The 72089-nt window shown below is 34.2% G+C and overlaps 1 pseudogene; it reads left to right on the top strand.

Annotated features, from left to right (window-relative positions):
- Positions 1–19725: 19725 nt before the first annotated feature.
- On the top strand, positions 19726–20791 carry LOC149177176 (uncharacterized; annotated as a pseudogene).
- Positions 20792–72089: the final 51298 nt, after the last annotated feature.

Raw genomic sequence — 72089 nt, 5'->3', positions numbered from 1 at the left:
CATGATATATGTCTAGTTATCTATACCTATCACTTAAAGGTAACCTAAGAGTGTTATTATCCCCACCTATATGTATGCCTAAAGAGCATTGCTATGATGCTCCAATGTGTACTCCTTTAGTTGTACCATTTGGGAATCCAACTTTTCCCCAACGTGACTCAACTTAGCTACTGACTTAGCACAAACTGCTCTCATGCCCTCCACCTCCTCTCTACTACAGAATGGTCTCTCGGACTATCATGGCCTTCTTTTCAAATGCTATAAGTTCAGCCTGAAGCTGATGAAACTATTGTGGGTAGGTAACATCTATAGACTTATTCACAACTCTAAGTACCCATGTGTCTCCTAACACCTCATCAATTGGGGATATGCCTCTTCGAACCTCATCAATTGTGGGTGCATGTGTGTCCCCTAAGACCTTATCAATGGGTGTATGCTCAACTGTCTCCACCAATGTGTCAACCGGGGCTACCAAATTAACCTCCAAAAAATATGGCTTATGTGTCACAATGGGTATATCCACATGATCCTCACAATTTTACATGCTCTCTGCCTCATGTTCAACCTCCTCCTTAGGCTCTTGATATCTAAAGCTTGGTCTCCACCAACATAAGTGCCCCGTAGTCTCACCCTCTAACTTCCCTCATCTACATGATGATGCAACCCCTGACCTATGCTTCTCCTTCTCCAGTTCATCCAAAAAATAAGGCATGGTAGGATGGCTGTACTGGCCATATTTATGGGTGTTGTACTGTTGGGCTATGTGTGCATGTTCTTGTCTTATCTACTAGTTATATATCATTTGTTTTATCCTCTCTAGAATATGTTGGTTCTGCCTCACCAATTATTGCCTCTGCCTCATCAACTCCTACATGATCCCCTGTGCACTCTTCCCTTTTTGCGTCATTGGAGTATCCAGAAGTTCACCAATCATAGTGCATGCGTGTCTAACACCTCCATGATCGTACTAAATTCCACAAAGCTAGCCAAGATCATGCTTTGATACCACTGAAATGTATCGATTTATAAGTTTTCCTATTTTCTCGGGAAATTACTTAAAATATTCTATCATAAATTTCTCCAAGAAATTGTAGAAGAACCATGAAATTGCGGAAAAAATAAAATAACATTTCCAAATAAATCCTTAAATTCTTCAATTGCAAATAACATAAGAAATGGAGAATTGAGCATATTTATTGGATCAATTACATACAAATCTCTCAATAGAAAAAGTTGAAGTGATGGCCATAAAATATCTTCTTCTATAATAAATCAGGCCTCCGAAATAGAACTGAAAATAAATAGGTTGCACCTATGAATTACTGCCCGGAAATTCTACTCCTACTACTGGAGGTGAATTTTTTATTTATGCCCTCAAATCTGCTCCAAAATTTCTGCAAAATTAACTAGAAACTTCTTACCAAAATATACCATACCTAGAAAAATCTTAGGCTAATTCTAGCTGACCCTGAAATCTCATAAAAGGTGTGAATTACCCAGAAAATATTGTTGTTGCTACTGTTGTTTTTGGAGAATAATTGGAATTTATTCTCTTGAAACTACTCAGAAAATTAAGAAAATTAAACATGTATCTCCTCATACCAAACACATAAAAACCCAAAAATGGTTTGGCTTGACTTGAATCCAAAATTGAACCCACAATGTGATGCAAACAACCTAGCTAACTAGTAATACGCCCTACAATGAGACTGCATCATTATTACCCGAATACTACCCGAAAAATTCTATAAAATTAGCTATCCCTTTTCTCAGCTTCGATTGATCACTTAGGAATGCAACTATCCCTTAAAGATTTTCAGTGGCAGAGATAATCCTGTTAGCGTCACAATTTTCAGAAAAGCATAGCTCCTTCAGTCAACACTCTCCTCTTACGGTTTACTTGACTCAATCTGTGTGGCTTAGTGATATTGACTTGGTGTCATTTATTATTATATGGGTTGCAGGGTTCTCACAAATAGTAGTAGCGGCTTTGCACTTTCTTCCAATGCCATACTTAAAGTCTAGGTGGTTAATCTTCAAATAAAACTTTATAGAATTTAAAGAAATATATAGTTTTTAATAAATTTTCCTTTCGCCTTGGATTTCTTCACACTTATTGTCAGGCCAGGCAGTAACTACATTAGGCAGAAAAGATGATTCGATCAATTTCATTAGGTATGCTATTGTTATATACAAAGGGTGTGACTGCTCAGTTCATCTCCTGATGACTGTTCACATTCCTAATTTAACTATTTACATAAATTCACCCAATCGCAGAGGATTAGGTGTCAACATTCCCCCCCTTAATCTGAAGGGATGTTGGTGAGTCCAAGCATCGTTCTGAATCTTTCAAGCTTTTCTCTTCCAAGCGCTTTGGTGAAGATGTCTGCAATTTGCTCATTTGTGGAACAATGACGGAGATGGATTGTTTTGGCCTCAACATGATGTCGGATCAGATGATATTTAGTATTGATGTGCTTTGTTCGATCATGGAACTTTGGGTTCTTGGCCAACTTTATTGCAGAGGTGTTGTCAATCATGAGTGGAGTTGATTGTACTTGTTTTACCTACAAATCTTCAAGAATTTTCCTGATCCACACAATTTCTTTTGTTGCTTCAGCTGCTGCCACGTATTCTGCTTCTATTGCTGAATCTGCTGGAACTGATTGTTTGCGTGATCTCCAGGAGACATCTCCTGATCCAAGACTCATAGCATATCCTGAAGTAGATACCCCAATTTCTTTGTCTCCATCGAAGTCTGAATTAGAGTATCCAATCAAGCTGAAGTCGTCCACCTATGTGTACTTGATCCCAAGGTCTTGAGTTCCCTTGAAGTGCCTTAGAACTCTTTTTGCACCAGACCAATGTCCCTCACAAGGCTTTTGCATAAACCTGGAGAGGATTCCAACAGCAAATGAAATGTCTGGTCTGGTAGTAGTGAGGTAGATGAGACTTCCTACAAGTTGTCTATACTTTGTTGCATCCTCAAATTCATTTCCTTCAATAGATGTGAGCTTTAAGTTTTGTTCCATTGGAGTAGTAAGAGGATTGCACTCTGTCATGCTAAATCTATTTAACAAATCTCCAATGTATTTCTTTTAAGAAAGAAATATGGACTTTGGATGCTGGGTTACTTCAATGCCAAGATAGTAATGAACGTAGCCCAAATCAGTCATTTCAAAACTTTTCCCCAATTCCTTCTTTATGGATGCAATGTAGCTTTCATTGTTCCCTGTCATTAAAAGATCATCTACATATACCACAAGATATACAACTATTTTGCCAACTTTCTTGACAAATAAAGTTGCATCATCAAGATCAAAATGATTGAAGTTGAGTTTCAGAAGATGCTCAGTTAGTTTTTCATACCAGGCTCGCGGTGCTTGTTTGATGCCATACAAGGACTTCACAAGTTTGCATACTTTATGTTCATGTCCTTTCACAACAAATCCTTTAGGTTGGGACATAAAAACATTCTCTTTTAGATCTCCATTCAAGAAGGCAGTTTTTACATCCACTTGATGGACTTTCAAACCGTTCTGAGCTGCTAGTGCGAAGAGTGTCCGGATGGTGGCCCATTTTGCTGTGGGGGGAAAAAGTTTCCTCATAATCGACCCCTTCCTTCTGTGCAAAACCTTTTGCCACAAGCCTAGCTTTGTGCTTGTCAAGTGAGTCATCAGCTTTGTACTTGTTCTTGTAGACCCACTTGCAACCAATTGGTTTGGTTCCAAATGGAGGGTCAACCAGCTTCCAAGTGTCGTTCTTTATGAGGGCATCATACTCCTTTTGCATCGCTTCTTTCCATTCATCATGAGAAGCAGCTTCTTTGAAGGAATTTGGCTCAAAATCCGTAGACAAGTTCAATTCACAATCATAAGAAACATCCATATCAACAGGTGAATTAGAGTCATCTACATCACCTCCATTTTTTCGATTTGAATTTCTGGTTCCTGTTTTTCCAATTTCATCAGGATGAACACTTTCAAGTGTCTTCGTCAACCACTTTGGGGGACCTTTCTGAGATGGTCCAGGCTGCTCTGTTGATTGAGTTGGTACTGAATCAAGATTGAGTCTCCCAATTCTATCATTTACATCACTTAAAGCATCATCCGTTGTTGGAGTTTCAGTCGGGGGAGAGTGTTCTTCAGAAGAAGATTCCACATGTTGATCTAGAATAGGAATCCCCCCTTCAAGATGTGGAATCTGATTATCAAATTCTTGAAATGATTTTGTTTTAGCGAATCTATCCAAGCGATCAAGTTGCCGCTCAACAACATTGTCAGATTTGGATGATTCAAGAAAAATTACATCTCTAGATACAACAAACCTTTTATTTACTTCATCATAGAGGCAACATGCTTTGGAGTTGTTTGAATACCCCAGGAAGATACACTTACGACTTCTAGCACCAAGTTTGTTTCTATGTACCTTTGGTATCAAAGCATAACAGGTGGAACCAAAGATCCTGAGATGTTTTACCGAAGGAACATGTCCATACCACAATTCATAAGGAGTCTTGTTTCTTATAGCATTAGATGGACACCTATTCTTTATATATGTAGCACATAGAACAGCATCAGCCCAAAACATTATCTTTACATTTTTGAAGAAAAGCATGGATGATACCATATTCAAGATTGTTCTATTCATTCTTTCAGCTACACCATTCTGTTGGAGATTATAAGGCACAGTTGTTTGATGTTTGATCCCATGTTGGCAAAGATAGTTTTCAAATTCACTTGATTTATATTCTTTTCCATTATCAGTGCGAATAGACCCAATATGAGATTGTGCATCATTTTCAATCCATTTATGAAAATTCTTGAATGTTTGAAAAGCATCAGATTTGTTCTTCAATAAATAAACCCAACACATCCTGGTGTAATCATCAATAAATGTCATGATATATTTATTTCCATTTGCAGAAGGAACAGGCATTGGACCACATAAATCTGAATGAACGAGTTCAAGCTTCCTATGTGCTCTTGAATGTGAATCATGAAAAGACTGTCTGCTATGCTTTCCTAGAATGCAAGCATCACATTGCTTATGTTTCGTAGGAATTGTAGGCAAACCAGCAACACCATTTTTCTTCATGATGAGAAATATATGAGAAATGTTGTGCATGAGCAGATGTTCCTCGCAGTTTGAGAAGCCTTTCTTCTTCTATTCCTCTCATGACAAGTGAGTGGTCAGATTCTTTTCTTACCTCAAGCTTGCCATCAAACATATTAATGGAGTGACCTTGCTGGCGGATGTGGACCAAGGACAACAAGTTTCTTTTGAGCTGTGGGAGATATAGAACATGATCTAGAAGAAAGTCTGGAAGACCAGGCAATTTAAGCCTGATTGTGCGAAGCCCTGATGCCTTGATTTTTGACTGATCTGCAAAGTATACTGCTCCATCAACATTGTCAGTGAAATCTTCAAAAAAATCTTTTCTATGAGTCATGTGACAAGTTGCTCCTAAATCAAGCAAACAATCATTTTTTGAAGAAGCAAGTGAAGCATTAAACAAATCTTCATTTACTCCAATGTTACATTGTGCCTCAATATAGTGAGCGGATTCAGGTGCTTTACCTTTGTCTATATCATCAATTTTACCTTTCTGTTGGTTTCTTTTCTACTCAATTTTGTCCCATGGTAGCTTGCATGTAGAGGCATCATGTGATCCATTTCTTTTGCAACGAATGCAGTGTAAGTCTGCCCCCCTGCCTCTGAAATATCTTCCTCTTCCTCTTCGTCCACCTCTTCCTCTTGTAGAATCTTGAGCAGGATGCTTTTCTTTATGAGCAACGCACACAGTCTCTTCAAAAGATTCAGGGGCTGTCTTCTTTCCAAAGGCTTTCTCTCTTTCAGCAAACTTTTTCACAAGAGAGTCAAAGGTTATATCTTTAAGATTTCCATTTGCTTGTAAAGACTCAAGATCATTGGAGTAAGTAGGATATAGTGCCTTGAGAAAAGAAATAAGAGGGATATCCAGCTCAACCTTAGTGGATTTGATATCATGCATTATAGACTTTACTTCAGATGCAAGAGCAAGAGGATCATTATTTTTCAGTTCAAGAGTGAAGAGTTTAATCATGAGCTAAACAACTTCAAGTGCAAAATGTGAGTCATAGAGTTCTTTCAACTTTTGTAAAGCTTCAAAGGCAGTTGAATATGATGAAATATGGCGACTCACCTCTTCATTTACAGATTCTGCAATTAATGCATAAGCTTTGCTGTTCTTGTTTTCACAAATGACGAGCTCTTTGTCTGAGGTAGGCTGTACTGGGTCATTGTCTCCTTCTCCGACACACACTCCTTTCCACAACTCATTGAAGATGAGGGTGTGTTTTATCATCCGGGACCATTCAGGATAGTTCTCCTTGCCAGTGAGAACTATTCCTACCATGGATATGATTGAATGCATTCTGTAATATTTTTTTTTTTTTGCTTTTGATGGAAAAAAATACACTGTAGTAGCAATATTCTGAATTCTTATGAAAGCCAAGAAACAAGCTGCACAGATATTCTAATGCCTCTTATGGAGTACAACCAATATTTAGGCACAGCGCTATGGAACACCAATACTGCAACAAGTAATAGTCCATTTATCCTATCGACTTTCTGATTTAACTGAATTCCATTTTATGCGCAGACAATTAGTGCATCAGCATATACCAACGGCTTTCTAACATGTATTAAAACATATTGTAAAAAAAAATACAGTGAGAGTCGATGTTTGAGAAAAAAACGTTGTCTATGGAGTGGAAGTAATGTCAGCAGGCAATGGCGCATATGTAAAAAAAATAAAATTATTTTGGCAGCCACAGGTTTCGACCACGCGATCTGCCTTAAAAAGAAACCCCCACGCTTTACTGTTGAACCATGAGCACCGGATGCATCAGCGTTGGGCCCGAATCTCCACGGAGCCACTCCTCTTTATTCAGCGTGAGCGTGGTGCTTGAACTTCCAGCCACATGCGCTACCCTTGGTCTGCGCATCAATGTCAGCACCAGCCCTCGTCCACTATTCCAATCCCTTGAAGCTGATTCATAACCCACAGTGCTGTTTAGACAGAACAACTTGAAAACTTAGACAGTTACGGCACAACTCTGCTCTTAATCGATGGGCAAAATGACAATCTTAACTGAATCGCCACCCAAGTATACACAGCGAAAATTCAAAAGGAAGAAGCCTTATGATGATTGAACGTAGTAGATGTAAATAGATTACAGTGAAAAATCAAAATAACGGAGGCTGAGCATCATTTGAAGCTCGAAACGGAGAAGAATTCGAGAGCAGTTATCACAGCTCGAGGCCGAGCTTGAATCCTGATGTGAATTCAGTTTCTGTTCGTTGGGAAAGCAGTAGCATCAATGCATCAGGCCAGCTTGTACAGCGCTGGCAGTGTCAGACTATGTGCAGGTCTGTATAAAAGAATATGGCAGGCCACCAGAGAGCAGACGATTTAATGCTAGGCGCAGGAATATGGCAGATCACCAGAGAGTAGACAGAGAGCACAGGTAGACAGATAGAGGAGTTACAAGAGCATAGAGCTAAAACAAGGAGCTGGCTCTGATACCATGTCAGGCCAGGCAGTAACTCCATTAGGCAGAAAAGATGATTCGATCTATTTCATTAGGTATGCTATTGATATATACAAAGGGTGTGACTGCTCAGTTCATCTCCTGATGACTGTTCACATTCCTAATTTAACTATTTACATAAATTCACCCAATCGCAGAGGATTAGGTGTCAACAATTATTATGAAACCTCACTGAAGCCTGATTCTTCTCATCATCAGCTCTAATACCACTTGTTGGTATTCGAGCGCATTAAATATATAAATAAGAAAGAAATGCACATAATGAGAAACTAAATCACACAAGAAAAAACACAAGAAATTAAGCGGTAAAACCCTAACAATGTGTCAAGGAAACCTCCACAGGGCAAGGGATTGGAATTCTTATTGCTTAAGGGCCAAAATGACTCTCCAACCATTACATCAAGCCTCTTGGGAAATCATCAATTTAATATGGAAAACTTTGTTACATAACTCCCTATGCTCACACAATTGTATGAACAGTAAACCTAGATCTACCAAGATAATTACATTTAACAATAATTTTTGCCACAATCATTAATTTAATACGAAAAACTTTGTTACATAACTTCCTATGCTTACGCAACTGTCTGAACGATAAAACCATATTTACTAAGATAATTACATTTAATAATAATTGTTGTCATTCCTAACATGCAGTTTTAAAATTGGCACAACATTATTCTAGAATATAAAGACATATACTGAAAAATATTTATTTATATTTAAAATTTCTACCATATTTTTATTAAATTTAAAAAAATTACTTTAGCAAAAAAGGAAATTCATTTTCTATTCTAATTTTTATAATTTTAAAGTTAATATTAATCTATTTTCACTAGAAAATGAATCACCCGAATCATTTTCCTACTTACTTACAATGAACATATTTTTTTAAGATCACAAAACATCGAGAGAAATGGTGGTGTCTAAAGACACCCTTGCTAGGATTCCATTAGTTACCACTACCAATAAACATTCATTTGGCTACATTATAAAATAATACCATGGGAAAAACTATGGGTTGTAATAAACCTCGTGCTAGAAAATTGTTGGTAATTGGAACGAGTCAAGTTTACTTGAACCACCATAACAATCGCCCCTTTAAAATTGACTTGGGGTTATTAACCTCATCCCAATCATTCATCAATCATATCATTTGAGATCTCACATTCACCCCTTCAACCTAGGATACCATTACACCTACCACCCTGTACCTATTTGAGTGGTCCATTCCACAACTTGGTGACTCCATGGGCCACTACACTACATGTATGCATGGAAATCTTAATAACATGTATGTCTAGAAAAAAAATATTGTAACTTTATGGACAAATACACTTGTCTTGGAACAAAGCCTTTAGAGTGTTCACACACCACTGGTGTTTATCACACAATTGTGGCTCTTAATCACACAATGGCTCTTTCATTGTCCTCAAACACCATTGAATCCATCTCCCTTTTCTCATTCATATGACCACTCACTAACTAGATCTCTAAATTTGATGATCCATGTTTTAAAGTAGAAAAGCTACTTGAATCCTCTCCTTAAATTCATACATTGAATATATTTTTACTCTGCCTTCACTCAGGATCACGTTGACCTTCCCTTCCTATGATAAAACAAATTCTACAAACTTGCTTTGACAATTTTGAATCCACATTTTTTTTTAAATTCTGACACACTATCTCTAGCTCACTCAGTGGCAGATACTCGTGTTCTTCCCGAAAAATAAATTCCAACATCATCTCAAAACGCCTTTATGGATCTTTAGCATAGTCTATTATCAGATACATAGATGAAAATGTGAGGGACACTATTTTATATGGCACTTCAATTTCATAAGCAATTTCTATTCACGGGCAACATGGTCTCACTTTGTGATCAACGAAGATCATAACCATAATACTACTCGCTTTAGTTTGGAAAAATTGGCTTAAAGAATTTTCCAATTTTTTATTATTACACCTCGCATAAGCCATAGGTTTTGAGTGATGACCAAATTCAATCATGAGTGGTCACTAAATTCAGTCATGTATGGAATTAATGATAGGAGCAAAACAGAGCATAGAGACAAATTATAGAAGAAATGGAGAACAGAAAAAACACAGACCTCTATTATTCATGGAAAGCCTTACCTTGGCTTGAATTTCTCATGTAGAGGAGATATTACCAAATTATAGATGAAGGAATCTCTAGAATTCTCCAATTCTCTCATGTGGAATACATGACTGCACAATGCAACAAATGGATGGTGTAGTAGGTTGGCGTGGGTGCTATCTTTTAGCATGGGTAGTGGAGAGAATATGGCTAAGGACAGCGTCAAAGTCTTCCTTGTGGCTTCATGTTTAACATTCTCCCAATTGAAGCGAAATGAAGAATCATGAATTAAGTCCTACCGTGCCTCTACATAACTCATGTTTATTTCTTAGTAGAACCTTAATGAGCATATCAACAGGGTTCCTATCTATATAATTATTTTCCAAGGATAACTTCCCTTCCTCCAACGCATGCCAGATCCAATGATACCTTAATTCAATGTGCTTTGGTTTTGAGTGAAATACTAGGTTTTTCACCAATTGAATGGCATTATGACTATCACAATATAGCATATACTTGTCCTACTTTATTCCTATCTCTCCTAGGAATCACTGCATACACAACATTTCATTACAAGCCTCTGTTGCAACTATGTACTCTGCCTCTGTTGTAGAGATAGCTACTATACTATGTAGCCTTAACACCCAAGATATTGCTACTCTTGCAAATGTATACAAATAACTTGTAGTGGACATGCTGGTGTCCATATCACTATCTATATCTGCATCTATAAATCCTTCAAGCACAATCTCATTATGACCAAAACATAGAAAAATAATGACTAGTACCCTTGAGATACCTCAAAATCCATTTTATTGCTTTCTAATGTTGTTTGTCTCAGTTGGCAAAGAACTTGCTCACTACTTTCACTAAATATGCAATGTCTGGTCATGTGCATACCATGGCATACATCAATCTTCCAACTGCTGAAGCATAGAGAATCTTTCTCATTTATTCCTTCTCCTCGTCATCACTGGGACGTAACTCATCTCTCAGCTTGAAGTGAGTTGCAAAGGGTGTACCAACTAGCTTGGCATCCTTCTTAATAAACATGTCAAGCACCTTCTTGATATATTTTTCTTGTGACAAGAAAAGCCTTTTGTTTTTCCTATCACAAATGATCCTCATGCCGAATATCTATTGTGTTGGACCCAAATAATTCATTGCAAATTTTCTTCCCAAATATTTCTTCAACCTATTGATCATATTCTTATGATTCCTAAAAATCAACATTTCATCCACATATAACAATAATATTATATGTTTCCTTGATCATATCTCTTGATATAAACACAATGGTGAACTTCCAACGTGTGAAAACCATGTTACAACATAAATGAATCAAATTTCTTGTGTCAATGTTGAGGTGCCTATTTCAACCCATAGACAATCTTCTTCAGCCTGTAAACTAGGTCTTCTTTTTCTATTTCTATGAATCCTTCTCGCTGCTCCATATAAATTTCTTCCTCTAATTCACCATGAAGGAAACAAGTTTTTACATTTAATTGTTTAAATTCTAAGTCTAAAGCAACAACAAGACCAAGAATGAGTCTAATGGATGACATTTTGACAATAGGTGAGAAAATCTTAGTGAAGTCAATACCTTCCTTTTGGGAAAATCCTTTCACCACCAGCCTTGCTTTTTACCTCTCCTTCTTTTCGTCTCCTTCATGTCTAATATTGTAAACCCATTTTTTTTGTAGAGCCTTTCTACCTTTTGGGAGCTTTACCAACTCCCAAGTTTTATTTTCTAGAAAAGAGTTCATTTATTCCTCCATTGCTTTCTTCCATTCTTTATTGTGCTCAACTTTACAAGATTCTTGAAAACAATTAGGCTCACCTTCATCAGTTAATAAGATATAATTTGAAGGAGGATACCTTTTTGAATGCTTATGAGGCCTATAAGATCTACGAACCAATTGTGGTAGTGCATTATCAAGTTGAATCCCCTGTAAAGGTTCTTGTAAGATTCCTTCTTCTTGGTGTTCATCATTTTCCACTTGTTGCCCTTCCTAATCCTGAATTTGTTTTCCATTTTCTTGCATTGGTGGGATGTTTTCCTACTTATTTTCAAACCTGTCAATAACTTTATTGACCTCCGCCTCACCTAGAGTCCTCTTAAACATTTATGACTCATTAAAAATAACATCCCCGCTTCTAGTAATTTTATGTTTGACTTGATACCATAGATGATAACCAAAGTCTTCATCCGCCTATCCAAAAAAAATGCATTTCTTAGATTTATCATCTAACTTAGTTATATTTTCTTTGGGAATATGTACAAATGCTTCACATCCAAATATTTTCAAATGAGAATAATTCAACTTCTTACCAGTCCAAACTTATTTAGGGATGCCTCCATCCAACGTTGTAGTTGGAGATCGATTTATAAGATAGCAAGTTGTGCTGAAAACTTCTATGCAAAAATGCTTCTCCAAACCAGAATTGGACAACATAGTCCTCACAATTTCCATAGTGGTGTGATTCATCCTTTCTGTGACAGCATTCTTTTGAGGAGTACCAAGGACAGTCTTCTCATGCTTTATGCCAAACCTGTTACAATATTCCTTGAATTGATTTGAGCAATATTCTACACCATTATCTATTCTCAAGAACTTGAGCAATTTGTTAGTCTCTATTTCAACAACAACATGGATTTTTTTAAATATTCCAAACACTTCACTTTTACTTTTCATAGGGTAGGCCCAAAACTTCCTCGATGCATCATCTATAAATGTTACAAAATATGATGCTCCTCTTAATGACTTAATGTTAACAGGCCCAAACACATCTAAGTGTATCAATTCTAAAAAAAAATTCTTTTTATCATGGCCACCTCTAAGGAATGAACCCCTTCTTTTTCTACCATATATACAATGCTCACAAAATATCAAGATTGTAGGATGTCAAAACTGGTAGTAAATTTTTACCAACAAGGAATTTTAAGCCCTTCTTGCTCATGTGACCCAAGCACTTATACCACAAATATGTTAAATTTACTTCTTTTGTGACAACATCCAAATTTGTTTTCCTATCATTACCTCAAATGTGTATAATGTTCCTTTCTTGGGTCCTTTGGCCACGACCAATGCTCCCTTGCTAATTTTCTAGCCTCATTTCCCAAAGCTTGCGGAATAGCCTTCATCATCCTACCATCCCATAGAGATCAAACTCATACACATTTCTCATACATGCATGACCTATTTCAAAAATATATCTTTTCCATCCTTCATCTTGATTTGAACATCTCTCACTCCAACAATACTGCAAAAATGATTATTCCCCAAATTCACTTTACCATAATCACCAGGATTATATGCAACAAAACTATATTTACATTGGGTTACATGGTAATATGCCCCAAAGTTAAGGATCCAATCAAAGCTACTGCTAGATGTATATAAACATGCATTCTCTACTGAAACAGTAAACAACACATCACCATCTGTGACTACAACAATAGTCTCATGCTCGTTTGTGTTGGATGACTTGTGATTTGTACTGGCCGGCCTCCGATCCTTTTTTCCTTTCTCCAAGACTCAACATTCTTTCTTCACGTGCCAAAGTTTTCCACAATTAAAGAATATGACCCTGCCCCTCCTTCATTTTGATCGTCCTCTCGACCTTGATCACCCTTGTCGGCCTCGATCAATTCTCCTACCACGATCAGCTAGACCTAGAGCTTTTCCTCCCTGGTTTTCTGTAATTGACTTGTGTCGCAACTCCTCGTTCATTTAACTATTGTTGACATTATCAAACTTTAAGGTCCCTACAGTTTCTGAAGTGCTCATAGCTACAGTTAAATTTTCCCAACTATCTAGCATAGAACACATTAGCAAGATAGCTCTAATTTCATTATCTAAAATGATTTTAACAGAGGCAAGCTTACTAGTGATAATATTAAATTTCTTCAAGTGCTCAGCAACTGAATCACCGGCCTTCATCTTGAGATTATAAAGCTTCTTCATCAAGAACACTTTGTTTGATGTCGTGTTCTTCTCATATAGATCATGTAGCTTCTTCCATAATCCTTTTGTCGTCTTTTCTCCGGACACATTGAAATACACATTCTTTACTAGATATTGGTGGATTGTTGCAATCAACTTTCTATCTAGATTATTTCACTCTTCATCTATCATCGATGAAGGTTTCTTTGTTGTGCCCTCAATAAGAAAATATTAATCCTTTAAAATCAATATATCCTCCATATATAATTTCCATAAGGTAAAATTAGCCCCACTCAACTTCGTGTTAATTACTGTTGTCTCCATTCTCAATAAAATCAATGCCCAAAAATCAAACTCCTCTTACAAAATAAGACTTCACAAGAAAAACCTTTTTTAAAATAAAAGGCCAAAAATTAATTTCTTTAATAAAAAACAATCAACCTCGAATTTAATAAACTATGCTTTTATATTAAAAAACATCAAATCCAACATTACAAATGTGTAGGGCCTACTATAATAATAAATTAAAAAACACCTTCCCACACACGTTCGCTTCACTCTTCACACATATGTCCATACATTCAATATTCAACCAAAAAAACTCATAAAAAGCGTTGAACGCCTTTCAATGTTCTTCTTTTAAAAAACAAAAACCTGTAGCTTACAATGTCAGCCGCAGCATTGTCTGTTGCAGCCACGATATTGATGTTGTGTGACAGCCACTCAATCAGACGTTGCAACAACTGTTCTATTTTTTTTCATGTGCAACAGACTCACAAAGGCCCCCGACAGCTTAACATCATGAAACAGAATGACACCCACAGACACGTAGGGCCTGAAAGTTCTTAGAAGCTTTAGCAACATGAGGCTTTTGAGCAAAGACAGTTAGCAGAGCAACTTGCATGTGAAGAGATTCGAACCCTCGAAGAGCAGAGATCTAGGCTCTGTCTCGTACATAGCACCAAAAATCATTTCATTGTGAGCAACATGGTATTTCTCAGCTCTCATACCAGCGGATAGGAGCAAAACAGATCACAACGACAAATTATTGCAAAAATGGAGAACACAAGAAACAAGAATGGAGAATTAAAAAGGCAGAGACTTTTATTATTCATGGCCTTGCCTCGGCTTGGATTTCTCAGGCAGAGGAGAGATTACCAATTTATAGATGAAAGAAGTTCTAGAATTCTCTAATTCTTTCATGTGGAATACATAACTACACAGTGCAACAAAATGACGGTGTAGTAGGTTGGAGTCGGTGATATCTTTCGGCATGGGCGGCGGAGAGAAGACGATTGAGGACGATGCCGAAGTCTTCATTGTGGCTTCATGTTTAACCATTAATGGATATGACGGATCAAGTTTTACTGGAAATCAAGACCCTGGTCTCTGTTTAAATTTTTGGTCGTGCCATTGTCTAGAATGGCCACAATATTACTCCACAATATAAAGACAAAATAATTATTTATTTATATTTAAAAAATTTACCAAAATGTTATTAACTTAACAAAAATACTTATAGCTAAAAAAATTTTATTGTTTTTTATAAATCTAAATTTTATAGTTTTAAAGTTAAAATTAATCAAATTTTTTTCAAAGGTGAGTCAACAAAACCATCCTCTTAATCACTTGTAATGAAGAACCATCCTCTTAATCACTTGTAAAGAAAAGACTTTCTTAGGCTCACGAAGAGATGAGGTGTGTTTAAAGACATTGTTGTTGGTTAGTAGGACCAATTAACATGGAATCATCTATATTAAATTATTTATATTACAGAAAAATATAATGGGAAACATTATGGATTGTGATAAACCTTCAATTATAAAACTACTTGTAATTTGACTAAGACAAGTTTACTTGAACCACTCTAACAAACCCCCTTTAAACATGACTTTGGGAGATTAACGTGGTCTCGATCCTTCATCATCCATCTCACTTGAGATCTCTCATAGCTCAATTCAAGCAATTCAAGGTAGAGTACTGGTACATGATACCAGGTCACTTGCCATATTGGTATCTATCCAAGTGGTCCATTCCACAACCATGTGCTACTGCACCACATATGTGTCTGATCAAAGCCTTAAACCCTTACAACAATCGGTGTTTCTAAGCATGATGTATGCTTCAACAATATGTCTTACAACTTCCTAGGGAAATCCACTTTCCTTGGACCAAAACCTTTAGGGTGTTCACACACCATTGGTATTATCAAACCACAAGGCTCTCAATTGCAAGCTAGCTCCTTCACTATCCTTAAACATCATTGATTGTCTCACTACATTTGTAGCTTTGGTGATCCATGCTTTGACCTGGTCTTTCTCGCTACTTAAACTCTTTCCTTATGTCCATACTTTGAGTATATTTATATTGTGCCTCAACTCAACAACCTACGAGGCTGCCCTTCCTATGATAAACAAATTCCACAAACTCGCTTTGACAATTTTGAATCTACTATATTTTCTTATTGTAACATTATCTCATGATCTAGCTCTAACTTTGATACGAGTTGTGAGGATAATGAAACACCGAAGAGGTGGTAACTAAAGACATTGTTGCTAGAATCTCATTGGTCACCAAAACCAAATGACATGGAATCAGCTATATTAGAGAATAATATGATGATAAAAAACTATGTATTATAATAAATTTGGAGCTCAAAAATAACTAATAACTTATTGAGTCAAATTTAAAAAATTTCAATAATATTTATATAACCATCACCATTAAATAAATTTTAAATAACTTAATTAATCAAATATGTCAACCACAGATATTTAAAAAAAAAAATCAAAATAAAAATAAATAAATAAATATTGTTATTCTTCAATATCTTTATAATTGATTTATTTCAAATAATTCTAAAGAGAAGAAGACCTCGTAAACACTTCAAATAATGTCGACGTGACACTTGCAATTGCCGTTTGCGATGAGTTTTCAATTTCCAACCATACGGGTCGTACTGCTCACTCCAAAAAAATTCCGCGAAAGATCTCGCACAGACTTTCCACGATGACGATATAGTTAACATTTCAATATAGGTTGGCTTTTCAGTTTCATTGGTGGGAAAATTGTTAGGGTGATTTGTTCGTCAAATAAAAAAGAAAATATTTGTAAAAGTATCAAATGGTTTGGTTTAAATTGTGAATTTTGATGTGAAGTGTTAAAACAATTAAATTTGATAAATATATTTGTTTTCAAATTCCAACCCCAGTTCAGACTGTGGTCTAACAGTTAATTTTTGTGATCATATCCAATTGAAATTAGGTGAATGTAATGATATTTAACATATAATAATTTTTGGTTCGAATTAATTTTCACGGTTTGAAATTAGTTTTTGATTTTTTGGTAGGAAAGAAAATATATATTAATTTTCTATAAAAAAAATTGTTTATATAAATCTGCTGGATGTAATGGACAATACATGATGTACTGTAAATTGAAAAGGAAAATTTAGTAACTAGTTTCCTAAAACTGGAAATTAGTTTTTGATTTTATCTATAGATTCAGCACAGCTACACACTTCAAGATATTTGATAGTGGAGAGTTATAATTCAAATTTGTCATTCCAACTATTCACTACCAAATCTACTAAATTCTAAACAACTTTGACCAAACAATATTCCTTAATAACTTCACATATATAATAACCAAACCATTAATCAATTTAATCTCCAAACTATCATTCTTATAATTTGGATGGTTTTGTATTTAGTTAGCCATAAATTATGCACAACAAGATTTGGATGTTTTCAGACTTCATGCACCATATTTAAATTAATAAAGTTGTAGTGTTCTGATTATCATTATTATCATATCAATGGTTCAATTTAAATTTAAATTTCATTTGAAATGAAATTAGTGATATATAATTTAATTAGATTTTAATAAAAGTTTGAATTGTGTAATTCAAATGTTATAATGATTTTATATAAAAATATATTTTAAATAATAATAAATCACAATTTTATTCAAAATTGAATACCAAAAAATCTCTTAATTAAATTACACTTTTAAATAACAATTAAAATACACAATTTACTAATTTTTATTATTTTTATTTAATTTTATATTTAAATAATTTTTTAAAATAGTTATACAAATTAAAATTATAAATTTAATATGTACACGTTTCTTCCTTAGTATTCTAGATTTTCAGGTTGTTCTAAATTCAATGTTTTCCCCTCGCAGAAATAATAGAAAAAATTATGTTGTAAAAAGCAAACTATATTTACTTTACGAGTTTATAATTTAGTTGAACGTCTTAGAATTGCAAAGGTTACTCAGAAATAAAGGTGGAGGTCTTAGAATGCTGTAGTCTAATCAGATTGTATTTTTGCTTTGAAAATTATGGAAATTTGGGCGATATTTTGATAAAATTTGGTAGGAATATTTCTAAATCTAAGTTACAATTGTCAAAATTCAATATTTTGTGTACCCAGATGTTTTTGATGGTGCTGAATCCGTTACCAAGATCAAAAACATGATTCAAACACTCTTACGACAATATTTGTTGAATATTTTTTCCCAGATTCCAGCCACTTTGGTCTGTCCAAAGAATTCCAATTCCTCCGTCTCAATAGACGATTCCTCTTAGAATTGCCAAGGTTAGTCAGAAAAATTAATATCTAAAGGTGGAGTCAATATTGATGAATCTTGGGGATTTCCTCTGTGTCCTCAATTTGTTATGCACTCATCACCATGTTTTTTTTTCTTGGGGAGTTCACCTACATCCTCAATTTTCTATTCACTCATCACCATGATTTTTCAATCTTTTTATTTGCTATGGTTGTTTCTCTCACTTTCTCTTATTTTTAGTATTTATTTTAATTTCTTAATTATATATTATATTTTTATATTTTTTATTAACTTAATTTAATTAGCAAAAAATTCAATAGATTAAATGTTTTTAATTTTTTAAGTGATGGTAATAATTTTTTTTTATAGATATAGTCTAACTTATAAACGAGATTTTTAAAAACTTGAATTTAAATTGTCTAGTTTGCATAATTCCACTGCCCCAAGGGTTTTTCACGTGCTCAATCCATTTATATATTTGATGAATCCCTGTTAAAAAACTATAAATTCGGTATCTTCAAAATAATTACTTTCTTAATTTCACTAAAAATCTTTATAAACAAACAGAAATAAACCAGAAAAACACACCATAAAACTATCAAAATGTTTCACTAAAAAACAAGCCTTAAAAAAAAAAAAATTATAATTTTCTTTTCTATAGTTGCGAAAACTTATCATAATTCAGTTTTCAAACTGACAATGAGGACATCTATCTCTAGCTGCTATGGGTGAATGCAGGCTCACTCATTACAGTTATTCATGGGAAACTAACCATGATGGCCCTCAAGGGGCAGGTTTTCACTCATACCTCTCAGTCTTGGGCCGTTAACTTGTTTCATTCTAGAAAGACTAGCTCTTAACCAAACAAAAACAGTTTCAAAGCATACTCCAAACCCAAAAAAACTAAAACAGTTTCATGGCATACTCCAAACCCGGGAATTTTTTTTTTAAATATAAAAACATGGTATTTTTTCTATAAAAAGGATAGCCCAGCTTAAGCTCAACCTAACTAAAAAAGCAATCGAAAGCTTGTGTAATCGGATTATTGACTACATCAAGACACGTGAAGCGTAGGGCCCTTCAAATTTGATTTATTTTTTCATCCCGTAGCATGCACGTAGATCCTTCGCGGAAGTAAACGTTCACTATGGCGAGCGCTATTTCCACCTCCATAGAAACATAAATGCTACGTCCTTACAGCCCTCCTTACATCATCGCATGTTCCATCTCGCGACCCGACCATGCATCCATCGCATGTTACATGTTACATCTCGCGACCCGACCATGCATCCATCTCCAACCTCCGGCGATTACATCTCACCCTGCATGGGCATGTAATGAGACAACTCTCCGGCCAAAAAAGGACTCCAGCCTCCACGGGAAAATACTAACGCGACCTACAGGGCCTCCAATGTTAGACAAATTGGATGGGCGGGACGAATTGGATGGGAACTGAACAGTGGATTGATTTGAAATTTGAATTTATCTGCATTCATTGTGAATATTTGCAATGTATCTGCTTTTCTCATTCTCAGACACAGAGGGCACCAAAAAAAGCAAAATGATTCACTTGTGGCTGCTCTATGCCTTGGTCCTCATATTGTCCACATATATTTTTCTTGATATTTAGGTGAACCACAGGCATAGATTTGGCTTTCTTGGCATTGAGTTTGGCATTTCTGCGGCTTGCAAACGCCAAGGCTTCATTGCACAAGTGTTTAAGCATAATGAATGGGAAGCCATGGCCAGAAACAGCAGCGAGTTGTGCGGGACGAGAGAAGGATTCTAGGACAAAGATGAAGATCAGGTTGAGAATCCATGGCGGCAGATGAAGTGGATAGGAGGCTGTTGCCTGCCCTGTAAAAGGTCATCTCGTTGAGAAGCTCGACGATTGCAACAATTTCCGCAAAAGTTTCGCCCTCCGATTTTCCAACGATGTGGAGGACAAAACGCACATCTTGCGGTGGCTTCTGCCTTCCAAGGCGATTGATCTCCATCGCAGACAATGACGGGTTCTGCTGGATCTGGGTGCTAATGCATTCAACACCAGCTTAGCTTAGTTTCTTCGCATGTACCCCTTCGATTTCACCGAGATTCATGCCTTTGAAGTCGATTCCAAGCTCTTGCAAAAGCCGAGCTCGCTTGCTTTTGACGAAGAGATTAACGTGGCACAGATGAATCCCTCCTCCCTCACTGTAAAGGCCACTCCCCAACCTCCGCAGTGGATGGTGGATCGAATCCAGCTGCACTACAGCTTTGTGTCAGACTGAGATGATAAAGCCAGCAATGTCATAAATATAACGAGGTTTATGAAAGAGGAGATGCAATTGAAAGAGACTGAAAAAGTGGTCGTAAAGATGGACATCGAGGGAAGCGAGTGGCCGATTCTGCGGTGATGGCTCAGCGATCCAAAGATGCCTCTCATTCTGGACGAGCTCTTTGTGGAGGTTCACTACAATCACCCATCCATGTGGAACTACCACTGGTTCAAATTTGGTAACATCACTAGGCAAAATGCGAAAAAGCTTCTTGCAGATCTCAGATGGCATGGATACTATGCCCACTTGTGGCCCTAATTCATTAACCTACCTCACGCCCTCCTTTCACGTTCACCGTTGGCGCTCTCTTTCCACTGACCATCTGCCATCTCTGATCATCAAAAGAAAGGAACAAGACATAATCACATGGAATTACTGGCCTGTTTTATTCTTGGAGGGATCTTATTTCGCTTTCTCTTTCACTTTTATTTATATTTTTGCAGGACACAGGTTGACAATCATGCTAGAAAAGTGTTGGGCGTTTCGAATTGTTGGAGTCAGTCTGCTTTTTATGATACTTTGTAAAGTAGAAAGTATAGGTAAGTTTGATTTAAGAAAAGTTCAGAGTTGATAGTTGAACATCCTTCAAACGACACTGTAAATTTGGAGTTTACCAAAAATTGCAGCGTTTGGCTTATGGAATCTCTGACCAATTTAAAAGAAATTGTACTTTGATCAGAGATAACAGTTGAACATATTTAAAATAGATTATTATGGATAAGTAGTAAGAGAAACGATTTAGCTTATGAAGGCTGAAGCAAATTAAAATAGACGGTAATCGATAATATAAAAGACAGAGAAATGATGATCATTGTGAAGCAAAGTATTGTATGTCTCTATGCTTTTAAAGTCGTATATAGAGATGTTGTATTTGATATGTATTTAATATTAAATTTTAATTATAAAATTGGTTTATAATTTTTATTTTTAATTTATATATTAAGATAAAAGTGGAAGAAGATAAATTAGCTATAATAAAAATAAGACAAAAAAACAATTATGTGAGAGGGTGAAAGTCATACAAATTAGATTAAAATATTATAATTATTTAAAAAAAATAAAAAATGAGATGTAATATTTAAAAAATATAAGTGAAATTTTTTATTATTAAGTTGTTGATTTTGAATTAAAAAAATAATGAAGAAACAATAACATCTTATTATTGGTCTTCTACAAAATATTTTTAGCTTAAAATTAAATATATATATTAGGAATTTAAACATTAACCATTTACATGTATAAATATGAAAATATCTTGATTTTGACAAAATGTCATTTTCATTTACATATACAAATTTGAAAATATCTTGATTTTGACATAGTGTCATTTTCTAAGATTCATGAAACTTCCATTGTATAGAGCATCTCATTTAAGGATCATTCCAAATACGGAAATTGTGCATATACGGAAGATATGCGCATATACGGAAATTGCGCATATACGGAAGATATGCGCATATACAAAAATTGTGCATATACGGAAGATATGCACATATTCGGAAATTGCGCATATACAGAAGAGATGCGCATATCTTTTGTATATCTCTAACTTTCCTATATGTGCATATCTTCCGTATATGCACGTCGTTCATGTATCTGCATCGTATATGCGCAAATTCCATATACAAAAATTGTGCATATACGGAAATTGTAGATATACTGAAGATATGCGCATATCTTCCGTATATGCGCAATTTCTGTATATAGAATTTGCGCATATACGATGCAGATACATGAACGACATGCATATACGAAAGATATGCACATATAGGAAAGTTAGGGATATACGGAACATATCCGCATATCTTTCGTATATGCGCAATTTCCATATATGCACAATTTCCGTATATGTGCAATTTCTGTATATGGAATTTGTACATATCTTCGTTCATGTATCTACATCATATATGCGCAAATTCCATATATAGAAATTTCGCATATACAGAAATTGTGCATATACGGAAGATATGCGCATATACGGAAATTGCGCATATGCAGAAGATATGCTCATATCTTTCGTATATCCCTAACTTTCCTATATATGCATGTCTTCGGTATATGCACGTCGTTTATGTATCTGCATCGTATATGCGCAAATTCCATATACAAAAATTGCGCATATACGGAAATTGTGCATATACGGAACATAAGTTAATCCTAGGGGCCTGATATGCTTGTGGAAACGGAACAAACAGTGAAGAAAGTTTGATAGAATCTGAAGGTTGCCCAAGATAGGCAAAAAACATATGTTGATAAAAAAAAACTTATAAAGAATTTCAGGTAGGAAAGCATGTATACGTGTGAATTAAACCCAAGAAAAGTAGCTTAAGGTGGGGTGGAAGTGCAAAGTTAGCAGATCAATATTTGTGTATATGAAGTGTGGATATAAATTTATGAATAATGAGAGTAAAGGTGTGCATTTGTGTACCTTCATCCAGACTCAATTGTATATAAAGAGAGAACTATGATATTTCAAAAATTGTAGGTAAAACAAGTGAGTTCAAGTTTTTATGCAACAGATTTCTAGGAGGGATAAAGAATCACACTTGTAATGGGCCCTATCATGGTACTAATGGTACTAGGTATATTAAGTTATAATCATGACTTCAAGGCATGTAACACAAATTATCATTTTGAATGGGCTATATCATGGTACTAGGTGTATCAAGTTACTATTATAAGACAACCCAATTATTATGATTATTAACTCTCTTTTTTCAAGTCTTTTTTTTAATTATTAGTCATTGTCATAATTTTGATTTATTGGAAGTAAAATTATTTAAGCTTGCTATTAGTTCATTTTATTTACATTAATTTTTTATATAGTTTTGAAAAGTTTATATATATATATATATATATATATATATATATATAGTCTCGAGGGTTAATTGGTTGAGTCCTGTTATTAAAGTACCATAGTTATTGAGATGTCACTTGTTCAATTCTTTTATCATTCTCGAGATCAGGCTCCGTGGTTGAGCCGACAAGAAGTGATCCCTTTGGGTGGATTTGCATGTTGCAAATATTCCATGTTGCAAAACCACATTGATTTTGTTCCTCCTGCTCTCTAATGATAGCTTCTCGTGTTGCACTTACAACTTTGCTTTTGCCTTTGTCTTTGTTTTCTCTTTGTGGGCTTCCTGCTTTGCCTTTGCCTCTATTTTTGTCTTTGTTTTTGTCTCTATCTCTTCGACTTCTTTACTAACCTTTGCTACTACAAACAGGTTGTCTTCCATCTGGTTTTAAAATTCAAGTGGCATTATCTCACCAAATAACATCATGTCAATATGATATTTTTGTTGTAGCATCTACAACCACTCATTTTTAGTCAACAAATCTTCATCAATGTTTACATTAGCAATATTTGCTCGATTTACCATAGTGTTGACTGCTCCAATGGTAGCATCATTATCTTTAACGAGCTCTGTTGTTGGATTCACGAAAAATTTATCAACAAACTCTCTTGTTGGATTCACCAAATTTTTATCTCTGTTGCTAGATTTACCAAACCTTCATCCACTTGTAGTTGTGCATAGTGGGATTGAATAAACTTTTCATGTGGATGTAGATTTGTAGCTATAAATCCACCTTCATCTTCAACTGCAATGCTTTGCGTTACACCAAAACACCTCTCAACGGTATCTGAGGCCTCCTTGGTTGTCATCTGGGGAGAATGTTGTCATCGAGAGATTATTTTATGCATTTCAATGCAAATGTATCATTTTGTCTTTTCTCTTCGAAATCTAAAAGGATCTGAAACATTTTCAAGTGTCACTTTGACTTTCTCAGCCTCTTGAATTTTTCCATTTGTTGATTTTTGGGTGTCACTTTGACCTTCTGAACCTCTTGGATTTTCCCATTTGTTGAGTGCTGACTCACTATGACTCAACAAAAAAAAAATCTGATCTGTTGAGTGTTGGATCACTACGACTCAAAAAGAAAATCAAATTGTAGACATTACATCTAACTACAATAAAAACACATCTATTTTTTAGTTTTCACAAACAAATGAGTCTACAAATTTTCACAAAAATGACATTTTCAAAAACCTTTACCAGAATATCACAATAAACATGTAATTTTTTTAAATCTCATTTTTCAACCCAAAAAATGCAACGCCCCTTTTTTCAAATTCTCTTATTAAAGAAACTTTTTTAAACACTATGATGCTATTTTAAAAACATACATTGCATTACATGCAACTCCTTTAATATATATATATATATATATATATATATATATATATATATATATATATATATGCCCTTTCCTCACATGCACTTATAAGGTACATCATATCATGTTATGCTCCATAGTAATACTTCAACCTATATGTTTTTGAAAAGTATGGATGCTCTTTTCAACGAACATTGGAAATAACATTTTGGGAAAAATTATATATGTGCTTTTTTTATTTACCATGCCGAACAAAAAAACTTCACATTAAAATACGGATCCCGTTTTAAATAAAATCAAGGCCTCAAAAAACATTCTAAAGAAAAACCTTTTCAATGGTTAGTTGTGGTGCTTTGACTGTCGTGACTCATGCTCCCAATTAGTTTTCATGCCTTTTTTATAATATGATGGGTGACGCTATGTGTAGTTAATTGGTTTAAATAATTGACACTAACGTGAGTTCTTCGGTTTTTTTAGTATGAAAAAAATCTGTATGAATTATGTATATATTCTGGTACAGAATAGAGTGTTTTAGGGAAATATAAATTATATTTTTCCGCCATATAACAGAATGTAAAACATGACTGCATATACGGGAAACATATATAAAGGCAAAAAGAGATAACCCACATTCATGATATAGAAAGAACAGTGATACCTGAGCATATTTCAGATGATTGATATTCAGGTTCATGATACATACCAGGTCATATGATATTCTTATATACCCGGCATTGAGAAATGAAGAATTTGATGCGTGACGAACCCCACTGTGATGCTCAAATTCCATATTCTGCACTGAAATAACAGGCCTTTCTTTGATAATTCATCCGCCATCATATTCTAGGAGCGTTTGACGTGGACGATGGAGAAGTTCTTTGATGATTCCAAGATAGAGGAGATTCTATTCATCCATCTAGCTAGATTGGCATTATTTATGGAATGCTTGCCGATAACATGATCTATAATGATTTTTGAGTCTCCATAGATTCGAAGGGTTCTGATATTTAGGAAAGAGAAAAAATATAGCAGTCTGTATAATGCCATGGCTTTAGCTTTATTGTTAGTCCCAGCACCCCCGTTCCAATATATTGCATAGTGCCGGTCCTCCATAATATTTATGTAAACTCCACACACACATATACCGTCTTTTGCTGCTCCATCAAAATGAGCCCTTGGAAATATCAGCTGAGAAGGGGAAGTCACATTTGATTTATCCTTAGCTTTCGGGGCACTGGAAGGAAGTAATGTATGATATGAAGAGATGATTTGATCAAATACGTTGTTGAATTTCTCCTTATTGTCTTGAAAAATGATCCTATTCCTCCATTTCCAAATGCACCATAACATAATAAGTGGTATCGGCCTCCATATAATTTTCTGTTTACTCCACCATTCGAAAGCATCTTTAATGGATGTGTGAGCGATGTAATTGAACCCAATATGAGAGGCCAACTTCTTCCAAAGAACCTATGTATAATAGCAATTTAGAAGGATGTGCATATTATCTTCCGACTCAGCTAAATAGATGTAGCAGATAGCAGAGCTGTGCCAATTTCCCTTTTGTAGGTTGTCCCAGGTGAGATTTTTGTTGTGATACACTAGCCATGAGAATAAGATAATCTTTTATTGGCACCAAGACTACCAGAATGGAAATGGAACAATGTTGTCGACATGAGTATTTTGTTCCTCTATTATGGAGAGATATATATCCTTAACATTGACACTTATCTTACCACCCCTTCCCTTCTAGACAATGTCGTCTGGTTCCTTAGTCCTGTAGATACCTCTACTCTTCATATTCTAGATAATCATATTCTATTGAGATGTGGGAAGGCCATTAAGGCCCAAGGCATTAGTAGATTTCCATCTTGGAATAACACCCTGCCATTCATGTATAATCTGAGCCCAGTAAAAAATGCCTTTTGAATGGAGAAGAAGTATAAGCTGATGTGGAATAGGCGGAAGTTCTTCACCTCCCATAATAGGATCAAGACCAATAATAATGTTGTTTCCAGTTTGTAAATTCCATACCAGATTCTTGAAAAATAACTGTTGAATCTTATGAAAGCTCATCCATATAGAAAATCCGCGAGCAAGCCCAAAATATCTATACTTGAACCAAAAGGAAAAGTCTTTGTTCCCCAAATATTTTATTTTGATTGCTTTACTCCATATATTGTTTCCTAATATAGCCTTCCATAATGATTTACACAATAAGGCCAGACCAAATTCTCAAAGGTCTATAATACCCCAACCCCCCATCTTTTTTGGGCGGGTAAGGTATGTAAGCTTGGACAGCTGGAATTTACTTTTTTCCTTACTTCCCCCCCATATAAAATATGTCGTTAACTTATTTAATATATAAATGATGGAGGACGGAATGAAAAATAAGTGGGCCCAATAAACTAAGAGCTAGGCAAGAATAGACTGTGAAAGAATCATCCTTCCTGCCAATGAGAGACATTTATACTCCCAGCCCTCAATCCTTTTGTGGAATCTGTTAAGGATCCATGACCAATCTGTTGTAGAATAGCCAATTGGCTTTAAATGATAGCCCAAATATTTCATTTCCTCATTGATAGATTTAGCTTGAATATTGAAGAGATGAGAGAGGAATTCCATTTCATCCATATTAACATCCCCATGATGAAATGATGATTTACCTTCATTAATACGCAGACCAGTAGCCCTTTGAAAGAGAATCAATTTATGATGCAAATATATCCAGGTCTATCTACAGAGCATGGCTAATATCAATATGTCGTCCACAAACAGATTATGTGAAAAATGGTTACCCCTGTTGATAATGAGTGGACGACATTTACCCTCTCCAACAACCCTTTTTATATGTAGGCTAAGCGAGTCCATAACAAGGATAAAAAGGAGGGGAGAAAGGGAACATCCCTGACGTAGGCCTATGGCAGCCGAGAAATATAATGTTGGAATACCATTTATGAGAATGTCATAATTGACATTCTCCACCCAGGACATGATCTAGTTAGTGCATTGATTATTAAGCCCAATTTTTATAAGGAGACACCACAAATAACCCCAGTCTAGACAATCAAGCTTTTTTCAATTTTGATGATGACTGCATCAATTTTTTTAGTATGCATAGAATGGAGACATTCTTTAGTAATAGCCATAGCTTCTAAGATATTCCTTCCTATTAAGAAACCCTGTTGCTCCTGGGAAAAGAAACTTGACCAGATGCCCCTGATTCTTCCAACAATGATTTTCGAAATGATTGTATAAATGTTGTTACATAGGGATATAGGTCTATAGTCAGAAAAGGTAAGTGAATCATTTTTCTTAGGAATCAAGGCAATGTAAGTGGATTATATGACGTGAATTATGTTGTCTTTTATTCTAGATTCCTCAATCATACCCAAGATATCATTTTTCATCAGATCGAAAAAATGAATGAATATTTCAATAGTCCATCCATCTCGACCCAGGCATTTGTCTTTTCTGAAGGATTTCATGATGAACAATAGTTCTTCCTCCATGACAGCAACATATAAATGATCATTTTGTTCAATATCGAACATGGAAGGGAAATGCTCAATACCCGATATAATATCATCCATCCCAATGTCCCGATCCCTTCTGTATGCTTTCTGAAAAAATTTACAGCTTCTTTAGATATCTCATCATGTGAGTGCAACAAAATGCCCTCATCGTTCTTAATTTCCCATATATAATTAGTTTCTCGTCTTTTGTTAGCAAAACGATGGAAGAATTTAGTATTCTTGTCACCCTCCTTTAACCATATGGCTCTACTTTCTAGTCTTCATGTTGCCTCCTCAATGGCCAGGAGACTCTATTTCTTTTTTTCCAATTTCCATATCTGAGAACCCACATCCCATGAGATTTTTTGATCAGACATACATCTAGCGAGCTTTCAAGTTCACTGTTAATATTCTACAGTTCTATTATGTTAGAATGTTTCTTATAAACTTTCCATTCTTTTACCTTTTTCCGAAGCTAGGTCATGCGACTTGACAAAGATTCAGACTGAGAGTATGCATCTTAAGGGACATAAGACAGCCAAGACTCCTGAACAATATTGTTGAACTCATCATCCTATTAAACTTGAAAGGATAGTCCTTCCTATGATTTCGTTCCGACCATTGCAAGGATATTGGTCTGTGGTCAAAAATAAAACGGGGAAAAATACTAGAAGAGGGAAAACCAAGGTGCTCCAACAACCTGTCATGAATAATGAATCTGTCAAGTCTTTTAGCAATGTATGCATCCTCTGTCCTCCCATTATCCCACGTAGGAGCCAATATAGTAGGGCTAATGTCAACAAAATTGTATTGGAGGAGAGCCTCCCTGATGGATCCACCCACAGGATCATTTTTTTGCCTCTTCCCCATACTTTGTCAGAGCTCATAGGGCAATTTAAATCCCCTGCAATTAGAAGGGAGTCTATCTCCATGATCCTTGAGGCTAGGAACCGATTCCAATATGATCTGCGATCCTTATATGGGGCATATATGTTAAGGATGTGGATAGGGGTAGCCAAACCCCAGAGATTTGCAAATATAAGGATACCATTGAGACAGCGAAAGGCCCTGGCTGATATCCAACCCGGGTCCCATAGAACAACCAAACCCCAAGATAGACCAGATGTCCCCGTCGCTGTAATATGCCAAGTAGGAAACATACGTCTGAAGTAGGCAATAGTATCCGAACAGTCATGCATCATTTTCTGAATCGGGATAATTTTCAAGTCAAAAGAAAGAAATAAATTTTTAAGAGCCAAAAATTTCGGGTCCGCACGTAGAACCCTAATATTCATAGAGAGAAATTTAATCATGAGGCACCATCCCTAGGCATACTTGTTCTAAGTGGCCCGCTGACAGAAAGATCAGAAATAGGAATGTCTTTAAGGAATGATTCCTAAAAAGCAATATAGGATATATCCTTCCTACCATGGAAGTGCCTCGAACCCATGTTCTATTTCCTTCTCACCGTGATATTCCCGCCGAAGTGGGGCTGATGACAGGTGAGGATGACTTTCTCAGTTTATGGACGCTAAGAGGATGAAGGAGGAGAGATTCTCTTCGCAATAACAAATCAAGATCATTGCCTATCGAATTCATAGGGGATGTTATAGGTGAGTTCGGTGGGGTGACCGAGATCACTGGAGCTTTACCCATTAAAGCAAATATGTCTTTTTGAGAGGTGACATGAAGATTAATCAAGGAAGGGGATTTTTGCATGGAGACAAATCCGACATGGACAGGGGATGAAGATGAGGATGGAATAAGAGTAATGTTTGGGATAGAACTATTGTTAGGGAACGGATGAGGAACAAGCATAGGAGACTTTATAGCCATCCCCGAAGAAGGTTTCGGGGGATAAGGATGAGAGAATAATTTCGGGGCTCCCACAGGAATTAAATTATCCATGGACTGTGATCTCTACAAAGTGAGGGAAGCAGCTTTTGGATATTTAGGAGTTAAGGAGGTCTATTGGGAAGTACCACATGAAGGTTCACGCGGGATCGAAAAACTGTTAGACAAAATCAAGGAATATTTATCCGCAATTGAAGACGACCCTCTTATATTATTTCTATCCCCACCCATTTCATGGAAAGCCTTATCCATGGCATGAGCGTGGGGCTCCACATGAAATTCTTTCCTTTTAGCCTTCCCAGATGGATAACGAGGACAGTGCCATTTCAGGTGACCTATTTTGTGACAAAGGGAGCATCAAAATGGTACACCCCAATAATCTAGTGTGTTAGTAATGCTTAAAGCGTCTCTTGCATTACAGAGGTACATTAATAACGTAATTCTTGGGATGCGTTACTTTGGCTAAAAACAAATTTGAAAAATATCTTAGTTTTTATAAGAAGTGGCTTTTTGTCTACTACTTTTTGTGCTTTTTTTTAAATTTCAAATTTATGCTGTTTTCTCAAAGATTTTTGGGTACACTGTCTCCTCTCTGTTGCTCTTTCCTAGAGTTTTATGTAAATTAGCTTTGATATTATGACAAAAATTGAAGAGAAAACAAATGGAACAGAGGATTGCTCTAATCGGTATTACGAATTGGTTGAATAATATTACGTTAAAAATATCATTAATAAATTACTGGAGTGATACTCGACTAAACTAGACTATATAAAACTGGTCTCTTCTCTTTGCTGCTCTCTTATGGAGTATTATGCAAATTAGCTCTACCATGACAAAAATTGAAGAGAACAAAACGATGGAGCAGAGGATTGCTCTTCTCAGTGTTACGAAACGGTTAAAAAATATTACATTGAAAACATCAGTGATAAATAACTGGAGACTAAACTAACTAAAACTAAACTAAGACACTTGGACACTATGATTTCGACACCAGGTTGTTCTAATTAGATTTTCCAACAAAAAAATGAATTCAATTGAATCAAATAAATAATCTATGGAATTAAAATTAGTTGTCTTTTAAATTTTGTTGAAGGATTAACTTAAAAGTTTAATATTATGAATGAATTTCAACTCTCAATATTAATATGCGACCAAGAATATTCACTTGAAGTGAAATCATAACCATCTAAATTTTTTTAATAACAAAATTAAAATTCCTTAAATGCATTTCCTAAATATATATATGCGTAGTGACAAAATTACACTTAATTTACATTGTGCACCCAAGTGAATACCACTCCATCCAAAGAACACATAGGTCACTCAAGAGAATAACACTCAAAAAGATAATGATTATTTTCTCTCCAGAAACATAACATAAAATTTATGTTATATTTATGTTGTTAAAAGAAACATATTTTCATAAAATTTATGTTGTTAAAAGAAACATATATTTACTTATGCCTAGATTAAATTTACGGGTTTATAATTATTTTAAAATTTTAGTTATAAGATTTTTTTGGTAACCTGTAAATATTAGATTAATGCCCTTAAAGATACTATGATGCTTTTGAGACTTTGTAACTGTCACATAATAATTAAGAAATAATTTTGCTTATGAAATTATAAATAATGCATAAAGGAAACTAATGTTAAACGAGTCTTACATGTTACAGTAGCTGGAAAACTATGTGCCAAGCGGTTACCTACTCATAAATTGTCCTTAAGAAACAAAATTATGAGGAAAAGGAAATAGAGAGGGTACAAGGAACTTGAGGTGACTTGAAGGAGAAGAATTGCATGCAAAGTTTAAGAAAGATACGAAAACAAACCCATGTTGGTTGGCGAGATAGATCTATGTGAATAATAGAACTACTCATGACTAAGTCTAGTAGGGACATATAGTCACTGAGGTATTTCTTTGTGCAATACTATCTACAAGGAAACACCTTGTTGTGAAGATAGCTGGGGGGGAGATGCAATATTGATACTAATCTCGATTGGTTGGGAGGAAAAACATTACTTTCTGTGTTGTGGCATGATTCTTGTGTGAATCGATGGAGGCAACACATAAGTGCTGCACTATACTAGTTATTATTATTTTGTTTAGATGGATTCTTAATACTTACTAGTAAATACTGAACAAAGTAATACGAATGGAGAATTAGTTGTATTGTTTTAAGCGAATGATGCAAAAATTTCTTGATAAATTGGTCGAATTGTAACACAAGTTGAAAACATCTAGTCTTTCTTTCTCATCCAGTAGGAGCTCGGGGTTAGTCTCCTGGTTGAGCCATTACAATAGCCTAGATACAATCCCTTTGTCTACCAGCTAGTTATCTAACCAGACATGCAATATTAAATAACTGAAACCCCAAGAACAAAAGATACTATGCAAACTTGATAAAACAATCATGCAGACGAAAACGTAGCTGAAGTGACATCAATCAAAACACAGTGCCTTTGCTTTAGCTATGAAATAGCTAAATATGGATTTAAAGCAACTTCGCACAACAAGATTTACTAAGTACCAGCGATTATGTACAAAACCCAGAAAAATAAATAGAATTTGAAGACTGGAAACCATTTCTAAATTGAGCTCAAAAAATTAACAAAATCCTTTCATTCAAGAACAAATATGGAAAAAAATAATGCCTTCTTACAAACAAGATATGCTCAAGTAAAGAGTATGTCTATCATGGAAACATACATCTTAAAACCCATCACGGCCAAAGGCCAAAGTTTTAGACAACTGTTCTTAAAGGTATACTCTCAAATGTAGTGAAACTGAAAACATGACTATAACTATCAGAGCTCTGGAGAGTTATTCATCTACTATCCTGCTAAGTAACTTTTAAAAAAAATCCATAGAATTGCTGGTTCTAGGAACCAAATCCTTTTAAGAATTAACCCTTGAATCATACATATAGTTTTCTAGAGGGAGAAAACTCCATTACTGCAAAGGAGAGAAGTCGCATCTTTACCTGAAGAAGTGGAGAGATGAACCCTTAATATTCTTTTCAGATTCGGAAACTAAAATAGATATCAATAGAAAACTTGCGTAACTACAAGTATAAGACAGAGCACCATCATTAAATACACATAAGCCCCTTTGTAAACACAAATGTGTGAAATAATTAAGGAAATGAGGAAAGTACCAACCTAAGTTGAGGTAACCCCACTCCTCACATCTTTGTAGCCTTAACAAAACACCAAGAGTCGTATTAATGCAATAAAAAATTGAATAGTAACCAGGAAAAGCCACAAGTTCTGAGTGAAAGGGTCTAAGAGTTATTGTGAGCTGGTGAGACTATTGACACCTATGAGAAACCAGGATGGAGCCAAAGCCCTATTGTAGGAGTTAACACAATTAAATTCTGGATGGTGGTTATGAAACCATTAAACTTGATGCATATTAGGATGAAAGGAAGGATAGGCTAAGTCTTGATGTATTTTACTGAGTTTGAAAGCTCCATTTATGTGATGTATAGCTTCCATTGATGTGTATATAAAGGAGAGAGAGGTTTTCTTGTGGTTTTGATATGAGTGTTTAGTTTGGCAATGTAATTTATTGTTTGTCTTTGTTGAGAGGTTTCATATTGAAGAGATGTATGAGAGTATGCTTCCATTAGGGTTTGTGAGTGTGTTGTTGGTGCATTGATGAGAGTGGTTGTTGAGCTAGGGTTTGAGTCAATAAATATTATGTAGTCACATTGAGTAGAGAATATTATGTGGGCCTAATGTGAAAATTGATGAAACGACATCCATCATTTTTTGTACAGAGATTTATGGGTCCAGTATGAAAATATATAAAAAGTGGTCCAAAGGTTTTGAAGGTTTTGGCCTTTAGTGGAAAGTGGTGGTTTGTTGATTTAGGGAGTGTTGGCTTCCTTCAGGTGATGGCCTGAGAAACTCTTAGATTTTGGGGCCTCAAACAAGTTGTGGCTTGTAGTAGGTAGGGTCTGCATATAGTTGTGAAATTCATGGCTTCCATCAGGTTGTGGCCTGAAGTGGGTGGTTTCTCGCATACATCACAATTAAGAGGTTGCACACTAGTGGTAGCTAGTGGTTGATGTAAAATAAGATTGAATAATAAAGAAGAGGAAGAGAACAAGTGATCGATGGTTTTTTCTCTCATAAGGGTTTCCACCTAATATATGATGTCCATATGTTGATGATGGTTTATGTGTTTCTTTCATGGTTTACTTGTGCATGTTTTATATGTTTCTCATGTATGTTGTTACTCATATGATATTATGTTTTGTGTGTGTGGGGTATATACTATTTATTCATTATGCTCCTCTTAAGGGTCTAGATAATTGTATAAATGAATTTGAGTAAGAAATCCAAGTATGTAGAAATATATAATGTTTGTGTGTGAGAAGAACATGTACATACGCATATTGGCTTTAGGAAAGTCATGTATATATTCTTGAGCATGCTAAATACAAAAAAGTTTTAATTCGTGATCCATTCTACATTATACTTAGTCACCAGCCCTCTCAGTATATTCAAGCTCCCAACAATTGGTATAAGAGCAGGTTCTTTTAACTCTTATATGTTGGAAGGTAGATTTGGTGAATTTGCTTGTCTTAATGGATCGTCAAGATGTGTCTCTGCTCAATGTTGCAAGTTATCAAGTATGGAGTGACAAGGTTAAGTATGAACTATTAGATTATGGATATAATGTCTGGAAGTTGGTGTATGAAGGATATTACAAATATACCTTCTCAACAAAAGTGAAATTGTAGAATTCCCAAGTAAAGTGCGTGATTTACAATAATCTTCATAGTGCATATCTTGAGAAGGTAATGTATCTTAAATCTGAAAAAGATATATGGGACAGATTGCAGGTCTTGTATGGAGGAGACACTAGTAGCTGCAATGGAGAGTGGGAGAAAAAAGAAAGAAAAGGGATATAATAAGAAAGAGTCTCATCCCAATGAGATACATTCTCCTAGTGTGAATGAAGTAGTGATCATAAAGGAGAGAAATCATAAAATGGAGAAATAATAGAATTGGATATGTTGTAGCAAAGAATATCTGAAGGAAAAATTGATGGTGAGTTATTTCTTAGCTGTGTTTTAGACAAATTTGATGTTAGCCATGCATATTTTGAACAACCAAGATGATGATTGTGATAGAATAATGCTCCTTGAAGCTAAACTTGATTGAACCCTAGTTCTAATAGAGAAGTTAACTGTTGAGGTTGAAAGGCTAACATATGTGAAAAAAGATAAAGGAAAACTATTCTAGATATTTCATCAGAAGGAGAACAAGCTTAAAGAGGGAGTCATCATCTTGAATATCAAGGTTGAAGAGGTTAAAAGAGTTGAATATGTGATGAGAAGCCAACTAAAAGTGAGAGAGAATCAATGCGAGAAGCTTGAAGTTGAAATTGTCTCAATGAGGAGGATGCCAGAACATAAGGAAAATCAGCTTAAGATGGAGAACAGTATGAAGCTTTTGGAAAACATTATTAAGAGAAAAATATATCCCTTGGTAAAATATGGTCTAGGATTTCATAAGGGAGAATCTAGCTCACAGGAACATGTAAACAATAATGCAACACCTAAGAAGCTTGTAGAAGATAATAGTAATAATATCTATAGCAAACCGGGCAGGAAGAAGTAGATCCAATATCCAAGAAAGTACCAAGAGGAGCACCTATAACTAGAAGACCATTCACTCCAAGAGAAGATTATGGTGGATTTCAAATTAGAAATAAAAACTCCTTTTCTCCTTTGATGGATGAGGTCAAATCCTACATCTACCACAACTATGGACATGTTACATCTATTAGTAGTAGTCGATTGTTCAAATCTAATACACAGAGTATAAAATAGTATGGGCGATAAGGAAAACAAATGAGATCATCATAATTTAGGTATATAAGCTCTTTGTATGGGTATTTTTTTGCTTGTAATATGTTTGGCCACAACGCAGTTGATTGCATATCTTATGCATGTAATGGAAGTATGATCAAGGAAAAATTGAGACCTAATGTGAACAATATAGGGTTTGATCCTCTTGTATCATATCTTTGTCATGTGAGATTGTACAATTTTGACAATTTTGGTCACATGGATAGAAATTTTATGCTATCTAATATGTCAAGAAAAATCACGCAAAAGGAGTAGCTTAACTAGAGTAGGCCTAGAAAAAAAACTAGAGGAGAATGTGTTTGATAGAAAGAATCCTACCATGCTGTGGAAGAAGTAGGAGGAGTATTAATTCAAGTGTGGTATCACTCTATCCACATTTGAAGAAGATGACCAAGGGTACATAAATAACGGATGCTCCTTTCATACGTTAGAGGAAAAGAGTAGATTCCTATCCTTGAACAAAACCCAACATGGGCATGTTATTCTTGGAAATAATTCTCCATCTAAAGTGTTGGGAAAAGGAAAGGCAAATCTCGGTGAGCATTCTAAAGTGTTGGGAGAATTCTCACTATCATTTCCTTGTTGGTGAGCATAAGGTCCTCTGAGATTATGAATTTGTGTAACTTTGAGGCTACTTGAGACTCTCCCCCTCTTTTATTGTTCCATGTAAAGAGGCCATTATTAATATAAGTATCAACTAGCTTCATATTATCTATAAAAGTTTGAAATGCTATAGAGTCTTTTCTTAAAGTCCTAGTTCCCCCTTTTTCTTCGAAGGTGATTTGATCATGTTGAAGTCCCCACCCATGATACATGGTACTCCTGCATGTCTATCTCTTAGTTCCACAAGAGAATCTAGAAATACGAGTTTATCATCTAGTCTTTGGGGGGCATAAACATTCATGACTAGATAAGTCTCCCTATCTCCCACAGGCTGAATAACTACTGATAAATAATTCCTAGATGCCTCAGCATCCATTATACCAATCTTTTGGGGGTTCCAAAGAGTGAGTATGTCTCCTACTGTATTATCTACTTTAACTTCTAGAAACTCGAATTTATTGAGCCATTTGTTGTGAATTTCTTTTATATTTTGAATGGAACATTTAGTTTCCTGGATAAAGATCATATCCAGAGCTTCTTGTTTCATTCTATTGCTAAGTATTCTTTGTTTTCTTGTACTACCTAGAACTCTGATATTCTAAGATGTGAACTTCATTATGAAAGATTTGTAAAGGAGTAGCTGGTTAGGTCTTTCATCTTACCTAAATCTATCATTAGCTTTCCACATTCCATCAATAACTCATTTTGCTTTTTCCTGCCTCTTTTCTTTCCTGGGTTTCTAGGAGCTAATCCTAGTGTGGTTTTCATAGTTTTCACACCTTCGTTGCCCTGCTTTTCATTGTTTCTTTGCCTTTCCATCCCTTTAACCTGAGTTTTCCATAGGAACAGCTGTTGTACTCTGTTGAACTCTTCTTGAGGTAGTGAGTCTACCCCTCCCATGGTCCCCTGTTTCCAGAACCCTTCCAGATCTAGGTGTTCTCTATCAAGAATCTCCTGCAATTCATGATCCTCCATTTCCATCTCACTCTGGGTCATTTCATGGTCCATGTCCAGTTCTCCATCACTCAGCATAGTCTCTTTCTATTTATTAATATCCTGTGTTTTTTCACTATCTTCTTCTTTTTCCTTCTCCCCTGGGCTTCCTTCCATTACCTAATCTACCTTTGTTATCTCTTCCTCTTCTTCGAGTTCTTGGAACTTGTTTAGACTGGCATCTTTCCCTTCTGTTTGATGTTTCTTTGGCCCCTTTTTGCCCCCTTTTCCTTTATATACCACTTTGTGAAAGTTTTTAGTGTCTTTCATTGTGGTAGCCTTACTTTTGTTCTCTATTTTACTGAGAGGGAAGACTCTAAATAGGTGCCCATGGTCATGGCACCTACGACATCTGAAAGGAATAGGTTCATAATCTACTATTTGCACCCATTCTTCATCAAAAATTTCCAAGATGACCTCATCCGATAGAGCTCCAGAGAGATCCATCTCCACACATATTCATGCGAAGGAAGTATATTTTCCCCTTCTCGTGGCCTCAGAAGCTTTGACAAAATGCCCTAATTTGTTTCCTATGGTAGATAACGATTCCGTTTGATAGTAATCAAGAGGTAGGGAGTAGAGTCTTACCCAGATCGGGACCGAAGTGAAAGTCTCTCGCTCCGATACAAAATTCATCATCCACGGCCGCATGTAGAGGCTTGCTGTTGCATAGAAGTAGGGCCCTCCTTCAAACACCCTGTCTTTATCCTCAATATTTCTAAAGACGATAGTGAAGAAACCCTTTGACCCAAGATGTTGGTCTATGCTTCCTTTTGGTTTCAAATGGTATTTAATCCACACTTGTAGTGCCTTTTCAGTGGGCCATAATCCCATGAATTTACAAATGATAGCATAGGTATGCATGTGGTCCTTGTGCGCCTGTAGAGCAGGATCATTTAAAACTACTCTGGGTGTAACCTCAGCCTTGGGTTTACATGGCCCCTTTTGCGCTTTGTTTTCTGCTCCCTGTTTCTTGTCTTCTTCCTCATTTTCTTTTGTTCTATTGTCCTCCCTTGTTTTGGTTAAATCTTGTTCCTCTTCCATGTTCCTTTTCCCTTCTCCTGAAGGACCTCTAGTAGTTTCTATTGGTTTCTTACCTCGACTGGCCACAACCTGCCTGTAGGAGGGAGTGGAGCTCCCCCCTTTGCGCCCCTCCATGGAGTTCAACACTTGCAGAAGCTTGAAACCCTAGCTCTTCATCCTCAAACCTCCTCTAATTTTCAGCTACTGGATGATTCACTCCTTTCATCATTATTAAGCTAACTTTGACTTTTACTATATCTGAGGTTTAATTTTAAAATGAGATAGGTTTATTTTTTAATTTGATAATATTATTTTTTAAATATAATTGGTTCATAAAATAATTTTTTGATTTTTTATTGCAATATATAACTCTACAAAACTTTTATGGATAATTATTTATAGATTATTGTTGATGTCTCCAAGTGTATAGCCATTATCTAAAATCACACACAATGATCATATGTTTTTATTTTATTAATCACATATACTTTCAAAAATATACAAAATGCATACAATACTTTATAAAAAAAGAAAATAATTATTTGTAAAACATGTTTTTATTTTTATTAAATGTTTTATTTTATTTAAATAAATAAAGCATAAGCAACTGACTAAATATTTGATACTCTACCTTTGAATAGCACAACATAATAATTAATTTTGGGTAATACACGTCATCTATAAATTTGGGAACAAAGATTTAAATTACATTATTAGAGCATCATAACAATTTTATGAATAATTTTTACATAATTCATGTTCATTTAGTCATATTTAAATCAATTCCACAAAATTTTTAGAATAAAATCATAAAAATTCCATTTATATAATATTATACATAAATCAAATTAAATTCTTTTATAATCACCTAGTTAGCTAATCAATATCTTCTTACAAATTTCTATAACCTCCCAACAATACTCAATTTTAATGGAAAAGCACACGTCATTGCATCCACTCAATGTTACTTCCTTAATCTTTTGATGGTAAGTCACATGTTAGGTAGACCGTATTGATGCGTCCATTTGTAAATATTTCTTAATATTTTCTAAATAAGATGAAACGGTCTTTTCATGCCGGAAGAAATATATTTTTATGAACCAAAGTTTCTGTTATCATGTTAATAATTATGAATTATTTTGTTATTAACTCATCTAAATATTAAATATTAAATCAAATAACATCATAAACCCTACACATCAAACAAATTTATAATGAATGATCAATATGTTTGAAAACAACATGTAATAAATATATTTCGTCTTATGAGATTCATCCTCTCAAATAATTTTCTATGAACCAAAGTTTATTTTATCAGGTTAATAATTATGATTATTTTGTTATTTAGACTCATCTAAATATTAAATCAAATAACATCATAAACCCTACACATCAAATAAATTTATAAAAAAGCATCAATATGTTTGAAAACAACATGTAATAGATATATTTCGTCGTCATATGAGATTCATCCTCTCAAATAATGTTGGTTTAAAATTATATTTTTAGGTTAAAGTTGTAATTATTGTTTATTTAAATTAATATTCAATTAATATATATTATAGAACATAATTAATGGTTAAGAGTATGTATTTCTTTTTAAGAAGTCACAGGTTTAAAATTATAGAGGTAGAGTATGTATGCTTTAATAGACTTAGTAGTCAAATGGCGAAATAAGTCCCTTGTCCCACAAACAAAGAGTCTCACATTAAATTAAAAAAATCAACTAATAAATATTATAAAAAATAAAAAAATAAAATAGATTAGATTTACTTTTAAAAATAATATTATTTATATATATATATATATATACATATATATATATATATATATATATATATAACATAAAATAAAATAAAATAAAAAAGAGATTAGATTTACTTTTAAAAATAATATTTAAGTTATATATATAAAAAAAAACTAACGATTATTGTTATTATTATTTATTTAAAAATAAATAAAACATAAAAAAAATTCATAATAAAATATTTTTTAAAATATTTTGATTATTATTAAATATATAAAATAAATATATATCATTTTTATAATAATATAATGAATGTATGTATTGTTTGATGTATAAATAACTAGTGTATCTATATAAATTAAATGGTCAATAAATATGATAGATATAAATTCATAATAAACATCAAAACACTTGTTTCATAATATACTTATATTATTAAAATTTAAAAAATCACAAAACTAATTAAATTATAATTCTATTATTATTATTTTGTTGATCAAACCATTCAAATTATATTACCATGTTGAAAACAAGTACATACATAGTTTCCTTAGCTCATCCTACCTCATTTCGGCTGGAATTGTTGGCAAGGAGAGCTGGAATATAGAGTGGTATATTTAGCAATTTACATCTTATTTCCAGAAGGCTATGAAGCCATATTAACAAAAAACTGACAAAATAAGCAAACAACCTATCAAAGGAATTTCAAGGTGGCGGACACAGATGGTGCATGTTTAACGCAACTAACTAACCTTGCTGCTCATGCATATGGAATTCTATGTGATCTAAACATACCTCTATCTCTTGCAAGCATTAATTTTGTCGTCACTGGCTTCTGCGAACATTCTCTAGTTGTTCCAGAATTTCATATTGAGAGAATTGAATGTCATTCCAGTATGCCACCATTTCATTGCAATCCTCGTACCTATGATCACGAAGGATATCTAGGTTGGCCTAGATTCCTTGTAGTTGAGTAGCAACCAATTCGATGGAGGAAGCCTACACCACATGAGCAGGAGAAGGAACCAGGTTCTGCACTATCTCCTCTTCTCTATCCAAACTAGATGAGCATTCCTTGCTGGACAAAGAGGCTCAACCCACACTAGCAATGGGATGCCCATGATGTCCTCCTCCTCTGTAGGGTTGTCCTCTCTTTTGTGACATACCTGAATACAATGGGAATTCCTAAGATAGAGTAAGACTCCAATCCAAATGATCCACCCAACCACCACTCTACGACAAAACCCCAATTCCTCACCGCAAGACATAATAATGAAAGGGAGGGAAAAATACCAGATCCACCGCCCCAGATCCAAACACCCTCATACTTTTGAACACTACAAGGGTAAAATAACTCTAAGAGTGGCCACAATCCCCCTACAGTAACACTAAAAATTCCATGGAGTAGCATTGACATCCTCCTAGACCACTAGAATCCAACCCAAGTAGTGGACTGAAATTAATGAGCCATGGGGACAGACTCCTAGCTGTAACCCAGACCATGCCCAAACACAAACCTAAGATAAACGAGGGCCTTAGACACAACGAGAGGTTGTACTTGACCCTAAATCTAGAAATGAAGACCTAGGTTACTCTTCACAAGGGCCCTAGACACCTCGCTAAGGACGACATCAACCTCGCTACCTGAGGACCCAACTAGTGTAATGAAACTGTTCTGCACCCTCAAGCCAAAGATGAACCAACCATGCCACCTTATCTCCAGAGAAACAACTACACCACAACTATCAGGAAGAGAATTAGACTCTAACAAAAATAACTAGCTTAGGAGGAGACACCTTACCCACACTCACAGACCCAGGTGATGCCACCAACTCTACAAGAGGGATACTTACTGAAGGAGGAACAACCATGTGATAGGAAGCCTACCACCCACCAAATCATAAACACCAGACACCTCCTCTCCTGGGTCCTAAATGACGGCTTCCACTCTATACCATTCACAAGCGTCAACTTCAAATATTAACTCCTCACCTCATTGGTCATTCAACTTTCACCACAGGCTTGAACTGCAACTATAACGTCACAACAGTGCGCAACGCCCCTTCTCATCACCCACCACAGCCGAAGACAATCTATCCTAACCAAGATCATAATAGATATTAAAAATATTCTCCAGAATCATCTAACATCAGGCATAGCTCCCACCACCTTTCCACTTTACCAATTGCATGGCGAACAAATGGATGGGGGTGGGGATCCCAATGCCCCCTCGTCCACAGTCTAGTCACCCCCATTGGGGGGTTTATTATTATTATCAATTATAAACAAAATTAATATATAAGTTAAACATATATATATATATATATATATATATATATATATATATATATATATATATATATATACATTTAAAACAACACAAAACAATATTCTCAACCATAGGATTTGTCCTACTATCATGAATATTTTTAATTTGCAAATACGCTTTGTGACGAGTGTTTTTATTGATGTTAAATATTGTTACTTATATATTGTATTTAATTTTCAACACGGTTAGTAGACTTGTAAAACCCCCGGTGCAATATGTACAAATGAAAAGACTTTTTCCTTATTAAAATACATATACTAAATGCATGGAAATGGTGGTTTCGTTTAAAAAAAAAAAAATTACTATTTCCTAACTTTTGCCACCAATTCCCCAAAATTCCTTAATGGGTAAGCTCAATGTAGCTTGAAAGTTATGAATGTGGTATATAATATTATATTTTTTTTATTATGTAAAGATTTAATATGTTATAATCCTTTTTAAAGCGAAGCTAATCAAGAAACCATTCGTAACAAACCAAAGGAAAATTATTAAAATACTTTGTATGCAGACTAAATTACACTATCACATGAAACACATTTAAAATCAAAGCAATACAATCATTCAAAAATACAAACAATATATATGTTAGGAGTTGAATATCACAATCCTATTAGTAAAGAGCAACAATAGAGAGTTATTCAACTCCCATTCGAGCTATAATCAAACAATCATTATGCAAATAAACAACTATGCAAATGAGACAACTAAGTGAATCAAACAAAAATGACTATCGCACGTGACCGCTCCTTGGTCAGGCCCCAATCAAAGCTCAATCTGTGCCTCTATTCTTTCAACTATTTAGCACAAAATGATGACAAATGAACGATATATTAGCACATACCCGAACACAAAGCACAACTATCAGATTGAACCTTTGCTGATCACCCAAACACAAGAAACATACTACTATATTTCAGATATAAAAGATAGCAACAACATTGTCTATGCTCTGAGTGTGTTCACCTTTATATAAAGTTTACAAACTAAAGAATAGGTTTACCAGGGGTTCGACCTTATCTATGCTAACTGATTGGAAACAAATAAAGTAAATTGGCATAGTCATACATCGACTTCAGTCATGAATAAAACAGTTCATGTTAATCTTATGCTTGAGTGATACGAACTGTAAACAGATTGACAAAATTCTAGATCCTATACTTAGCACTTTGAAACAACTAATATATGCAACCTATGAATGATTGAGAATATATATCTCGATTGCAATCAAATTTACTTCCATAGTTATAACAACTCGAGATGATTACTCATTGTCAGGATCTCAAGGTCCTTTATCCATCGTCGGATAATCACTTCCTGGGTATATACTAGAGCTCGTACAAGGGATATTTATGATTTGTAATAACAAAATTGCCTCCTCAAATCCTAGTAGATCAATCAATAGGATTTCTTCTAAACTGAAATTGTTTCCCTTGCAACTTGTGAACATAATTGAAGTTGTAAGTGCATCATTCTGGCATTTGAACATGCTCATGAATATGCCCAGTTGGAAACTGACTGTAACCGAGGCTCATGTTCTTCGGTCGAAAAGCTTACCAATAACATTTTGTCGACCTATCATTAGACAACTGACTATAGCCACGACTTGTAGTCATTGGTCAGAATGACAATTCATGAGAGCTTTACAAATATCACTTTTTCAACACACAACCAAGGCATATAAGACCATGTATAATCCTGTAATTAAAACACTTCAATCTTGAATTCATAACCTAAACTACTTATTATAAACCACACTCAATATATATAATATAATCTTGTTCAAACAAAACACACCCATATGCCAATTTTAATCATTCATTTTAGTTATTTAATTCTAAACATAAGAATATAGGTATAAAACCAATCACAAGCATACCTGTGATGAAATATAAGGCTTCCATAAATTAGGAGTGAAAATGATAAGGTTTTGTGGGAAAAGTTGGATAATTCAGTAACAAAAATATTGTCATAGGAGGAACCCAACACTTTGTGAGAAATCATTAAAAATCACTATATTATAAATTTATTTTAATTTATTATTGTTATTATTAAATAATAAAAAGAATTATTATATAATTTAAACATATATATATTTAGGAAAATATAGAACAAAATCATTAACTATGGAGATTTATTCTCACTTTACCATGAAAAATTTTAATGTGTAAATAAGCTTTGTTACAATATCATGGTTTACCAATACCACATGCCCAAAAAACAATAACTCACTTCATATGACAAATTTTCTAATTAATGAATTTAATTAGAAATACAAAAAGGAAATAACTACTTTGAAGATAAATCTCAACCTTTGAATTGTGCATACTACGATGAATATTCTAGAATATTCCATGGAGGTTAAATCACTACCATTTATCTAATAATTATTGATGTCTATTTTGGAATAGACTTCCATAATTTTAAATTAATTATTAAGTGGATGGTAGAGCTTTAACCTCTATGGAATATTGTAGAATATATTCATAATAATATACACAAATCAAAAGTTCAAATTTATATCCAAAATAATTATGTCCATTTGTTTATTAAATTAATTAATTAATTATAAAATGTTATATGTACCAGTGTCATATAAAGGGAGTTATGATTTTTTAGACATGTGGTATTGATAAGCCATGGTATTGTAACAAAGCTTATTTTCAGATTAAGAATTTTCATGGTAAAGTGAGAGTAAATCTCCATGGTTAAGGATCGTGTTCCATGTTTTCATAAATGTATATATATTTAAATTATATATTAATTGATTTTATTATTTAATAGTAATGATAATAAATTAAAATAAATTTATAATATAGTGGTTTTTTATGATTTTATGATTATTATTGTTATTAGTTTTAACATTGAGAGACGTATTATGTAGTAAGTGTTGGTATGTGTTTTGATTCTTATTATGGATTGATGCATCTATGCATTTACAAGTTAGTTAATCTCTATGGTTGCACTAGTTAAATTAGAATTATGGAATCCTTATTCCAAAATAGACACGCAAGTGTAATTATAATACAAATAAAAATGATAAATTATATGAATAAAATCAATAACATTAAACAAGTTTCTATTATAATTATGATAGACATATTTAATTTGGAATATGGATTCCATAATTTTAATTTAAATTAATAAGTTTTAAGTGGATGGCAAGGATTTAATCTCTAGAGAATAATACTTTAGAATATTCTTGTTAGTATCCATAAATCAAAAAATGACATTTATCTTAAAAGTAGTTATGCATTTTCTATCATTTTAATTAATTTATTAATAAAAAATGTCATACAAACATGTGTTAAATGAATATGAGTTATGATTTTTGGGCATGTGGTATTAGTAAGTCCTAATATTGTAACAAAACCTCTTTATATATTAACAATATACATTGTAATGTGCGGATGAATATCCATGGTTAAAGATCTTATTACATGGTTTTATAAATGTATATATTTTAATTCATTTATTAATTTTTTATCGATAACAATAATACTAAAATAATTTAAAATAAAGTTATAATTGACTTAACTTTTAAGATTTTATTAAATATTAGCATTGGGAAATGTATCATAAAGTAAATATTTTGATTCCTATGGAAATTTAAGTGCTAATTAATTTATACGGTTGCACTAGTAATAATAATAACAAAGCCATAATTAAGTTACACACTAAGTTGATGTTTGAGACCTCCTTTTAGACAGAGATTTGAGTGATAAAACTTATGAAGTTGTATAGACTTTAATCTTTTAAAAAGAAGCACATTTTCTCAACTATTAAACCATTCAAACTTTAGACATTTTAAATACAAATATAAATATCATAAAGAGTACATATAAATTATATATAATATTGCATATTTAATTTTGAAATTACTAAATATATTATAAATTAAAATCAATAAAATATATATTAAATAATAGTTTAAAATATATTGATAATTTAATTTATAAAAGAAATTCACAAGGCCTTGGATAGATGGTGATTGGATGCACTCTTAAAGAACTCATAGATGTTAAGACACCTGTTCAATTATTTGCTTTATTAAGCATTATTCTTAGATATGACCATGATGTAGCCTCACCAATGTCCAAATTTATAAATATTTAAGAAAATATGATATATTTTATGAACTCTTTAAAAAAATTATTAAAATTGTTATAAAATCATTATTAATTTAATTTAATTTTCACAAATCTATATTTTTTTAAATTTAATCATTACAATATACAATTTTGTTATAAATAAATTTGTAATTAAATTTATATAAGACCAAAAAAAATATATAGTATTCACCATATTTATGGAAATTATGGATCAAAATGTTAAGGTGGTTCACATAAATTTGACTTGATCAAGTTACCAATGGTTTTTGAGCTCTAGGATTATGAGAACCCATGGTTTTGCCCATAGTATTCATTTCTAATGTAGTATATTGAAAAGAAGAAATTCTCCATGTTATTATTTCCTTGTGCCTAGTGGGATACCAACAATGGTGTCTTTAGACACCACTACTTTTCTAATGTTTCATGATCCTAACAATAACCAAGTGGATGACGAGGATGAGGATTTGAACATAAAGGATTTCCTAGAATATTAAAGGTTAAAATAGTAGAGGCTTAGAAAGAAATTGAATAATTGCATATGGGGAATCACTTCTAGTTCACCCTAGGTTGAAATTGGCATGAAATATTCTCCTCCTAAGAGGAAGTGATTATTTTGAGTCATATAATGAGGGTGATGCAAGAAAGGAAAATATTCTTGGTAGGTGTAGTAGAAACAAAAAGAGGAAATTAGAGAATTATGGTAGCAACATGAAGAAGACACAAACTAATAATGATGATGCAGATGAATAACATGGGTTAGAGATATAAGGAGAAATAGGTAAAGTAGCGAGAAAGGATAGCTCAATATGTGGAGCAACAAAGCTAAAAATTTAGAGCAGGAGTGGTCATATGGACTAGAGAATGGAGATGTATTCAATGGTGTTTAAGGATAGTGAAGGATCCAGCATTTGATAAGAGTCGTAGTGATGTGTGTGATCATAGGAGTTGTTGGTGAACACCCTAAGGGTTTTTAGCCCAAGTTGTGAAATCTTGCCATAAGCAAGTGTATTTCCATAGGAAGTTGTAAGACTTATTGTTTAGGCATACATGTTGCAGAAGAACACGTGATTGTTTTAAGGCCTTAAGACTTTTACCAAGGATACATGTATTGTCATGGAAAAAGGAGTCATCAAGTCGTGGAATGGACCACTTGGGTAGGTACAAGGGTGGTAGGCATATTGGTATTCTAGCTTGAGGGGATGAATGTAAGACCTTAGGTGAGATGATTAATGAATTATTGAGACTAGGTTAATCTCCTTGAGTCATGTTTACCAATTATTTTTGGGCTCAAGGATTCTAATAACCCATGGTTTGTGTAGCCTATTTAAAAGTCGAAAGACTCCATGTTAATTTGTCCTCTTTTCTAGTGGTATGCTAGCAACGATGTCTTTAGATACCACCATTTATCTCATTGTTTTGTGATCCTAACAAAACATGTTTGGGTGTCTAAAACATTATATATTTTCCTCGATATTTTCTTTGATTTTGAGGGAAAAACATTTGACCTTTGGAGGTAAAATATATGAATTCTAAATTAATTTTAAATGTAAAAATAAATTATTAGGAGTTTCCTAATCCATAGGATTAAGTATGATCATGAGTTTCACATTTATACTCATTAGAAAAATTAACGAATCAACGATGGCCACAATGTAGTTAAATTAGTATTTCATAAAATTATAATTGGTGAGAGAAAAATTATTAGGCAAGAATACATTTTTTATGAAAAAAACAAGTATATGGAATTTAATTTCATTTTAATTGTTAATTAGTTAGGTAATCCATATCAGAGTTTTCCATCTTCCACTCCAAAATAGATAATATGTTACACACTATATACTGAGGGTTCCACTTTCATGTATGTTATTGTATTGAATATGTGGAAGATAATTGATTTTTAGAAGTCCAAGTGGAGAAATAATAATATTTTGGAATGATTGATACTAGAAATTAGAGTGAAATGAACAAGTTTGTGAATCAAACTTAACCATAATTAATTAGGTGTAATTCTATTTAACTATATTCAACTATAGTTAGCCATGTGAAATATTATCAACCATGGTGGAATATCTTCAAACATGGTTAACCATAAAAAACTATAGTTTTCCATCACTAGCCATAGGCAACCACACTCAACCACCATCAAATATGCTCATATCTAACCAATGTGGTCAACCAAAATCAACTATAATTAATGGTAATCTATCATATACAGCTTTAGTTTACCTTCAACAAGTATGATTATCCATTGACAAATATTTGTAATCATAATCCACTCTTCTTAACTATTACTTTACCATATTTATTTATAATAAATAAAAGTCAACCCTGCCATATAAAATAACAAAGTACATTAATTTATTAAAAGTATAGTATTATATAACAATTATTTTTATAATCATACAACTAGATTTACCATGCAGAAAGCAGGATCAAATCTCTTTTAACTCTTACAGAGGTTTATACCTCAAGCCTTTTTTTTTGCCCGTGGTTCATGGACACCTTGGTCAACAGGTGGTGCTACATCCACTGGAAAAATATCCACTGGAAAAATCTGGGCTGACGCCCCTCGGCCTACTAACTCTTACAGAGGTTTACACCTCAAGTTCTTTTTCTTTTTGCGCGTGGTTCACGGACACCTTGGTCAACAAGTGGCACTATGTCCACTGGAAAAATCTAGGCTAATGCCTCTCGACCTACTAACTCTTACAGAGGTTTACACCTCAAGTTTCTTTTTTTTCTCTTTTTTGCACGCATGGTTCACGGACACCTTGGTCAATGGGTGGCACTATGTCCACTAGAAAAATTTGGGCTGATGCCCCTCGGCCTACTATAAGACTTGACCCCAAGAGCTTTTGGGAATTGACCTTGTGACCTCCCATCTGGCGAGGCCCTGACTTGACTAATTGAGCTAACACTTGGGGCTTACAGAGGTTTACACCTCAAGTTATTTGATGTCTCTGCATGCTTAGTTGATCATGAGTTAAAATGGTGGTTTAATTATTAATTCTAATTAATAATTTTTTATTTTTTAATTAATAGTTACTAGCATAGATCTATCTTAACTCCAAATCTACCAAACACTGAGAGGGTTCAAATATCTCAAGATGCAAGCCATTTATTATTAATCACTAATAAAATATTTTAACTATACTAACTTACATTGAATTATTTATTAAACATTTATGGAATTACAAATCTCCACCATACCTTTAATTAGAACTAGAATATATATATATATATATATATATATATATATATATATATATATATATATATATATATATACTTAAAATGTTTTACTCAACACACATATTGAAATATTTTATTTTTGATACATTTTCACTATTATTGTGATCTACAATTTTTAAATATTATATATCAAGTATAAAATATATGAAAAGTTTTAATTTAATTTATTTATATATATAATTAATGTGAAATTATGTTATTTAATATGGAAATTGAAATATTCAAATATTTTATTTATAAATAGTAATAATTTTTTTGTTATTAATATATTTTTGTTTTAAATATTAAATGTCAACTCAACAAAGAATAAATTACACATCATATAATATTAATAATATTGTTTTTACATATCATATTTTAACTCTATATCGAAGTAGTGATTGTCTCTCTCATTTTAGAAACTATATTAATTTTCTTTTACTTTTGATTACTTAATCTTTCTATGAAATTAATGTAAAATTAAGATGAAAGTTCCAATACCTTTTTATGGTTTAAATTGATTTTTTTTGTTAATGTAAGTAGTAATTTTTTATTTAAATGTATTTTATGATGTATATTGATTTTTTTTGTTAATGTAAGTGGTAATTTTTTATTTAAATGTATCTCTAAGTGACAACAACGACCTCATAGTTCTTTGTAGAGCACCTCTTCACACAATAAAAAATGATTAAATTCATTAATTTTTTGATCATGAAACTTCCGGAGTAGTGTGTGAAATTGTTGGAACAATGTGTGAAATTGTTTTGGTGTCCATCTTTCGGGCAATGCCTAATTATTTCCTAAATTCCCCTATTTTCTATTATTAATACTTTTCCTTCTTTAACTTTAATAATTTGATTATCTAATGTACTAACTCTAACACTTTACTTTTTAATATTCAATTTTATTATAGTAAAATTATTTAATAATTAATGGTAATATTTTTTACCCATCAATTTCATTTTGTGATTCCTTGTCTCCTTTGAATAATTCCTTATTCCATTTATTTCTTAATTCTCTTTTTTTAATGTATTAGTATTAATTATTATAAATTGATTTTAATCAACGATTACATTTATTTCTAGTGGTCATAATTTGATTTCTTTTCTCCATATATCCCTGGTAATTCTTCATTACATTTGCGTTTACCACAATTTTGAACACCTCAACCATTTTACAAAGTGCTTCAAAGCCTTAATAATAAATATATACTTAATTATGGAAAATATCCATTCTCTAATCCATTATTAGTCCCTACTTCACTACGGACTATAACACCAGCCTCATGGTCAAAGTGCATTGAATAGGCCTAATTTGCTATTTTCTTTGTAGTTTTAACCAAAATTTCATGAAAATGCTCAATATATTTATTTTCTTGTAAATTTAAAAAAAAAAATTGTAATTTTTTGGAAATCTTATTTCTAATTTTTTATTGGCTCGAAGAGCTTTGATGAGAAATAATTTCCCTGGTGGAGAGAGTTTTATTGTTGGTATTTATCAATCCCTGATAATTAATTTAAAAAAAAAAAAAAACTAATTTTTGGGTGGCTACCCTGTAATTTTTGAGTGGCTAGCCTGTAGATGAGTGCTCTAGTACCGACAATACTATGACCCACGCTCTAATAATGACACTATTATGCCTCACCATGTTATTCCTAACACTACTACTTCTCTTCCCAATGTTACATGTCCCTTAGCTGGGCCACAGAGGGGAAGGGGGGTGCAAAGCTCCACATACCACTGCTCTTCCCAATGTTACATGTCCCTTACATATGCAAATATCCACATACCATTGCTCTTCCCAATTTTACATGTCTTTACGTGCAGGGAGGGGCGTGGGGAGGCAAAGCTCCACATACTACTGCTCTTCCCAATGTTGCATGTCCCTTAGGTGGGCCAAGGCAAGGGGAGGCAAAGCTCCACAATCAAATTCTCTACACTACTACAGCAAACTATATCTTATCCTTTATTATGCCTATGTTTGATGTAAGAAATCATTCCTTTATAATGTTTTTTAATTTCAAAACATGAATAAAATACTATATATTCAAATTATTAAAACCAATTATTTTTTAATGTAGAAAACATAAATAAAATAAAATATACAAATTATTAAAAAGGTAATTGTAACTCAATCCAGCGTTAAACTATATAGTTGAATTGTTAAAAACTTAATTGCACTACATTTCTCCCGACAATCTCTGCAAAGACATTTCTTTGCACTACTACTGAAAGCGATATCTTATAATTTATTATGTCTATGTTTGACGTGAGAAATAGTTTTTTTATGATGTTTTTTAATTTTGAAAATAAAAATAAAACTATATATTCAAATTATTAAAAACTTAATTGCACAAGGAGTGAAGTGCAGAGAAAACACATTTCTCTGCAAAATAAATTTCTCTGCACTACTACTTTGCAAAATCAAATTCTCTGCACTACTACTGTAAACGATATCTTATCCTTTATTATGCATATGCTTTATGTGAAAAATTGTTCCTTTATAATGATTTTTAATTTCTAAATAAAACTCTATATTCAAATTATTTAAAACTTTATTGCACAACATGACTGAATGGTTGTGCAAAAGTGAGGAGAAAACACATTCCTCCGCACAATTAACTTCTCCACACTACTAAATGCTATCTCTAAGAGTAACGTAATTGCCAAAAGCATACACCTCCTTGAAAATTTCTAGAACATTTTCATGTCAATTAAACCATTATTGAAACGTGTACGGAAAGCTTTCAATATGTAGAAAGCATTTTGTGGAAATCTTTCACTTTGTAGAGAGATGCCTAGGCTTGAAATCATTTCTTTATAATGATTTTTTAGTTTTGAAAACATAAATAAAACGATATATTCAAATTATTAAAAACTTAATTATTTTTTAATTTAGAAAATAGAAATATAAATATATAGCAAAGCTTCACACACTACTAACTCATGCCCCTTTTCAATGTCAACATACACTTTTCAACCATTTGACATTTTAAATTGATTATTTCAATTTAAACAATTTTAGCCATGCCTCCACACAATGAAAATGAAAGAAAAAATCTCTGCACAAAGGATATCAACAATAAAAATATAAATGAAAGCATAAAGAATAGTTAATAGCTATTAACTGTTAGCTATCTGGAGTTAATTATGAACCTATAAATGATAGCAGCATGATAGTAATAGAAAAATGAACTATAACTATTAATAACTATAATAATTAAACAACCACAATAATTTCCTGAAACTAATACATTTTTATAATATTATAGCTATTACAAAGAAAATTACTAACTAAAAATGAACTATAACTATTAATAAATGTAGTAATTAAACAACCACAACAATTTCCTGAAACAAATACATTTTTATAATACTATAGCTATTACAAGGAAACTTACTAACCTATAATACTATAGTGATTAACTATTTTCTTTAATAGTTAATAATTAATGAGTTCAACTCTTCATTGCAATAACTATTACATTTAACTATTGTTAATTTGACTACTAATTGGTTATTGTGCATTTAATTATGGATATTAATTTTCCGTTATCAATGATTTCTTTTGATAATTATTTTACGTGGACGAATTTTATAATACTATAGCTTTTAACTTTTTTATTAATAGTTAATAATTAATGACTTAAACTCTGCAATACAATGACTATTACATTTAATACTATTAACTTGACTATTAATAAACTATTGTGCATTTAATTATAGCTCTTAATTATCTCGCATTAATGCTTTCAGCTTTTGATAATTATTTTATATGGACAACTTTTAGACACAAGGAAACCATAAATATTAGTATTAAACAAAATTATTCACACTTTCATTAATAGTTAATAATTAATGAGTTAAACTCTACACTGCAATAGCTAATACATTTAACTATTATTAACTTGACTATCATAAATATTAGTATTAAACAAAATTGTTCACACTTTCATTAATAGTTAATAATTAATGAGTTAAACTCTACACTGCAATAGCTATTATATTTAACTATTATTAACTATCAATAGATTATTGTGCATTTAATTATACGTATTAATTCTCCATCATTAATCTTTTCTTTTCATAATTATTTTACATGGAAATTTTTTACAATACTATAACTAATAATTAATAATTTAAACTACGCACTGGAATAGTTATTATATTTCATATTATTAACTTGACTATTAATAGACTTGTGCATTTAACTGTAGCTATGCATTAATGCTTTCTACTTTGGATAATTATTATACGTGGATAACTTATTCACAAACACAAATATTACTACCAAACAAAAATGTTCACACTTTTATTAATAGGTATTAATTCTCCATCATTAATCTTTTCTTTTCATAATTATTTTACAAGGAAATTTTTTACAATACTATAACTAATAATTAATGATTTAAGAATAGTTATTACATTTGATATTATTAACTTTTTTTTTTTTCTCAGTTAAGACTAACCTAAGTACCCACGGGGGATTTGAACCGGTGACCTATCGCAAGGAGTGTCTTAACAGCGCACCCAATCACCGTCAATCCAAAGCCCCGTGGGCTGATATTATTAACTTGACTATTAATAGACTTGTGCATTTAATTGTAGCTATGCATTAATGCTTTTTTCTTTGGATAATTATTATACATGGACAACTTATCCACAAACACAAATATTACTACTGAACAAAAATGTTCACACTTTTATTAATAGTTAACAATTAATGAGTTAAACTCTCCACTACAATAATTGTTCCATTTAAATATTCTTAATTTGAATATTAATAAGCTATTGTGCATTTAATTATAGATATTATTTTCCTGCATAAATATTTTCTTTTGATAATTATTTTACATGGTTGATAAAGTGGCAATAAACTACCTCTTCTGGGGAGCTTTTTATTGTGCGGAACTTTCCTTGTGCTAAATACTTATTGTGTGGAACTTTGCATGTGTGAAATACTTTACATAGGAAATTCTCTGCACACTACTAACTCTATGCCCATTTTCAATGCCAACACACACTCTTCATCCATTTAACATTTTAAATTGGTTATTTCAATTTAAACCGTTCTAGCAGTGCCTCCACACAATGAAAATGAAAGCAAAAATATCTGCACAAAGCATTAACGATAAAAATAAATGATAGAAGCATAATAATAATAGAAAAATGAACCATAACTATAATAATTAAACAAAAACAATAGTTTCTTGAAACTATTACATTTTTATAATACTATAGTTATTACAAGGAAACCTACCAACCTATAATACTATATCAATTAACTATTTTCATTAATAATTAATAATTAATGAGTTAAACTCCGCACTCCAATATTTGTTACATTTAACTATTATTAATAGACTATCGGGCGTTTGATTAGAGCTATTGATTCTCTGTCATTAATTCTTTCTTTTCATAATTATTTTACTTGAACACCTATTATAATACTGTAACTATTAACCTTTTTTATTAATAATTAGGAATTAATGAGGTAAACTCCACACTACAATAGCTATTACATTTAGCTATTACCAACTTGACTATTAATAGACGGTTGTGCATTTAATTATAACTATTAATTCTCTCACATTAATGCTTTATGATTTCGATAATTATTTTACATGGACAATTGTGCACAACCAAGGCACAAATATTGCTATTAAACAAAAATGTTCACACTTTCCCAAAACCAAAAAAATATTACTATTAAACAAAAAATTTCACACTTCTGCTCAAAATGTCCTATTCATATAAACCATAAGTTTGACTGCGTGGAGATATTTATTTTATTTTATTGGAAAATGAATCTGTCATTACCATGAAAACACTTTACTTGATAAATGAGTTATAGTCCACAACCCGACACATTTCAATAACAAATCTCCACACAATGAGCTAAGTGCCAATAAATAAACTATAATATTATTTTATCCATGTTTATTTTATTATTGGAAAGTGAATACATCATAGCGAGAAAAAAACTAATAGCTTTTGTGCGAAACACTTAGCTTATTGTGCGGAAGCCAGAAACTTAGTCTATTATTCAGAACTTAGGTCATTATGTCAAGCATATAGCCTATTGTGTGGAAATGAGCTCATCGTATGGAGCTATTTATTTAATTAAATTATTATTGGAAAATTAATATGTCATTACTGAGAAAACTCTATGCAAAAGAAATCAATTAAATAGTGGTAGATGCGGGGACTATGTTGCATCACAACTATTCCTTTTGTTCAATTAACAATTTAAATCAAACCATTTACAATTACAAAATTGATTTCAATTTTAATACATTGATTTGAATGCGAAAATAATTAAAAGACACCATTCACATTGGTTTAATAAATAGTCCTCTCAAAACATAAATATAATAAATGTGAAATAAACTACATAAATACAAGAAATAAAAGATATATAAAATGATACCAATAGTAAATACATAAATAATATTCATAAAAAATAATTAAATAAATATTATATTTTTAAAATATTATAATATAGTAGATTTGGGGTTGAGGGAGGGGGAGACGATGGGTTTTCGGTCAGGATTGTGGAGTTTTCGGGGTCTGTGGCCTAGTAATTTTGTCTGCAGTTATTGTCAGTTATGTTACTTTGTTCAATGTCGCAAACCCTCGGCGGGGAAAAATAGATGTCGGTAATTTTCATTGGAAGGCAATCGAAGCTTTCTCAAAGGCAGTGGATCAAGAAGGCAGACATTTCTCAAAAGTGACAGATTTAGTAAGTTAGGATTTCTGTTTATGTGGTGCCTGCTAAAGTGAAGGGTTTGTGAAAGTGAATGACGACAGGTCTTGAGGATGAGCTAGACTTTTCTGAGGATCCATATAAGAATATTTCCATCTGGACGTCACCACCTTAGCCTCTGGGGGTGTATCCTGTTGTGATATCTAGCAATCCTCTAAGATATTTTCACCCCTTCCAACCTTGGAGATACTTCTCACAGTTGCAAAAGGGTTTTCCAACTTTTCTTCAATATAAACATGTATGGTGAATGACAAGGTCCTTTTGTCATCAGAGTCTCCATTTCCTGAAGCAGTAAAGGTATTTCAAGGGTTAGTGTGCCTATATCAATCATTGGATTCTTCTTCATCGCAACAAGTGATTGAAGGATTTTTGGTTTAGGGCTTCCCTATAAAAAACCCAAATTTTTCCTGGGGAATTCTTATCCGTATCCAAGGATTTTCATGTTCACAATTGGAGGGTGATGGTTTTGTGGTGGCTCAACCAACTTTCTCTGGTAGTTTTGAAGTGGAAATTTTGCATCTAAAATGTAGTTCTTGGAGTTTTATGGGGGTGTGGCTAGTACTGAATCCTTAGGGTTTTGCTACTATTTAAATTGGATGGTGATTTTGGTCAGGGTCTTATAAGGGTACAGTCTGGTTTTTGTCTCAAGGCCCCCTTTTAAATTTTTTTTGGTGTTGCCGTGAACAATGTTTTTATGCAGGAAAGATATGAGTTCCCCTTTGGGAAATATTAGCCCTAGATAAATTGATCTAGCTAGGAGACTGTGTCGAAATTAGATAAGAAATGTAGAAAATTCTAGTGTACTAGTGTAAGATTGGAAGAGGAGAGTCTAACTCGGGGCAAGGCAGTAAGGTTTGGGAATGTAACAGAAATGGTTGAGCAAGTTTTGGCTGGCAGACTGCATGATAGAAAGTTTTCAAAGGTAGGGATTTTAGAATGGGTAAGGAGGCTTGGGAAAAGGATCTCAATGTTTTTCCTCAGATAAGGACTTTGGTCAGAGGGTGGTTTTACTTCGCGTCTCTTTGGTGGAGTCTTCCTCGTAGGTTTTGAGAAGGAACTGGTGTATCAAATCATCTTTGTTATTTTTGAAGAGATGGAGTCCTTTGTTTTATGCAAATGGAGAGAAGATAGGGGTAGGTTTGGTATGAGTGTGGCTTGGAGGACTTCCCATGCAATTTTGGTCTACAGATATCTTTCCTCTCATAGGAAACAAGGTGGGGACTTTCATGGAAGCTGACAATTCATATGAAGAAACTTGGAGAATGGTTGTTTCCTACATTATGATAAATTTGGATACTTGAGAAGGCTTGATAACAAGAATGAACCCTCAATATCAACATTTATCATATAAGAAAATCTTAGACGATGAAGGTATCCATTTTTGACGTTGGCATTGTCACAAGGTTGGATATGTGTGGAAGGATATTTCACTACCATATTTAGGGATGAAACCTCGAAAGTATAAATTAGTCAAGTATACAGAAAGGTCCAAGTGAAATTCACCTGTGGGATTACAGTCCTAGTAGCCTCCATGAGAGTCCCAAATAATAGACGAGGGGAATTTTCTGATGGATGAAGACTTTCTGCCTCATAATAGCGGTGGAATCACTGCTCGAGCTCCATGGGTTGATGATCAACTCTCGAATGTTCCTTCGACCTCAGGTACTGCTTTTTTTTTTCTATTCTTGTATCTAATATTATAAGGGATTTTTTTTCTTTGGCTATGGATTCATTTCCTTTTCCTTTTGTATCATGTCCAACCTCATCAAGGTTTTCTTTAGGATTTGTCTCTTATCCTATTTCCCAAGCCACTAAGTGTTTCCCCTCATCTATCCCTTCATTATATAAGGATTCCTCATTGTTGTTTGAATATGTCCCTATATATAATATTACGTAAAAATCTAAACAATACATATCCTTGGAGGTTGGGGGTGGATTGGGTCCACCTTCATCATCTTCCATTCATAGTCTCCCTTGGAGCAGACAATCACACATTTCCAGAGTCGAGCAAAAGGTTGGTCATGATGTTACAGTGGGGAGGAGAAAATCTACTTTTCGGGTGCTTAGAGTAGTGAAAGACCCTAGATTTTTGTCCCAATGAGGTTTCTCTCATTAAACTGTAGAGGGTTAGCTAGCCCCTAAAAAATACTAGCTCTCAAAAATCTCATGCTTTCTGATCAAGTTGATGTTATTTTTATACAAGAAATTTTGTCTAGGAGATGCCATTGTAAAGACTCTAGAATCGTTGGGTGTGGGGTGGCATTTTATTGTGATGGATTCCAAAGGGTACTCAGGTGGCCTAGCACTAGGTATCAACCTCTGATCCATTAATTTGCTGATTTCTTGGGTAGCGACAGGGATTTTTGGGGAAGATGTTTATGTACGAGATTTGGGAATGGAAATAAAATTGGCGAATATGTATGGTTTGAACCATGATAGGGCCACTTTCTAGGATCGAATGTTGATTTATTATTTCATCAATGTTGATAATCTTATGTGCAGTGGTGATATGAATTTTTCCTTAGGTATTTTAGAAATTCGGGGACCGTATGCCCACCCACACCCCCTTTCATATTTTTTTTCTCATCTCATGTCATAGCACAAACTTTGTGATGTTGGATTTACTAAGTTAAATCATACCTTGCATAATAGGAGAGTGGGTGATGCAATGATATCTCAAAGGATCATTCATTTCCTTGTTACAAAATCCCTATTGGATTGGTGTGGGAGGCTACTCTAATAACCACTCCATTTTTTGGAATTAAGAGCTAGTTTTAGGAAGCCAATTTGCCCATTCAAATTTAACTCATTTTGGATTACATAAGAATCATTTTGTCCTCTAATGCATGATGATTGGACACCCTTCAATGCTGAGAGGTAAGGTTCAATTCAAGCTTAGCTTGCAAAAGACATTAGAAGTCTAAAAAGAGCTACTATTAAATGTTCAAAGGAGAAAAACATAAAGATTTAGAGGAGCTAAAAAGAGTGGTGTAAGAGTTGGATAAGTTAGAAGACCCATAAGGGGGGTGGGGAAGGGCCGAACAGGGGTTACTCATTAGAAGAAGCTAAAGAAAGAATTATTTAGCTCAAGGCTTCAAGAAACAAAATTCTAAAGGAGTAGGAGAAAGAGTGGAGGCTAAAAATCCAAGAAATCTAGTTAATCAATGGGAAAAAAAACTCAAATTTCTTCCAGTAGTACGCCATAGGTCATTAGGCTATAAACACTATTTTGGATCTAGATGATCCGAAGGGTGGCTTGACAAATAATTTTGGGACCTTAGCTCGTTTGGGTATAAATCATTTCAGTTCCTTCTATAAAGCCCCCAGAGACATCTACCTAGCCGAAGTTATTAATTTCGTAGGCAATTTTCCTTTATTGACTCATGAAGACATAAAAAATTCCCTCACGCAGTCGATATTCGAGGAAGAGATAAAGAAGGTGTTGCTTCATTTCTATAGGGACAAAATCCTAGGTTATTACGGGTGGCCATTTGAATCTTAGTTTTAGGTCTTTGATATTTTCGGGGAGGATATTCTCAAAGTAATTGAGGAATTTATATAGTTAGTTTAGATGTATGATGCATTAAATTCCACATTTATTTCTCTAATTCCCAAGTCGTACTCCCCTAGTTCCTTTGAAAATCTTAGGCTGATTTCTTTATGTAATAGTATCTACGAAAATATAGCTAAAATTATTACTAATATATTAAATTCGGTTCTCTCTTAGCACATCTGAAAAGATAAATTTTCCCTCGTGGAACACAGGCACATCCATGATGCCATTGGGGTGTGCATTAAAACAAAGAAGTGAAAAGGATTGTTACTCAAGATCAATCAGGTCAATGTTATGAATAATATATATATATATATATATATATATATATATATATATATATATATATATATATATATATTAGTAATAAATTAAATAGCTAAATTAATTATTAATTATTAATTATGAAAGGAAAATGATCAAAAGTTGTGACCATAAACCTTCATGCCGAGTCAATTCCTATACGCGTAGTCTAACAAGGTGGAGGAGTTGCCCAGATAGTTATGGAAATTTTGGTTATATTTAGAGAAAATCAGAAGGATTTTTGTAAATCCAAGTTATAGTTGTTAAACTTCAAAATTTTAGGTGTCCTAAACATTTTTGATGGTGCTGAATCCATTTCCACCATCAAAAACACGATTCAAGCACTATTTCTAGAAGATTTTTTTGAAAAAAAAATTCTCTAGATTCCAACCACTTTTAGCGATCCGAGGAATTCCTCCGCCTCGTTAGAAGCCTCCATTCCTATATAAGAACACCTTCACAAAAAATTGTAATCATTATTTAGTTTTTCAATATAGTACAATTACTTATTTGACACTTACAAATACAAAACACACAATTACACTCATGGTACCAATCCTTTCGACTGCTACCAATTTTTGTCAGACACAACCCTCATCTTCCGCACTCTATTAAACGTTCTGTTCATCGGCCCATCACCTGCTCCCATCATAAAATCCCAACACATCCATATGATGAACCCTTCTTCATCCGATGCATTTTCCTTTTATTCGCGCAACCCAACAATTTTTTTTCCGATAGCACTGTTCATCTGATGGCCAACTGTACTCCCTACAACCGTGCTCGCCTCGTCGTGATCTCACTCCTCGACACTATCCTCATTCCCTGCTCCACAATTTATCTCATCCAAGTTTAGTTTTGACTATCACGTCCCTTGTCAACAATCATGTCCCCCAATTCGAAGTACTTTTTAGCCATTACTGTGATTCATAACATAAAATTTAATTATATAGTTTTAAAATGGTATAATTAACAAATAATTATATAAATTACTAACTATATAATTTAATCAGGTAGATATATATATATATATATATATATATATATATATATATATATATATATATATATATATATATATATATATATATATATATATATATATATTATAGTTATTAATAATTTTATTATTAACTTTTATATATATAATTAAAAAATAATTTATTAAAAAAATAAAATTGCTTTCGTCTAAGAAAAAAGAAACAAAATGGGAAATAATAATAATGAAGCCGACCAAAAAAAAAAATATCAAGAAGAACTTAATAAGATATGACATTTTCTCAACAATGTCTAAAAGAAGCAAGTAAAGTTTGGAGAAGGACAAAATAAAATAATCAAAACTCAAGAAAAATTACAGAGTGATATAAAAAATATAGACAACATTGAAAAAATGTTGCAAGGAAAATAGAACCAATAAAAAAGGGGATTTTTATTATCATGGGCAAGCCTTCGTAAAATTGAGGGATGAAGACAAGTGTGAATCAACCTATAAGGTTAAAGTAGAATAAGAAAGAATGGATCAGTTATTAGAAACGGTGAATTAATTTTTTTACAATCATCTAATCTCTCAAGAATCAACCCAAAGCCTCAAAAATCTAGGTAGCAAATATCCCCCAAATCATGAAATTCTGCAAGTTCTGTAAATACACTCCTCAAGTAGCTAGTACTATACAAAATTTCCAAAAGATTACTATCATCAAATTAAGAAGGAGCTACCCAAGTATGATGGTAAAGACCAAAAATACGTTATTTTTGTGTAAATAAAATGGAAATCATTTTTTAAACAAACCCAACATTAGGTGAATGCGAGAAAATCATGATGACTTCCAATAATTACAAGCAAAGTCATATGATTGGTTTCTATGGTGGTCTGGAAAATGTGACATCTATTCCTTTCATTGGAAGACTTTTGTGTATGCATTTCTAAAATTATTTTTACAACAAAGAAGAAGATGATGTCTACAAAAAATTTTCCATCTCAAACAAAAAGGGATTGTAAGAAAATATACCCACAAATGGGAAATATTAGCTACACGACAAAGAGGATTTAATGATGAAGAACTACTTAAAATGTATATATGTGGACTTAAAGATTATATTCATGCAAAATTGAAATTGTACAAACTATAAAATATCAAAGAAGCTAGACATGTAGCAAGGCTTATTGAACAAAGACATAAGTTCAATATGTCATCATTCAAAGAAGACAAAAACCAACAACAATAGTCAGGTAAAAAAGAGTCAAACAAATGTAAGTGTTGTGGTGATAATTGGACGTCAGGACACAAATGTCTTAAAAAGAAACTATATACTTATGAATTTCAGAAAGAGTCGTATACTTCAAGTAATTAGTAAAAAAAATGGAAAAAGAATAAAAGTAATTGTTTAGAAAATCTTCGGCAAAATCACATAATCAATCTTTTGTCAAAAGATTGATTATGTGATTTTGCCGAAGATTTTCTAAACAATGCTATGGATCACAGAAGTCTAAACTCCTTAATAAAAGTAATTGTTGCAAGTGTGGAGAAAATCGGGCACTAGGAGATAAATGTGAAGACATGTCCCTACATTACTATAAGATAATAGATGGAAGGAAAGTTGAAGTACAAGAATCTAATGAACAAATCACTATAAATAACAATGCAGACTCAAATTCTGAAGAACCATCACAAGAAGCATCATTAACAACAATCTCACGTGTCCAACAAAATTAGGATGAAGGAACAATTTTTCAAAAGATCAAAAGCAATGAGTAACTGCAAAATACATTCCGCCACACCTTCGAAAGTAGAGAAACCATTCTTTGGAAAGAAAGAACACTAAGCTTACAACAACACCAACAAACATGATCAGACAGTTATGACCTAAAACCCTGAAGCTTAAGGGGATCATAAGAGGTAGAAATGTCACTATACTTGTAGACTCTGCTAGTACTGACAATTGTATAAACATTGACTTTGCTAGACAACTTGATCTTTGTGTATGCCCAATGAAGGACTTGACCATGGCCATTGCTACTGGGAAAATTTTCAAAAATACAAAGGAATGTCATAAGGTTTCAATCCAGGTACAAGAGCTAGAGCTACAAATATATTTATTTGCCTTGCCGCTCAAAGAAAAGGATATAGTACTAGCTATAGAATGGTTAATATAATTAGGAAGTTATACTACAAACCTTGAAAAATATTGCATGCAGTTTAACTAGCAAGGACAACATTATAAATTATACAGTATTAACACTTCCATCTTCCAGGAAAGTGCAAATACACATGAATACTTCGCTAATTCACAAGGCACAAACAAAGTCAAAGTAAAAGATGTCATTCCATAACAACGTGTTCAACGATAGAAAACCTTTCTTCTTATGCTCTGAGGGCAAAGCATCTCTAAAGGGGGTGGAAATGTTATGAATAAAATATTCATAAAAATATATATATTAAAATAATAATATTAATAATTAATTAATTAATTAAATTAATTAATGATTATTAATTATGAAGGGAAAAGGGTAAAAATTTGTGACCATTCACCTTTGTGGTGAGCCAATGTCTATATAGGCACACCACCACACAAGATTGTAATCACCATTCATTTTTTCAATACAATATGATTACTTTTAATACAATACAATTACTTCTTTGACACTTACATACACAAGACTATACACAATTACATTCATGTGTACTGCTCTTTTCCACAACAGTTAATTGGGTGTATATTAGAATGCTTCTAACGCACTTGGGTTTCAAGGTAATTGTTAGCTCTGCTACATATTTTGATGATTCAATGGCTAAATACAGATCAGGCCGTGTGTTTATGCTAAAATGGGGCTCGCAGCAGTCTGTTTTATTCTTCCCCTTCGTTTTCTTTACACTCTCATCACCCCCTCGCCACCTTTGTTTTTCCTCCAAAACTCTGTATAAACCCATTTCTCCTTAGCTCCCCAGGAGCTGAGTTTAAACCGACATGTAACCATGATCATATGACCACGCACCTTCGCAAAGTCTTTCCCTGTCACATCAGTCATAGGCTCGTACGATCTACCCATTTATTTCCGCCACTATCTGATCATCTACTTCGCAAATCTGGCGGTGATCGCTTCCCCCGCTGCCATAACCTAACCACTCGTTAACGCACGATCAAAGTGGTTTCCACCGCATCCCGTCATCCACATGTCACGCGATGAATGGGATCAAGCTCCCATGTACGATTACCACCCATCCTCCGAAAGTGGTGTAGGAAATACCACCCGCCGCCTAAACTGTTTTCCCCGGCCGTTAAGCTCCGTGTACCTTCTGCCCCCGATAATTTTTGGATCTATCCGCCTAAGATCCAACGGCTCAGGACTGTTTGTTCCCGATTCTTCCTAATGTCTCCTGCCAGTAGATCTCCACCGTCCATACATGTGATCCAACGACTAATTTTTGTTCCGTCTTGCCCATTCATTCGCCATGCAGTCCTCACGTCCATAGTCTGTCCTGTGCACCCGAAGGAGGAAGGAGGCCAGTATCCAATACCTGGCACATTTGCTCCTCAAAAACTGCTTTCAAGAGACAGAATGGCCGAGAAGGAAAGGACATGCCTCGAGCAGTTGAATGCATTTATCAATTATGGAACTCCTTCCATATAACACTCCACCTGCATGAGAAGGACAACAGAGCACCTGAGAAAGTCAAATTCATTCGCAGACACAGTCAGATTGTAGCAGAGACCCATATTAGAGAGTTAAAGCAGTTGGTGGCCCATTATGACCCCTCCATGCATAAAATAGCAAAGCATTTTTGTAAAGAAACTCTATGTATACCCAAAAAACAGATGAAGTGGGGGGATGGTTGTTGTTTTGATGTAAGGTTCAACTTCTGGAGACTGTAACTACTTTGATACTTGCAGCGTCTAGTCTTCATTTTCAGCTAATACAAGCTTCTTTTGCTGTTAATTGCTCACTTTCCATTTCTACTATGTTCTAGGTTGTTCTTGTTATGCATTTGTTCATGTGCTCTTGATATTTAACATTAGAGAGGTTGTCATCCCACCTCTGTTTTGAAGTCTAGTATGTATCATTGAATGTGTTATGTAGGTTTCTGTTTACTTAATGACAGAGAGTTGTCATCCTGTCTATGCATTAGGAAATAGATTTGCAGACCTCTTTACTGGTTGCAGCCAACAATCACATGGTCTTGTGCATTTGCTAGTGTGGTCAATATTCTCCATGTTCACCTAATCCTCAAACTGTGAGTAATTGGTGGTCTAAAGCCTTGTAGTCTAGGGGTGTTCACCCATGTCTAGAGTTAAGCATAGTAGAAGTGGTTATCTGGCTTGGACAAGCATCATTCCTTCCATTCATCCATTTCCAACATCTTGTTAAGTTTCTAATGTTTCCGAGCATCTCTAAGATACAACCTAGGAGAGTTTCTTGGAGTGTTAACATTAATTGGCGGCGTTGCTGGGGAGAGGAGATTGAAGCTCAGCTTCCCTGGGAGAATGACATAGTTCTAGATTTTGATGATAGACAAGGTCTGGACACATTTTTTGTTGTAATCATTTATCTGGCGACTCCACTGGAGGAAGACAAACCTTTGGCGACTCCACATTATAGTCCTGGCTCAGTTCGTGAGACACACTCGAAGAAATCCTTAGAAATCACCAGTTGTTCCAGTGCCTCACCCTGAGAAGATTGTTAAGCAGAAGAAAACATCGCAAAAAGGAGAATCAGGATCAAGTAAGCCTAAGAGATCTTATGAATCTCTGCAAGAGAAGGTTATAGTTGAGAATATACAATTTGAAGATATACGGCCGAGGACTACTAGTGAAGAATCAACTGCAGAGATTCATAAAGCTCCTTCTTCATTTAGTTCCCATTTGGATCGTAGTCCAAAGAAAGTCTCCCATATAGTCCATCATATTCCCTTGTCTCTGTCATCCATTTCATTATTCCCCACTATTCAATCTACCAGTATCCTTCCACCTACCCCAGTCATGGCAGGCCAACAAGCACCTACAAAGATAGAAAGAATCGTTGCTGCTAGGTATGGACCCTTGGTCTTGCCTGTTTCTTTGAATGCTAGCCTAGGAGAGTATCAGAAATACATGCCTAAGTTCACTAGTACAGAGGGAGTAACAGCCGAAGAGCACCTTGAATCTTTTTATAGCTATGCTAATAACTTGGATATAAGTGAAAATGATGTGTGGATGAGCGTTTTTTTACAAAGCCTTGATGGAGAGGGTAGAAAGTGGTTTAGATAATTGCCCCCTGGATCTATTGCTGATATTGAAGCCTTAGATGAAGCATTTTTGAAGCACTGGGGAGATAAAAGCGACTTTTTGTATTACCATACTGAGTTTGGTAACCTGAAGAGGGAGAAGGGGGAAGCACTGCCTAATTTTAATAAAAGATTCAATCGTATGTATAATAAGATACCAACTGAAGTAAAGCCTACCCCCACCTCTGCCAAACTTGCCTATGCTAGTGCCTTTGACTCTGATTTCCGTTTGTTGTTGAGGGAAAGAAGATGTGGTACTATGGCTGACATGCAGGATGCAGCACTAGAAGTAGAGTCTAATATTATGGTTGCAGAAAAGCTTAGGAGTCATGCTAATAGAAGAAGGCAGAGAAGTGAGGCTCCTTCTTCCTCTGCTTCATCTTCAGAGCCTAAATTAGATAAAATGACTAGAATGATAGAGACATTAGTTGTTGAGATAGCTAAGCTGAAGGTTGAACAGAACTCGGGAAAGACAAAGCTCCCAAATACATTTTCTCCGAGAAATCCAAATCCATTCAAGAGAGCAAATGAATAGTTGCAAATCATTCAGAGGGGAAAAGAACCAAATGAAGAACAGAAATTTAAAGCTCCTTTTCAAAATGTAGTCATGGAGGAGGAACAATTTGAAGAAGAGGATGAAATTCATTGCATGGAAGACAAAGGTAGTGCTACCTTTTTGACATTGGCTGCATATGAAGAGTCACTACTGCAGGACCAAAACAGTCAAGAATGGGACAGAGAGGCTGTTTTGCAGACTGGTGAACAACAAAGATATAATTTAAGGTCAAAGGCAAACAATGTCAAGGAGAGTCCTGCCCAAAAAGCTGTTGTCCAAACAGAATCACAGAATATCAGACAGAAAAGACCAGCAGCTGATCCAGTCATCCTCAAAGCACCAGCTCAAGAGGTAAGAGGTCCTGATAAGTCCCCTTCCCCTTTCAGTTTTGAGTTAGAAGTCCAGAAGTTAAAGATATTTGTGCCTCTGTTAGAACTGGTAAGGAGTGAAGTGTTTAGAAAGCCTATCCTTGAAGCTCTTGAGCTGAAAGCCACACAGAACCCCACTGACTATGTCAATCTGCAAGATGACAAGCCCGCAGTCATGCTTAGCCCCATGGTTGAACCTGATAATAGTAATTCTCCATCATTTTATGTCTCCTTGACCATTCATGACAAAATCCTCCACAATTGCCTGCTAGACACAGGGGCCAACCACAATCTGATGCCTAAAGTTGTCATGGAAGAGTTAGGCCTTGACATCACTAGACCATATCATGATTTATTTTCATTTGATTCAAGAGAGGTGAAATGTCTGGGGTTGATTAAAGACTTAGCTATTACCCTAACTCAGCTGCCCATGAAGAGCATGATGATGGATATTGTGGTAGCAGATGTCCCTCCCATGTTTGGCATGCTAATGTCCAGAGGATGTATTAAGAGACTAGGTGCGACATTACAAAATGATCTATCTTATGCCACTGTCCCAGTTTTTGGAGGAAAAGCAGGAGATTGTACAGGGAAGAACAGTTGGCATACATCATTAGTAATGAGAAGAATCCTACTAATCATCCCATATATGTTATGGACACTGATTTTGGAGCATGTATACTCCAAATAAAAAAATCCCAAAAGTCCTCAATGTAGCTCAAGAAACTAACAAATCAGGTCGAGGAAGAGCAAGGAAGTTAGGTTTGGGAGATGTTCTTTGATGGAGCATGTTCCAAGGAGACTGCAGGAGCAGGGGTGGTGCTGGTATCTCCAGAGCAAGAAAGCACACATCTGTCTTTTTAGCTAGTTTTTCAAGTCACGAACAATATAGCAAAGTATGAAGCTCTGATATTGGGTCTCAATGCAGCTAAAGACAGAGGAATCAGAAACATAAGAGTGTCTCGAGATGCTGATCTGATCATCCAGCAAGTAAATAAGACATTTCAAGCAAAGCACCCAAGGCTGAAAGCATACAGGGATGAGGTTGCAAACTCAGAGATTCCTTTGATAGGTTTCGTATTTCATATATCCCTAGAGCCAAAAATCAATTTTTTGATTCCCTTGCTGTGTCTGCTAGCATGTTTATCCCTCCCATGCCTCCCAGGCTAGTTTATGAAGTCCAAATGAAATATAGAACATCCTTGCCTAATAATGTCCAGCATTGGAAAGTTTTCGAAGATGATGATGAAATAAATAGGGTTTTGAAAGTCATTGATGAATTTTCTGAAATGCAAATTGACCAAGAAAATGATGCCTTGGAAGAAAGCCCAAAATCCTAGCTTAGAAACAAAATTGGTAAAGATAACATTGTCCAACTGCCCAACAATCACATACCTAAGGGGCTAGTTCCATTAGAAAAGCTATTTGACCAGAATGATGGGCCTTACAAGGCCGCCCAAAAAGAAGATCAATCTACAGTCTGCAAGCATGACATAGGGAGTCTAGGTCAGCCTAGATACATAAATCTTTCTTCTCATCTATCTGCTAACCAAGTTTCTGAATACTGCAAATTAATGAAGCAATTTGCTGATGTCTTTTCCTGGGAATATAGTGACCTGAAAACATATGACAAGAAGATTATTCAGCATAAAATCCCTTTAGAGAAAGACACCATACCTTTCAAGCAAAAGCTGAGACCAATAAACCCTCTGCTCCTCCCTTTGATTGAAAAGGAAATAAAAAAATTGCTAACTGCCAAAATCACAGTCCCTCTTAGATATTCCAAGTGGGTAGCCACCCTAGTAGTGGTGAGGAAGAAAAGTGGGGAAATCAGACTCTGTGTCGATTTCAAAAACTTAAACAAGTGCTCAAAGAAAGACAATTATCCCCTACTAAAGATCGAGCATTTGCTACAAAAGGTCTCAGGATCCAAAGTGATGTCTTTCCTAGATGGATTTTCAGGCTATAACCAGATTGCTATGCACGCAGATGATCGAGAGAAGACTGCATTCACCACTCCTTGGGGCACTTTTATGTATTCTAAGATGCCTTTTGGGCTGATGAATGATGGATCCATTTTTCAGAGAGCTATGGATATAGCATTTGTGAGAGAGAAGGATAAGTTTGTCCTTATCTACCTTGATGGCATAACAGTATACTCCAGCAGCCATCAAAACCATTTGAAGCATTTAAAAAAAGTGTTCCTAAAGTGCAAAAGGTTTGGGATTTTAGTTAATCCTAAAAAGTCACAGTTTGCTTTAGAAGAAGGCAAGCTGTTGGGACATGTTGTTTCTGTTGCAGGTGTCCGAATTGACCCAGAAAGAGTGAGAGCAATACAAACCTTGTCTGTCCCGAGATCAAAGAAGGATATCCAATCCTTTCTGGGCAAGATTAATTTTGTAAGGAGGTTTATCCCGAATTTTGTAGAACTCGTGAAGCATATTACCTCCATGTTGAAAAAGGGGTCAGAGATTAAGTGGACTGATTCAACAAGAAAATCCTTTGAGTCCATTAAGAAAGCCATTATGGAGGCTCCTACTTTAATCAGTCCAAATTACAACAAGGAGTTCCATATATTTTCTTTTCCCTCTATTGACGCCCTTGTAGCAGTTTTATTGCAAGCAGATGAAGAAGGCTCAGAGCATCCGGTGGAATTTTTCAACAAGACCTTAAGGGATGCTGAGCTGAGGTATGATATTATTGAAAAACAAGCATATGCTCTTATCAAGTCTTTGAAAGCTTTCAAAGTTTATGTTCTGCATTCCAAGATAATTGCATATGTGCCTTCTGCTTCAATAAAAGATGTTCTAACACAGCCTGAGGCTGATGGAAGAAGGGCTAAATGGATTGCAAAGTTGATTGAATTTAATATAGAACTGAAGCCCACCAAACTTGTCAGAGGTCAGGGCCTTGTCAAATTGTTGGCTAAAGAAAATTGCAGAACATTGGACATAGATTTCATGGACACAATTGCAGAAAATGGTCAAATAGAAGAAGAGGAAGCAGTTGAACCAGAGAGAAAGCAGTCGATGGCAAAAAATCTAGCTTCTTGTGATTGGTATTCTGCAATAGTTAAATTCTTACTGAAGCTAGAAATCTCTCTAGGCTCAAGCGCAAGTCAAGCCAGAACTATTAATCTTAGGGCAGCTAGATACTACATTAATGAAAATCTGCTCTGTTGGAGGGGCCCATCTGAATGCTTTTGAGGTGTCTGGACAAAGAACAGTCAATGGAAGTTATGCAGCAGTTTCATTCCAGCATGTGTGGAGGGCACCATTATTAGAAAACTACAGCCCACAAGATCCTCAGAGCTGGGTACTATTGGCCCACCTTATTTTCTAATGTCTTTTCATTTGTTAAATCTTGTGATAGGTGCCAAATATTTGAAGGGAGACAGCAGTTGAAGTCCCTGCCCTTAAAACCAATACATGCTAATGGACCTTTTCAGCAGTGGGGCTTGGATTTCATCGAAGAAATCAATCCACATTCCAGTGGCCAGCACAGATGGATATTAGTAGCCACTAACTATTTCACTAAGTGGATTGAAGCAATCCTGACCAGAAAGGTTGATCATAATGTGGTCATGAAGTTTTTGACAGAGCACATATTTACCAGATTTGGTTGTGCACACAAATTAGTCACAGACAATGTAGCAGCTTTCAGGGCAAAAGAATTGGTGGATATGTGTGATTCAATGGGCATTAAACTGATTCATTCCACCTCATATTACCCTCAAGGCAATGGTCTAGAAGAATCTTCCAAGAAAAGCCTGATAAGGATAATCAAAAAGCTGCTAGAAGACAATAAAAAGAATTGGGATTTTAAGCTCAAATATGCACTGTGGGTTGATAGAGTGACCACCAAGAGATCCATAGGGAATTCTCCTTTCAAGCTGGTATATGGCACTAAGGCTGTGTTCCCAATTCAGTTAACTCTCCCTGTGGCAAAATTCCTGCAACAAGAACATAATGAGGAGGAAGACATGGAAAAAAGGATCACTAACTTAGCAGAGGTTCATCAGATCAGAGAACAGTTGATTGAAAGGTCTGCAGCACATCAGAAGAAGATCAAGGAAGTTTTTGACAAAAGGACAAAAACAAATAAATTTCAAGTTGGAGACTTGGTTCTGAAGTGGGATGCACTAAAAGAAAAGAAAGGAAATCATGGGAAGTTTGACACTTCCTAGACAGGGCCTTTTATCCTTTCTCAGATTCAAGGGAACAATACCTTCATGCTGAAAAGCATGGGAGGAGAAGTAGTTTTTAATGGCCCAATTAATGGGTGT

This window comes from Pinus tabuliformis, chromosome 4_1 (assembly GCF_031772625.1).
Source record: "Pinus tabuliformis cultivar Carrire ecotype Pingquan chromosome 4_1, CPIR1, whole genome shotgun sequence".
NCBI lineage: Eukaryota > Viridiplantae > Streptophyta > Pinopsida > Pinales > Pinaceae > Pinus > Pinus tabuliformis.
This window is presented reverse-complemented; position numbering and strand designations above follow the sequence as displayed.